Source organism: Chenopodium quinoa, unplaced genomic scaffold (genome assembly GCF_001683475.1).
Source record: "Chenopodium quinoa cultivar QQ74 unplaced genomic scaffold, ASM168347v1, whole genome shotgun sequence".
Classification (NCBI taxonomy): Eukaryota; Viridiplantae; Streptophyta; class Magnoliopsida; order Caryophyllales; family Amaranthaceae; genus Chenopodium; species Chenopodium quinoa.
The window spans coordinates 766,205-838,293 of NW_018744593.1; the positions used below are offsets into that span (position 1 = coordinate 766,205).

At 36.1% G+C, this 72,089-nt stretch overlaps 3 protein-coding genes and 1 pseudogene across 3 annotated transcripts; 2 read left to right on the plus strand and 2 right to left on the minus strand.

Annotated features, from left to right (window-relative positions):
- LOC110699773 overlaps positions 1-1,548 on the minus strand; it is a 5,273-nt pseudogene extending 3,725 nt beyond the window's left edge.
- Positions 1,549-18,403: 16,855 nt separating this feature from the next.
- LOC110699589 lies at positions 18,404-28,522 on the plus strand. The gene is made up of 12 exons (XM_021877092.1): positions 18,404-19,094; positions 20,314-20,540; positions 21,337-21,404; positions 21,803-21,856; positions 21,940-22,295; positions 22,484-22,552; positions 22,637-22,725; positions 24,892-26,949; positions 27,108-27,185; positions 27,322-27,427; positions 27,930-27,980; positions 28,068-28,522. Exons 1-12 carry the CDS (start codon positions 18,738-18,740, stop codon positions 28,122-28,124), a joined length of 3,570 nt encoding a protein of 1,189 aa, XP_021732784.1. The 5' UTR covers positions 18,404-18,737; the 3' UTR covers positions 28,125-28,522.
- Positions 28,523-42,825: 14,303 nt separating this feature from the next.
- LOC110699590 (inorganic pyrophosphatase 2-like) lies at positions 42,826-45,595 on the plus strand. The gene is made up of 5 exons (XM_021877093.1): positions 42,826-43,063; positions 43,171-43,292; positions 43,436-43,640; positions 44,310-44,648; positions 45,077-45,595. The coding sequence occupies exons 1-5, from the start codon at positions 42,926-42,928 to the stop codon at positions 45,263-45,265; spliced, it is 993 nt and encodes a 330-aa protein (XP_021732785.1). The 5' UTR covers positions 42,826-42,925; the 3' UTR covers positions 45,266-45,595.
- A 15,024-nt stretch (positions 45,596-60,619) lies between these two features.
- LOC110699774 (uncharacterized mitochondrial protein AtMg00860-like) lies at positions 60,620-61,207 on the minus strand. The gene has a single exon (XM_021877290.1). The coding sequence runs from the start codon at positions 61,205-61,207 to the stop codon at positions 60,620-60,622; it is 588 nt and encodes a 195-aa protein (XP_021732982.1).
- Between the last annotated feature and the right edge of the window lie 10,882 nt (positions 61,208-72,089).

A 72,089-nucleotide genomic window follows, 5' to 3' on the forward strand; every position in this document is an offset into this window, starting at 1 on the left:
GATACAGAAACCGTTAATGCCAAAGAACTAGGAGTCTTTTTCAACCATTCATTCTCAACATTTCTCAAGTCATAAATTTTGGATGAGAATTTCATATCCCAAGCTTGAAGCTTCAGAATTCTCATGTTCTTTAGTATCTCAGTTGTAACCTTCATTCTTTGGTCCCTGGATTGCATTAAACTTTTGTAATACTTGCTGAACAACTTTGAAACAGGATAGTATGCCAGCATCACAAGCACGGTTGCAACAAATGTCGCAATTGAGGCAAGCCCAAGAGTTGTATACAAGATTGATAAGGCCAATGCAAGTTTGCAATATGATCAACAATGGATCGTGTATGTAGGCACCAAAGTGGCCAACTCTTTCTGCATCAACTGACGTTATATTAGTCATCTCACCAGTTGTGCGGCCTTCTTCATTTGATGTGCAGGAGAGTCTCAAGGCCTTGGTATAGATGCTCTGAATAAGGGCAGCTGCTCTTGTCCTGAGTGTAACTATCGCAACCCTAAATTCTGAATGCTTAGCGGAAACACATTCCTCAAGCTTTGCAACCACGAATGCAGAAATTAGAACATATCCACAAGTTCTTGTTACCTTCACTCCATTAAGGTACTGAACAAAGGAGTCAGTAAGGTAAGGCCCAACATACATGGCCACTGTGTTTAGCAGAGAAAGAATGAATGTCCACAATATGTTAGGCCATGACATGAAGATAACGGATTTAGCAAGCTGCATACTTGTGACCTTGTTAGCACCTGAATCACCTTTAGCATGCTCCAAACACTTGCAAAAGGTCATATAGGATTCACTAGCATCATCATCCCGCGAAAGAGGAGGTATGTCATCAAGGTCGAGAGTTGTTTTATGATAACCCTTGGATATTAAAGAACCCACCCAATAGAAGGTGACATTACTAAGGAAGCCAGCCTTTGAATAAGGACTGATGGCCTGCGACCTCTGGCTAGAATCACTAACATCAACACTATTGTCAGGATCATCTGAAGCTAAAAGGGATTGCTGAAGGCCACCCTCATCGCCAACAGAATTCGAATTCCAGCAAAAGAAAAAGAAAAACAAAACTCCTGACACATTGTATAGGATATCCAACACTAACACAAGAAAGTTAAAATATTGGAGTTGTGTTACAAGGCAATAACTAGAAACAGCAAGGTAAAACCCCCACCAAATTGTCACAGGTAAAGGAAACTTTAAAATGGTTTTGTTACATTGCAAGTAAATAACCACAAGGAACCAAGCAAGTGCCCTTACTGTGAAGTCGAAAAGGATCAGCCTCACCCTAGCAACAAGGTCGTGATCAGGATCATTATCAGTATTAAAGTAATAATGCAAGCAGAACAACACAATGACTAGGTTGTACCCAAAAAGAGCTACAGAAGACCATAAGTAAACTTTCTTGTCCTTGTTCTTGTCTTCTGGGTGACGGTTGATAATGATATGAGCACTTTTTATCACTTTGCACACCCATGATACTAGTAGACCAATCAATAAGAATGAATGCGCAAAAATCGAACATTGTCGCCAAAACATGGGACTTTGGAATTGGAACAAGTTCATGTCAAACTCTATGTTTAGCTATTAGTCCTACAAAGGAGCTGAGATGAGAAAGAAATTGAAAATGAAGATGGACTTCTCCAATGAAAAGGGAAAACTATATTCTTATGTGATTGTTGTTATTTTGCTTGATTTTGCATTTAACTCTAATTAATTCAATCAACCATGATTTACCAAAAACGTTTATAATAAATTATTTACCGTGATTTACAAACCATTGATTTTATTGACTTCAAAATATTTATAGTAAAAAAATCATGAATAAATATATCTTTCAACCTAATATAATTGGTAAATGAAAAATCGTCAAATGTGAACTAAAAAAATAAAATATAAAAAAATATGTCATCAGATTCAAAATAGAAGAAAGCTTGAATAAAAAAATATAATAGATAGTCATAGAAGATATAAAATAATATTTTAAGTTGCTTGATTTGGGATAAAATAAAAAATATATTTTGGAACAAATTACTTTTTATATTTAAGTGTAGTTTTAAATTGATAATCTAAAACAAAGAGTGAAAAACCGTACATGACAAACCTAGTTATCTTTAAAGTTATACTCCCTACACTTTGGCACTAACTCATTTTCTTTATTTTTTGAGTCACAATTTGACCAAAAATTCTTATGAATACATAATTAGAAACATGTGTGGGATATTGTTTGAACCCTTATGATATATACTATCAAAATATTCAAATACGGTTGAATATATAAGTGATTAAATACAAATTTAGGATATTGTGTAGAATCAAATGTTGCAAATTTAGTGTGAGGGAGGGACCAATCTTTTATAGAATACGCACTCAATGCAATGATCAAGCAAGACAAATCTCTTTGTATATGAAAATTCTATAGGAGCCTAGCCAGCCTGTAATACTATATATGTGTAACAAACCACTTTATTATTTAGGCAAGTATAGATTACGTCTTGTATCTTATGAAGTAGCTTGTATAAAAGAGCTTTCGTGAAATGGTAATTAATCAAGGTATTTTTATTTTTAATTCCTTCTTAAAAAAAACTTTCGTGATATAGTAATCAATTAAGGCATTATCTTTTTCATTCCTTCTTAAAAAGAATTTTCGTGATATGATAACCAATCAAGGCATTATCTTTGTGATTCCTTCCTAAAAAGAATTTTCGTGATATGGTAATCAATCAAGGCATTATCTTTTTGATTCCTTCCTAAAAAGAACTTTCGTGATATGGTAATCAATCAAGGCATTATCTTTTTTATTCCTTTCTATAAAGAACTTTTGTGATATGGTAATCAATCAAGGCACTGTCTTTTTTATTCCTTCTTAAAAAGAACTTTCGTGGAAAGATAATCAATGGAAACCTGATGTGAAGGCTTTTTTTTTTAATTTTTTTTTTAAAGTCCCTAATTAATGTCTCCATCAAGTCTCTTAAGTTTAGGCCTTCTAAATTCTTAGTGATGGAATTTTCCATTAACTCGCTATTACTTTATCTTTTTTACTTCATCGTAACTGTTACTCGTCTTACATATAATTTAAGAGTTGTTTTTATTAACTTTCATTCAAAGCACTCCTAATTCTCATCCTTAGGTGTTTTTACAAATTTGTTCTAAATTCTTATCATTACGTTATAATTAACAATTTATTTAGAGTTTCTATAATTATAACAGGAAATATATAGGAAGGAAAAAAATATATATTGAAATAAATTATCTTGGCAAGAAAAATTTGCACTTTAGTATAAAGTTAATGTTACATAATTAGATAAATATTTAGGTAAATCATAACAATGATATTTTATAAATGTTTTTTTAAAATAACAATACAAACAAATTCTTGAAGCAAAATAGAAAGAAAATAAAATATGTTATGTGAAGCTATATGTATTTGTTTAACCAACTTTTTTTTTTCAAATTGTGAACACGGTGAAAATATGATCTTTCAGGCTTCCATCATCTATTGTAAATCAATCATATTGATCGTGCCAATTGATAAGTTGCGTAATTAAACCCACCCACTTGAATTGCAAAATTAACACTAATGACTGACTTCTTAACATCCTTCTTAACATTATTAACACTTATGACTAACTTCTTAATTATAATCACTGTTCATCGCATTCAAGAATTTCATGGTGTTCAAATTCTAAAATGCTTCTTTGCCTGCAAAAGTTTTACGTTTATTTGTGTGGAACATTAGATGAGTTTATATAGGATTCAAAAATGCTGAATTTAAAGTGGTGATAAAATTTATTAGATATGATAAATTTTATTAACGTAGAACTTAATCTTTTAGCCAAATAAATGATAAATGAGGAATATTTTTTTGCTGGAAAAAGAGAAAGGATATTGTAGACACCTGATTGTGTCTCCCCAAAAACCAAACCGAGTGATGAGTACCTTTCACGTCTTTGATTATCGAGTTAGGTGAAGAGTTGAAGAATCTCATGAATTTCCCTTTAGCCTTGACCATTTATGACCTTTCCTTAAATGTTTTAGTTCAAAATCATTTATTTCGTGCCTTTAAACCCAAAATCATTTATTTCGTGTCTTTGAAAACCGTTCATTTTGTGTCCAATTTATTAAAATGTCCAAACCAGATTATTTTGGTCCATAATCCTGGTCCAATTATTATTTATTTCGATGGGATTTGAAAAGAGCTTTCCAACGATATATTATAAGCCCAAATCTGACTTAAAACGAATAAGTTATGGCCAAAATACTAAACCAAGCCCAAACCGAACCTAGGTCCACCTTACCTACGACCCAATGATCATGTGGAGGGTCCATTAACCTTAATCCCAATCCTAAACCAATTAGGATTCATTAGGAACTTCTAGAAGTCTCTAAAAGGTTCTAATCTATCCTTTTTGAAAGATAAATATCAAAGAGTTTGATATTGAATAAAACTCCTCTTTTTGAAATTCCTTGTTCTATTCGAATTCAAAGATGTTCAGATATGATTTTCGTGCCTCATAATTTTTATCCAAATAATATATGGTTGGATAGCCCTTGAAATTATCTTTCCAATTATATATCAAAATCCCAATTCCGAGCTATAACGAAAAAGATATGAACGAAATACCAAACTCTATCCAAAACTGACACCCTTCCACTTTATTTCGATCATATCTTTTATTCTATAAAAGATATAAATCTTACTGTAATTGGGTTGGAAATTAGATTTCCAGAGCTTTCCAACGATATATTATTTATCTTATTCCGATTTCTGGATCAAAAGATATGATAAAAACAAAAACAACAAAAACTGTTGTCCATCAAAAGAGTTTTATTCCGATTCGAATTTGGATCTTTTGCTAATCTTTCAACCCCCTTTTTTCTTATAAATAGAGGTCATTTCACCCCATTTTCAGTCATCAACAAGTTTGATCACCAACAATCATCATCTAATCCCCTCTCTAAGCTAAAAGCTTTTTTCTTTCTTTCTTTCTTAGCCTAGCCTAAACACATCCCAACACCTTCTTCATATCATACACCATACTTCCTACACGAGCTTCAAATACTCCAAGCCAATCTCGAAGTTGCCTTCGACCTCGACGTGAAAGGTTGATAGTTCTGAGGGTTTGGTCCCAAATCTATATTTCAATTCTTATTTAATTTATTTGTTTGATTTAATCTATCTTGAAGTTACTAATGCGTGTATTGTTTTGATAGAAAGAGGTAAGAGGCATCAAAGTGAGTAGATCTACTATCCTTATTCCTCGCTTTTGATATAGAAATCATGCTTAGGATGCTATTTTAATTCCTAGTATCATGTTAGGATGTTTGTTTTGATTCCTAGTATCATGTTTAGGGTATTAATTAATATTTCTAATATCATGCTTTCTAGTATCATGTTTAGGCTAAAGCTTTAATCTTGATTATTATTTAGTGACATGCTAGGGTTTCTTATTAATCCGTTTAGTATCATGCCTAGGATCTTACTAATGGTGTTTTGATTATGATGATTATTGTTGTGTCAATTAATAATTATTACATTGCTTGATTATTTATTATTCATTGTTATTGCTTGATCACGCCCTTTTTCTGCGGGTTTAAAGGGAATATGTACTTGAAATCACACCTAATAAGATAATTAATAATTTGATTTAGGTTTAATATGATTTTAATTCAAGTTAATAATAGATTTATTTGTGCATTAATAATCAACCAACATAGATTAAACAGGTTTAGGGCTAACTTATTGTATGTATATATGTTGATCAGAAAACGCACATGAATATCATAAGAATTAAGTAGAGGCCGATTTAGGGCGAGTTCAATTTTTTTAGGTTGGATTCGTACCATCATCCCCGAATATCCGGTCATGATTCCGGACCACTATGGAGTTAGCGGTCTCCGTGATCGTGAATGGGGTGTAACCTTCACACCCGTGAACGGTTTACAAATTCCTAAAACTTGTTGACGACTCTTTTATCTCTAGCTTCCTTCCCTTTGAACGCTACCATGCCTAAAAGCATGATACAGTGAGACTCAAGGTTGGGTTTGAAAAATTTCCTACAGATATATATTTTTTTAACTTTCAATGATTTTTTCATATTTTTTTGTATCTAATCCAAAATTGATATTTTTTTAATTGAACGTGAATTCATAATTTTTTGGTACTATTTTTTTTATAAAATATTTTATTATAATCACTTCTCATATTTCATTTTTAAGTTTAATACTCCCTCCGTCCCATAATATAGTTCTTGTTTGTGTTTTTTCACGGTATTTAAGAAATAGGAAGAGAAAGTAGATGAAGTACATTAATAAAAGTGAAAAGTACAAGACAAAAGTTAGAGAGAGAATGTGGAAAAAAGTACATGCATGTGCAAAATTCAAGGGTAATTTAGGAAGTATAATGAATAAAGTTAAAAAAAGTGAGGGTATAGTAGTATTTACATACTATCCAAAAATAGAAACAGGAACAACATTTTGGATCTTTAAAATTGGAAAACAGGAATTATATTATGGGATGGAGTAGTATTTTTTTTTACGTATACAAAATAAAATAAGTTGTTTCTTTTCTCTTGATAAAATTTTCAATTTAAAAAGATAATAATTTATTTGTATAATAAATTTAAATCTTTAATTTTAATCCTATGTGGCGTTTTAAAATAATAATCCACGTGGCATAATCCTATACGTAACACTCTTAAAATACTAATCCTACATGGCGCTCTAATAATTTTTAAAAAATTAAAATCCTACGTGGCTCTCTAAGAACATGGAAAAAAATTCCCCTTTATATATATACTAGTTTTGTGCCCGGGCGATGCCCGAATTGTCCTAAATTTTTTAGCTTGAATGTTAAATACGATCATATAACCCCTTTTGATAATGTAAAATATTTAGACGTACGATATTATATCGCTTATTTATATAATAGTCTACCTTTTTGTAGTTTTATTTGTAAATAGATATCTATGTTGTTATTAACTTGATATTTTTTTTATCGCACTTAAATTATTTCTAATGAATTGAAAGTATTTTTACCAAACTAAAATTATTTTTTCTGATTAAAACTTATTTTTACTGATTTTCTCTTTTTTATTAAAATATATTATAAATGGATCTCGTTTTAAAGAACTTTTTGAAATGATTTTTATGATGGAAATAGTACTAAGTTATAAGATATTTATCAAAAGTTATAATTAATTTTGTATATATGAAATATTAGAAGTATATCAATAATAAAACACTATACAACATTTTTATCTTAAAAAAATCTATCCGAAATTCACTTACTTAGCATCCTATGTGTCACAATAATACCTATTTGTCGCCTATGTGACTCGACACTTGCGAAAAACTGAAAAGCCAAGTGTCGATGTCTTGTGACCTGGCTGCGAGACCGGATTTATATATTAGTAACTAGTTTTGTACCCCGGGCGATGCCCAGGTTATTTATTGAAATTTATGATAAACTTTTTGGCTTCAATGTTAAATACGGTCATATAATCTGATTCGTTTTGATAATGCAGGATATTTAGACATGCGATATCATACTTAAATTATTTTTACTAAACTGAAAGTATTTTTACTAAACTAAAATTATTTTTACTGATTAAAACTTTTTTTTTTACTAATTCTCTATTATTTTTTAAAATAAAAAATAATATATTATAAATGAATCTTATTTTACAGAACTTTTTAAAAGGAATTTTATGATGGAAATAGAACCGAGTTATTAGATATTTATTAAAAGTTATGATTAATTTAAATATTAGTAGTTTATCGATAATAAAATTCTATGCAATATTTTTATCTTTAAAAATCTATCCAAAAAGTATATTGATAATAAATATTTATTAAAAAGTATATCAATAATAAAACTCTATACAACAATTTTATCTTAAAAAATATATCCAAAAATCGCTTACTTAGCATAATACGTGTCACAATAATACCTATTTTGTCATCTATGTGGCGCGACACTTGGCGAAAAAACTGAGATGCCAAGTTTCGTTGTCTCGTGGTCTGGTTGCGAGACCGGCTTTATTTATTTGTGATATGATATATATTAGATTTATCCATTGGGTTGTCAAGGGTGGATACCCCCTAATAATTAGACATTAGTAAAAGTTGGGTGAAAGTGGAACTTTGTCTTTAGTTAATCAAGGTATTTCTATTGTCTTTTTTTTTTTTTTTTGACAAGAGCAAATGAAGACTAGTAAATTACATCAAGTTCATAAGGTTTACCCGACATTGTCTAGCAATGTCGTTAGCCCTTTGAACCTGATTTCTCTGAACCTTTAAGATCGTGCACCTCTGAAAAGAGGCCCCCACTTCCCTTAATCCTTTTAAAAACCAAGTAATGGCTACCTCCCCGCCTTTGTCATCCTGTAGATTGTTTAACTGGGATAAAGAGTCAGTAACTAAAAGAATTCCCTGCCTACCTTTAGCTTGCGCCCATCTTAGTGCTTCCAAGCAAGCCCAGGCTTCACATTGTAAGGTTGACGCTGCAACCCCGTATTTTCCACCCTCATCAAGACCATAGCCAAAAGTATTGCTCTTAACCGCCCACCCGTTCCCTGCTCTTGTAGTTCTCTTATCCCACGAACCATCAGCTTCTATAATGAAATCATCAAATCCGGTCCTCTCCTTTCCTAAGTGGACATAGTTAAAACCCGGAGGAAGGATTGGTTCCTCCCCACTTGTATTATCGGCCTCGTTTCTTAGGCTGGTGCGATTAGCAAAGGATTCATGATCTTGTAGCGCAAGATTAATGAATTCCCTTACTAAATTAATAGTCCCTGTCGCACCCCTAAAACATCTTGCGTTCCTCGCCTTCCACATACCCCAAAGGGTCGCAATAAACCCCACACATCGAGATCCATTCTTTCCATCCTCGCTATAAAAAAGCAGGATATAGTGTTGAATCCATCCTTTTAAAGAAATGGACACAGGAGAATCAGGACTTATATCTAAGGAACCTGTGTCCCAAATTTCCTTTGCATGAGTACAAAATCTGAACAGATGCTGACTATCTTCTACCTCCTCCCTGCATAGGTCACATTCTATTTCGGTGTTTATGCCCCTCCTAACCAGGTTGCCCTTAACTGCAATTCCATCATGAAAAAGCTTCCACAAAAACAGCTTCCATTTTGGCTGGATTTCCAACCTCCATACCAGCTTAATGAATTCTTGATCCCTTGCCAAGAAGGTCTCGTTGTCTAAACCCATGTCTTTCGATAGAAAGTAGTACCCCGTTTTTACTGTGTACCTTCCCGACGGATGATATTTCCAGTAAAGGAAATCATCACCATCGGACATCGGCAGCTCCATTTCCGGGATTTCTCTTGCCCAATTCCAATCAAAACACTCCCTTACCTTTCCTACATTCCAGGTCCTGGTTTCCCTGTCTATGAAATCACTCACTTTCCATAGAGAATCAGCCCTTAGAGTTTGTCCCGAGTTTACAAGGGGGGCCTCCCCTTTCGCCCAAGGCATGCTGATTGCCTTGATATTGACCCCATTCCCCACCTTCCAAGAGAAACCCCTATTGAAGGCCTGAGATGCTTTCTGTAGACTAGTCCTTCCCATCGACAAGGAACCCCTTCTTGTGTAGACATTGGTGATGTTGCAAATGCCACACGGTTGCAACCCTTTGTGAACTCTTGATAGAAGGAGTTGTGGATTGAGATGCATCCTTGTGGCTTGCTTGAAAAGAAGAGCGTCGTTTAGATTTGAAACGCCCCGAATTCCCAAACCTCCCATGCTCTTAGGAAGATGTGTAACCCTCCTGCTAACCCAGTGCACCCCTTTGTTGCCATTACTAGACCACCAAAACTTTGAAATCATCGAGTCAATCTTGTTTGCAATGCTTTGGGGCAGCTTAAGGCATTTCATGACATGGGCCAACATGTTAACCAGAACCGTATTTATAAGAATGAGCTTTGCCGCTTGTGATAATTAAAGCGGAGCCCAGGACATTATTTTATCCGATACCTTGTCCACCAAGAATTGGAAACTGGATCCCTTTTTCCCCTGAATATCAATCGGTGCACCCAAGTGGATCCCCATGTTTCCCGTTTCAGTCATGGATAGGATTTGTTTCACCTCCAGTTTCTCATTTTCACTTACCTCCGGCGCGAATTTGATCATTGACTTCTGAAAATTCAACTGTTGCCCTGAAGCTTTGTCGAACCTCTGAAGAATGTCCGAAATGCACATACAAGATTCCCTAGTAGCCTTGAAGAATAACATTGCATCATCTGCAAAGAAAAGATGGGAGATTGCCGGAGACCTCCTTGATACCTTTAGACCTTGAAATTGGTTGATATCCTCAGCCAGTGACAACATCCTTAATAGGATATCCATACAAAAAATGAAAAGGTACAGTGATAAAGGATCTCCTTGTCTCAGCCCGCATTTTGGAACAAAGTGCCCGGATGCTTTCCTATTGACAATTGTTTTATAACTCACCGTCGTCACACACTGTGAGATCATCCGTACCCAGTGTGAAGAGAAACCATAAGCATGTAATACTTTCAGCAAGAAGAGCCAATCCACCCTATCATAGGCCTTTGACATATCTATCTTTATTGCCGTGAAATTTGAACCCTTTCTAGCATTGATGAGATGCATAAGCTCGTGACTGAGGAGAATGTTATCCTCCATATACCTTCCAGGGACAAAAGCATGTTGGTTCTCCGAGATTAACCTTGGAAGAATCGGTTTTAACCTGTTGACCAAGAACTTTGTAATACACTTGTAGACCGTGTTGCATAAGTTGATCGGTCTAAAGTGGCTAGCTAATTCTGGTGCTTTCACCTTCGGGATCAAAACTAGAAGGGATTGATTCCACTCCTTAAGCATGTTACCTGTTCTCAGAAACTGTTTTACACTATCTGTAATTGTCTGCCCTACATCCTTCCAGTAGACCTTGAAGAAGTCTACCGTAAACCCATCCGGGCCAGGAGATTTGGAGCAGCGAAGGCCGAGCATAGCCTTTTTAATCTCGTCATCTGAGAAGGCCCTGTCAAGCCAAGTTTTGTCCTCCTCTAACAGAGAAGGGATATCCAGCTGGCGAAGTAAGAGGTCGATTTCTTCTCCATGATTGTCTCTATGGGCCGGATTATAGACTTCCTTTATCGCAGTTAATATCACCTCACTCACCTCCTCTGGGCCTTCCACCCAAGACCCGGTATCGTTTTTTAAACTCAAAATTGCATTATGAGTCTGTCGTTGTTTCACCTGCCTATACATTATAGGCGTGGGGCAATCCCCAAACCTTATCCAGTTGGCCTTCATTCTTTGTTTCCAAAAATTAAAACTCATTTGATTGTCCGGGATGAGGCTGTTAATATGTTGGATGTAGCCGTCCCCTTCCTGAAGAGAGTTGACCTTAATCCCTGACCCATGAAGTTCCTTAGTAACTTTCCTCCAATTTATCCCCCAAACCTTCTTATTATCCAGGCACCAATGTTGGAGCTTGGTCCTCATTATTTCCAGTTTTCTGGACAACTGGAACATAGGTGAGCCCTGAAAGTCCTCATTCCACAAATTCTCAACTATCTCTTTAATTTCCGCAAAACCAAGACACCAGTTTTCAATCTGGTAAGGCCTATTAGACGAAACCACCCTAGGTTGTTCGACATATATAATGGCTGCATGATCTGAACAGACAATTGGTTCAAGAATTACCTTCCCATCTGAGGAGTGATTGAACCACTCCTCCGTAATGTATGCTCGGTCCAACCTTTCCAGTATAAGGTCATTTCCTTCCCTCTTGTTACTCCAAGTAGCTCTAGGGCCCGAAAAAGGAACTTCCGACACATTACTACTAAATCTCCAGTCCAGAAATTCATCTAGCCCTCTGATTCGAGCCGACCCTCCTAGCTTGTCATTCCCACTCTCCACTTGATTGAAGTCTCCTATGACTAGGACATCCTTGAACTCTTCCAAGAACCATTGGAGTTGTTCCCATACTATTTTCCTATTTTCTACTTGAGATTCTCCGTAAAAGAAAAGAACATATTTCAAACTACCACTAGAAGAGGTAATTTTACAAAGGATAAAGTTTCTAGATGAAAACATACATTCTACTACATCATTTGACCAACCTAAAACTAACAGACCGCCCTTACTTCCATCTGAATCCCAACCAAAAGAGGAAGTAGGACCCAGGACCCTGAGCCTAGCCGCAGCCAAACCATAATCCATTTTTGTTTCCGAAATAAATAAAAACACAGGAGACTTTGACCTATAAAGCCACACAAGATAAGGAACTGCAAGGGAGTGTGGATCATTAAGACCCCTACAGTTCCATGCAATGATCTTCATATCTCTCTTGGTGGCTGATTTGGGGCAGCCACCTCACCTCCTGACGAAAGTCTTATCGAACCTATGATAGATAACTGGAGATCCACATCCATATCATCTACTACCTCCCTTAGTGCCGAAGTCACTTCTTCACTCTTTTGTCTTTTGCAAGATTCTGATGAAACTGGAGAACTGTGCTGATTCCTCTTATTCTTGCCCCTCATGCGAAGATCCCCATCAATATCAACTCCAAATTCCCTTGCCATGTAGGGGTCGGTAATGGCCTTCGAAGCAAACCTCTTTTCCCCTTTTTCATCTTTGATCCAAATAAAAAACCCACCCCTTTCAGACCACCTATGAAACCTCTTTAGTCTTTTCCGTTCAACCCATTCATAATCTGTTTCACTGTACCGCATAGAATCACCATCACACAAATGAGGTATGTGGCCTACCGCCTCTCTTATTCTCTTCTTATCATTTGCATTATCATCATAATTAAACAGATTAGTGAAATTGAAAGAACTAAGATGCGATACCGGTGTATTTGGAGGGCCTACACCTAAACTATTAGGTTTAAGTAGGACGAGAATTTTTTTTTTTTTTTTTTTTTACCATATTAGGGTGGCCTACGCGCACATGAGGCTAGCTCTTGCGGAGAAGTTGTATTGGCGTGTGTTTACACCTTTGGGTTGGGTGATACTTTTAATACGTATTATTTGGTTTACGTGCATTTGAAATCCACCAAAATCTTTTTTGACGATTAATTTTTAAAATCCTCTAAAAGTTTGACAGTATTATTCCAAAATTATTATTAAATAAGTACTATTTAATTGATTTGTATCCCTTCATATCATATTATTATCCCTTCATATCTTAAGGGGCAATTGTTAGTTTAGAACTCTTAATTGATTTGCATGTTTCAATAATATTTAGTATAATTTTTTTTTTTTTTTTGTGAGTTTAGGTCATACGGAGTAGTAATATGTGAAATGTTGCAGCTAAAACCTTAATAATGTTAGTTCTTTAATGCTCTACGACCATCTTATATCTATATCTAATACTAAAGCAATAACCACATAGTTATATTTTTCCTCTTAAATTCCTTCATTTCCTCTCCCATAATTAATACCAGGTTTTTTTTGTGTATTATTGATTGTAACACCCTTAAAATACCTATTTTGCCCTTTTAAAAATACGAAATAAGAAAATATAAGACATTACCGCCACCGTGAAAACGGATAAGGCAAATATCAAAGACACACACAGCGGAAGACTATCTTTAAAACCATTTTAAAAAGTCAACTTAAAAAGTCAAACTAAAAGAAAATAAAGTCAAACTAAGTCAAACAATACTGAAAACCTTTACGTTAGTCTCATGAGCATAATAAAATAAATAATAGTCAAAGCAAATAAAACACATCATATTCCTATGAGAAAAAGGCATGAATCGCTCTTCACTCAAGCCCATCATGAAAATGCTTCATCAGCTGAAAAACTTCTCACTACTTGTCCCCACTACTCGCCATTAAAAATGGGTCGTCGTAGGACCAAGGTAAAGACAAGGTTAAACAAACATACAACACACAATCAGCAATGCTGAGTACATAAGCGTAATAAAAACACACTAACATGCTTTCATCCTATCATCACACAACTTACCTTGTTGCTCCTGTTTACAAGCATACCACATACCAAACGACCAACCAACAAATAAATGAATTGCTTATTTAATTTGATTACGCATCAAACGGGTTTCCCACTTAAAATCCCTGCCCCCAAATAAATTGAGGTAAACTACACCGGGAGTTAACCGGGTAGGCAAATGTCACATGAAGTGACTGGACATCCTGCACATAAAATAAATAAAAAAGGAAAATACAACGTCCTATACTCTCAGTAGAAGTCATGGTTAAATATAAAACCCCATAACTCCCCCCATATTTTCATACTCGAGGTATATACGTTCCAAGAGTTTTGGTGCATAATCTCTTTCACTTTACGTTATTTTACATATTATTCAACTTGGTGATGACTCTCAAACCATAACAAAATCAAACATTATAATCATTCAAGCAATCAATCATACCAATTTAATTCTTGAATAATTAGTGACCACATAATTTTAATGTTGAATCCTTTTTAATCTATCTCGGTGTCAAAGATACCTTAAACGCATAATGCGCCGCAAATCCAATCCCTCGGTGTTAGAAACACCTTAAGTGCACATAAGCACCGCAATATAATTTATTACTATGTACTAAGACACTTAAATAACTCAATTCCCACGCTTAAAGAATCAATAAAAATTATATGAACCATAATTAAATTCCCTTTTCATATTCCAAACCAAATTAAACATTTAGTTTAAATTAAACATGCTCTCAATCATGCCAATGATAAAAGTGTGGTTCATAATCAACATGCCAACATAATTAATTCCAATCATCAGTTCATCATAAATAATTCATACATCACAAACCATTTACCAACATCAATCCAATAACAAATTCCAACCAACACTTATCATGATACTACCATGAAATTAATTAAACCAAGCCTAGCATGCTTCCACATATTCAAATAATTATCAACTACGCGAACGTACCTTGAATATGATCTCAAAATTGCCACGACTAAATAAAATCACTCACTTGGAAGTCTCCTACAAACCAAAATTATAAAGAGGCATTAATACCTATCCCACACAAATTTCCAGCAATATATACACTCTTTAATTCACTCGTAAACCCTCTAAAATAAGCTGAAATTTAATTTAAAATCCTTACTTTTATTCCCAATTAATGGGTAATTAAAAAATCTTTCAAGAAACATAATTATAGCTTATATATAAAAATTCCAGCTTTATTAAACCATCTAAAATTGCTGTAATTGTGTTTTAAAATACTTATTTCAATAATTCAAATCATCCATAAACAATTTCCATCAATATACATAAACTTAGAAAACTAGGGTTTATAATTTGGGGCTTTTTAATTCAAAACCAAATCTGAAAATTTATATACAAAATACTTATCATCACACATCATAAAATCATCACAAAACCCAAAAACAGTAATTAGATTAAGGGTAGATTTAATTAAAAATAAAATAGAATTTTATTTTGTTCGAACACCGGCGTACAACACCACCACGGCAGGCTGCTGCCGCGCCCGCCTGGTGGCTGTTGCTGCCGGCAAGTGCTGATGGTGGTGGCCGCCGGCCGGTGGGCAGCAGTGGTGGTGGTCGGCGTGTGTGGTGGTGTGTGTGGGTGGTGATTGAAACAAAAATAAAATAAAGGGGAATGAGAAAAATTAAGAGAAAATAAGAGAAAATAAGAGGAGAGAGAGTCCACCTTAGGCAAAGTTTAATTTTCCCATGTGATGGGTATTTATACTCTTTTTTCTAAAACCCTCCTAGACTTAACCCTTTTTACCCTTAATGATCCCTTTCCTAGTCAAACTAGTATTTTGACTTTCTTTAAAAACTCATTGACTTTAAAATTTTCTTTTATAAAATAATATGCCCCAATATTTCAAAATCATGAAATAAAATATTTTCCAGATGGTTAAATAATTAAAAATAAACTTTTAACTAATATAATTCTTTTTAAATTAATGAAACACCATAAATAATTCATTTCGAATTATTTAAATACTTTAAGAAATACTTATTTAAATTAAAATACGTATAATAATATGGGGTATTACATTGATTTCCCTTGATTTTAGGATTTTTAAGTTCTTTATATCTCTTGATAACATCTGCTCAAATATCACTATTTAATATAAATTGCATTCACAATTCCATAACGTTGTTTATATGCCATCAAACAATGTACATTTCAAAAGCTAATAAACCTTAGCAATAGTTGCAATCAAAGGATGACAAGCTTGTAAATAAGAAAACGAAGGAGTAAAAATAAACAGTCTCTTTGTACATATAAATTTTTTCTTTTAAAAAAATAATAATAAAATCTCTCAATTAGGGCGATTAGGGTAGGCTTCCACGTCAATTTTCCGGCTGCTTTTCTGGCGACTTCAAGCGTGTTCAGGTCAGGCATCGAGTTCTCGGTGGTCAGGCTTCAGGTCAGGCCGTATTCAGGCGGGTTTCAGGCGAAATTCAGACGTAATTTTGGTGCGGTTTGCTCGATATTTACGTGCAGTTTCTGGGTGATGTTTGGGTTCGGTTGACTCAATTTTTTGTTTCAGTTTCTAGACGGCTATTAGGCGGTATTTGGTGGTAGTTCAGGCGGCTTTTTCGTGGTTTCTGGTGACTTAATTTCAGGTAGTTTTTCTGGGCAGCTTGGCTCGTTTTTGGTCTGGTTTTTGGGCTGTTTTCAGGCGTGTGTTTCTGGGCAGTTTTCTTACGTCTATTCAGCTACTTTTGGGTGCATTTTTCGGTACGTCTTTGCTGTTTAATTCTGCAGTTTTTGGTGTTTCTTGTGTGCTGTTTACAGGCGCAATTAGGGCTGTTATAGGCGGTGGCAGGTTGCAGCACCTTCTGTTTCTAGTGGTGCAATTTCTGTTTCGTTTTTTGTGGTCTCAGGCTGCTGTTTTCAGGCAGCTTCTGGTCAGTTTCTAGCGTCTTTTCTTGCTTACTTTTTTGGTAGTTTTTGGTTGCGGTTTTGGTTGTTTTGTTGGTGTTTCGTGGGGCGGTCCCTATTTCGGGGTTGGGTCAGACGAAGAACGCCAAGACTTATCGATGTGTGTTGTGCTACCGGTTGGGTGTTCCATTGTTCTCTATCATGACGCCATGCTCTGATTGTTCAAGGGTTTTTACTGGGAATATTTTCGGTGATCATGCGGTGTCTTGTGCTGGTATTGTGGGCATTAAACATCGGCATAATGTTGTTCGGGATACCCTTGTTGATGTTTGCTATTGGTCAGGGATTTCAGCTAGAAAGGAGGTGGACATTGGGTTGTCTGGAGGGAACGATTGGGCCCTCAGACCTGCAGATGTGTTACTTTATTTCTGGGATCGTGGTCGTGATGTTTGTGTTGACTTGACAGGGTCTTCTCCTTTGACAAAGTCCGGGCTATCTGACTTTGTTCTTGGACGAGTTGTGGTTGATGCGGCCCATTGGAAGCGAGTCAAGTACGAATCCAGTTGTCGAGCAATTGGATATGACTTCCTTCCTTTCTCTTTCTCTTCACTTGGGGAATTAGAAAGGGAGGCTGTTGCATTGTTGAATCGGATCCAGAAGTCCTCGAAAACTCAGGACGTTGGGGCACGTGCTGCTGCTCATATCTTCAATAGGATAGGTTTTGCTATAGCTAGAGGAGTGGGGGCCCAAATTGTATCTCGACTTCCCACTAATTTTTTGTAGGTTGTATGATTTTGTCTATTTTTGAGATATAATAATAATAGTAGTAGTAATAATTGTAGTAATAATAATAGTAGTAATAATAACAATAATAGTAGCAATAATAGCAGCAGTAATAGCAGTAATAGTAATAGTAATAGTAATAGTAATAGTAATAGTAATAATAATAATTTTTTGTAGGTTGTATGACTTTGCCTATTTTCGATGAGCAGATGTGCTGCTTTATTCCTGGGATAGAGGCCTTGATGTATGTGTTGACTTGACGGGGTCTTCTCCTTTGACACAATTTGGGTTGTCTGACTTCGTTCCTGGTCGTGTTGTGTCGGCTGCGGCTCAGCGGAAGCGAGACAAGTATGGGGCGCATTGCAGGGCTATTGGCTATGATTTTCTTCCTTTCTCCTTTTCTTCATTGGGAGAATTAGAGAAGGATGTTGTTGCGTTGTTGAAGCGGGTTCAGGCGTTCGTTAGGACTCATGATATTGGTGCTCTGCAACTGCTCACATCTTCAACATGATCAGGTTCGCTATAACTAGAGGGGTGGGGGCGCAGATTGTATCTCGACTCCCCACTAATTTCTTGTAAATTAATTGACTTTGTAGGTTTTTGTTATAATAATAATAATAATAATAATAATAATAATAATAATTCAAGTGAAGGGCAACGAAGTCAAGCTAGTACTCAAGGTTGGGTGGTGTTGGACACCGAAACCATGGTTTTCAGAGATCTGAAATAGGGAGGAATTTTGTTTGGGAAGGGGAAGGATAATAAAATAAATAAAAATAACCCAACTGCAAGTTAACACGCCACCCTAATTACCTGTTTATCAGGTAAACATACAATTAAGACTATTTTGAGAATGTTACCCTAATAGTTGAGATTATTACCGGATAAATAATACTCGTAGTTGGGATTAAAATGGAAAGGTGAGAGGGGAGGGAATAGTTGGAATTATTCTTATTAAATTTTCAAAAAAAAAAAAAAAAAAAAAAATTGAATAAAATAATTAAACATAACCGAAACAACAAGAATACAGGGAAGAAGAAGAAGAAGAAGACGACGAGAAAAAAGACAGAGAAAGCGAGACTTAAACTTAGGGATGTACGGCGGGTCCCATAAATTCGCCCGAGGCGGCGGCGCTCGCGGTGGTGCTTCCGTTTCCAAGCGCAACTCCTTTCCTCCACCACCACCTCAACGCCCTTCCTTCGCCGCCCGACCTTCTCACTCCTCCCGCAAACCGCCGCCTCCGTCATCGTCGTCGGCGTCTCCTGCGCCGGAAACGACGGCGCCGCCTCAATCTGAGGAATCCTTCACCCTTATCCCCTGCAATCCTCTCTCCTTCGCCGCAACCATTCGTCTTGCTCCTGACCTCGTTGATGAGATCAAGCGCGTTGAGTCTCAAGGTGGTGCTGCTCGGATTAAATTTGATTCTAACCCTAATAATCCTCCTGGCAATGTGAGTAAATTTTGTTTGTTGTTGTTGATTCATTGAAGTTATTGTGGTTTTTATTGTTTGGTTTGATTTGGATTAATTTGAATTTTGGTTGTTTTTGTGTTTGTTAATTTGATCAATGTGTTTTGTGTTGGAATGTTAATGATTTTACTTCTTGTGTTCGGAAATGGTTCGTAGTGTAATTTGAACTAGTAATGGTGGTAGAAGTGTGGAAAACTAAGCAGAAACTTTGATTTTCTGATTTTACTGGAAATAGTGAATTAGGAATGAAATGTGAAAATCGTTTAGTTAATTCTGTTCTGTTAGTTTTCTCAGTAAACTATTAATCAAATGATAATTTTAGTTACATTTGCATTTTTCTCTTTTTAAAATTGCTATTGGAAAAATAAGTTGCTTACTTAATTTACAACATTATACAATCAATTTAGTCGCATCCATGAGCATGAGCCTTGTTGGTTTGGGTAGAAAATTCACTTATGGAAGAATTTGAGGGTGGCTGACGATCACTTGGATGGAGGGAGTTGAATGATAGAAGATTTGAGTTTTTGGGTTTGCAGGAGCATATAACACTTGTTAAAGGTGAATGAAGGAAGCTGATCTTTGTGACTTTGTCAATGATTGTTGGAGATAAATTCTTTGATTTATGCCGTCCACCCCTTCCTGTTGGAATCAAACGTAGTTTTACTCATATTCCCAAATTTCCCAATGTCTTTTTATAATGGTTGATTAGAAGGAAATGGAGTGGAAGGAAGAAAAGAGAAGGGATCAGGACAAGATGAAAAGAATAAGTGTTTTATTATTGTTTGTTCATTTTATCATTTATATTTCTATGCATAGGGTTTAGTATTTGGTGCTCATTGCTATGCCCTTCCCATGAAATTATGCTAGTAGACAAGCTTAGGTAAAGCTCTTGAGGAAGCTACTGGCAGCATGTATATTCAAATTGGTTACTTAATTGACTTTAGCAAAGTCTTTGGTCAGAAGTCTAAGAGATTTGGTGTGCTTCTATTCGAAGCAGATTTCTGAAAACAAAAATCCAATACAACAAAGTTCTTTAGGGGTAATGGGTATTTACGGTGCTTCCCTTAACTTGAAATTTTGGCTGTTCAATCCCATATTATATCTCATGTGGACCCTAATGATCTTAGTATTATCACTGGCATGATTTTCCATGGTGGCTCTTTCTACTTGTTATATAATTATACTTTTATTTTTCTTTCAGGTTATTGATGTGGGTGGCAAAGAATATCGATTTACGTGGTCGCATGAAATGGGTGGCCTTTGTGACATCTATGAAGAACGCCAGAGTGGCGAAGACGGTAATGGTTTACTTGTTGAATCTGGTTGTGCATGGCGCAAGTTGAATGTGCAGCGTGTCTTAGACGAGTCCACTAAGAAGCAGGTTAAGAAGAGATCAGAAGAATATGAGCAGAAACTCAAATCACGCAAGTATGTTGTACAGTACACACACCCATATATGGATATCTACTTTTATTTATGTATATATATGCATATTTATTTATATCTATACTCTTCATACATTAATCTTCGTGGCTGAGAAAATATTTTTGTATTAAATGTCTGTCCACCTAATGTGCTGTGGATAATCTTCTTGTGCTACAGGATTTAATGTATTACATCATTATGCTTTTACAACATGATATTGTTTATAAGGTATTATCAAGGTGTTTTAAGGGTCTTCCTTAGTCTTATCGCTTTTAGAATCTTGCTGTAAAACTTGAAACTTAGTTCATGTGTCTGACAATTGTATAATTGCTGTTCAGGTGCTTGTCCCTTCTGCTTTTACTTGCTGTGGTGTATGATTAATGTTTAAATGTTGGTGGTCTTACTTATTTCACTGAATACACAGATTTGTTTTCTCCATGTAGGCATTTCTTGTCACTTATACAATTTAGTTGCTGATTTATTTTCTTAGGTGGCTCTATGTTATTTGATTTGTTGAAAATCATCTTCCTAGATCCATTATTTAGCCATTTCTTGTGCTATGGAAGGGCAGCAGCAGTCCAGTTATGTGTTTAGGGAATATTGAGATAGAGGGGGTATTGTTAATCATGATGCATATTTTGAGGAAGGTATTTGGGTTGGGTGTACCTTTATATGTCATGATACATGACAAGAAATTGACCTCTGTTGTTTATTTATTGGCTTTAAAGAACAAAGAGATTATGCTTGTTGTGTTACTTCTCCCACTATTTTCTTACAGCTCACATGTTGATCTTGATAGGGCTATTGTCTTGGACCAATGCAATCCCCCTATGAAGAGTCAAATGCAAGCATTTGCTGCTGCAGAGGGTGAGTATCAGCTCCTTTAAATTATTAATTCCTCTATAATTTAACATGTGATGGATGTATTATATATTGTCTATTGTGCACGAGTATATTTCATCACCACTACTTAAGTTAGAGATTAGAGCCATGAATCTATTACTCCCTGTTGTGTTTTTTCTATTTCCTTTTGGGGTTGTGGGAAAGAGGGAGGAGGATTATGGAAAATAATCACTATCTGTGAGGCAAGACAATTGTTTGGGATTCAAAATTTTGAAAGTGTTTATATTAGGAAAAACTTAAGAGGAATAATACCAAGTCCCCAAATATTGTCATTTGTCCCATTATAATCTTAACTTTGAGTCAATCTAGAATTATCTCAACTATGGGTGATTGCTAATATTTCTGATCTCATTCTTTTGTAGTTAATCCATGGAAGTTTAAACCCAAAAACAGGAGACTATCTGAGCCATCACAAGGTAAAGTTACCTCTATGTTGATTATATATATATTCTTACGCAGTCTTCTCTTTTTTGATGTTTGCTGTTTTCTTATGTTTTAGTTGGCGGACCTCCTAAACCTGTGAAGTCAACTACTGGATCCTCCTTAACTGCTACTGCAAAGGGAAGGCGTTCAACTTCACCTCTGCCATCACCTCAGAACCAGCCTGTTTCTGTGGCATCTTCTTTAAATAGAGGAAATGCTACTGAAAGTCAAATTGTTGCAGAGAATTCAATACCTAACCAAGCTAGGGATCAGGAAAATGCTGTCAGCTCTGTGAATGATGTCCCTGCCTCGGTTTCTGGCAGGGTGCCTGAATCAGCAGTGCACAAAGAGAATCAAGGAGCTGGAATATCGGATCTACAGAACTACCTAGTAACATTGCTGAAAGAGAATCCAAAGGGGATGAGCATAAAGGTAGATAAGAGTAGAATTCCCCTCCCCCCCCCCCCAAGGTTTTACAGTCTTACTGCCTTTTTTTTTTTTTTTGTGTGTGTGTGTGTGGGGGGGGGGGGTGGTGGTTCAAGTAATCTGAATTTTTTCTTGTACATTGGCTACAACTAGAATTCTTAGAGGTTTCCTTATGTATCTTTGATGATGTCCAGGCATTGGAGAAAGCTGTTGGAGATACAACTTCCCTCTCTGTTCGCAAAATTGAGCCCATTCTTAAGAAAGTGAGTGTAAAACATATCTATTTTTTTGTCAGTAATAGTTCTTATATGTAGTATAATGTTTTCTGATGAGATCTGCTGCCTTAGATTGCAACTTATGAACCTCCTGGAAGATACATTTTGAAGTCGGCTGTGGAGCAGGAAAGCTTGAAGAAGTCATATTTTGATAATGGAAGGTAACCCCTGTTCTTATGTTCCTGAAATTTTACTGATTAGTAATGTTATCACTCAGCTGTAGAGTTAGTTTGAGCATGTTGAAGCCAATAAAATTTGATATTGTGGAAAATTTTCCTTTTCCAGTCAACGAAAAGTAATTTGTTCGTTCAGTGTTCTGCTGGTGTTTCTTGAGTAAAGATGTAGTCACTATCTTTTGAGTATCTAATATTGGATCAATACGACTAGATGAAGCTCGTGCGATGCACGGTTTGTTTGCATTTTTTCAAATAAAATATTCTACTAAATATATATTTATCTCCTAAACTTTGTGATATTCGCTTACTTACTACTTGCATTTTTTATTTTATTTCACAAAGTGTCATATGTGGCTGGTCACGGGTTAATTGGTTAGGGGTTATTCAGTTGGTCAAGGGTTACTCGATCGATGAGGGGTTACTCGGACTCCGACTGTCAGGGGTTACCCGGTCAATGTTTTGGTATATCTCAGCCGGCCCCCGATATGGCCAGCCACACGGAAAATGTGCTGATTTTATTATTATAATTAATATAAAATTTTAGATCTAAAATAAATTGCAATTCTTTTTTTTTTTCATTGGCTAAAAATAATATTTTTCTGTCTAATGCTCTAAAATATCTTGAAAAACTCTCCTTTATATAATTTTTGTAAAATTTTATCATAATGGTTCCATTATCACCCAAATAAATTATTTAATTTTATTCGTGATATTTTTTTAAAAATAATAATCTTATATTATAGTCTTACATAGTGTTTTAAAAAAAACTTATCGTATTACGTGGCATAATCGTATTGTAGCATTATAATCCTACGTGGCGCTTTTTTTATCAAAATCCTACGTAGCACTTTAAAAAACTTATCTTACGTGGCATAATCCTATCGTACCGTTTTAAAAATACTAATTCTATGTGGCGCTTTAATAATTTTTTAAAAATTAAAATTCTACGTGGCGCTCTAAAATCTCGGGAAAAAACTCCCCTTTATACATATATATATATATTGTTTGTTGTGTAGATACATTTCAAATTTCTCTTTCAAATAATTTTCATTGTGAACTTTCTAGAAGATGAAATTGGTTTTATAGACTAATTGCCGTAATTGGAAATGGCCATGACCATTTATCTTGCTATGCATACTATATGGTAAACTAGATAACGCCCGTGCGATGCACAATTTGTTTGTATTTTTTTTAAAATCAATTATTTATATATTGTATATTTTTATGATAAATAAGATAATTTTAGTCATTTGTTTTTTACTTAATTTTTTTTTTATATTATAAAATAAATTTTAAATTTCTTTTCTCTTTCGTTAGACAATTAGATAAAATTTCTAATAAAAAATATAATATTTTTATTTTTTTAAATTAATTTAAACTATCAAATTTTTCTATGCCTACGTGGTTTTTGAATTTAAAGTCTTATATCTAATTTGTTTATTTTGTTTATGTGGTGATTTAATTTTTAATTCAAAAATAAATTGCAAATCACTTTTTCTATTGGGTAAAATACACTATTTTCCTATGTGGCTTTCTAAAATCTCTTGAAAAATTTCCCCTTTATATATACTACCTCCGTTTCTTGCTATTTGCAACAAAGGATTATTTTATGTCTCACAAGTAATACCCTTTGTTGCAATTGATAGGAAACGGAGGTAGTATAAGCTAATAAACGCAATATAGGAAACAACTCTATTAATGTTACTGGTGCAAATTTAAAAATTGTTGATAAAAAAAAAAATATTAGTAAAAAAAAATTATAAAAATAAAAATTGTTATTAAAAAAAAGAAAAAACAATTGATGAAGTCATAGAGTATTTTTTTAATTGAGTAATTAATAAAAATGGTTGATAAGTACAAGTATGAATGTATTATCCTAAAAAAAGGATAAATTTTTTGTAAAAAAAATTTAGGATGGTAGTTTTTTATTTTTGTAAAAAAAAGGTGAGAAAGGGTAATTTGGGAAAGTGAAATCTATCCCCTAACACCGCTCTTCACTTTATAAATTAGATATACTTCCTTCGTTCCTGTAATATTGCAATAATTACGATTTTAGGGGAACAAAGGAAGTATATATTAGATTACTGCAGAGTTCAGCTGCATAACCTTTATTTAGGTGATCATCATTCACTTTCTGATGTTGCTTTTCAGTTCTGATGACAATAATCAGAAGTTTGTTCCAGAAGATAACCTTGTTGAAGTATCAGCTCCAGACTTAAGATTTGCAGAGAAGTCCCCAGCTATGGATGTGGAGGAACAGGTGCAAACTGTTGATGAAGAGTCAAATATGGTTGAAAAAATTGATGCATCACAACACTTTTCCGATCTATTTGGTTATGATGAACCCCCTGTCAACAATGAAGGTCAAACAGTGAGATCTAATGACAGTAAAAGTGACAGTGATAGTGATAGTGGAAGTAGTGACAGTGGCAGTGATAGTGCAAGCCGAAGTAGAAGTCCTGCAGGTAGTGGGAGTGCTAGTAGCAGTGATAGTGAAGGTGATGATTCTTCTTCAGCATCTGATGTGGATGTTGATATAATAAGTGATGATGACAAAGAACCCAAGAATTTACAAGGTACTGAACAAGATGGAGGAAATATAGATCAAGATGGCTATGTATCTGAGGATGTTGACATTGGGACTGATTTTCTTGATGATAATGAATCTCAGCTGGCAACAGTTCCTCAAAATCTTGGTATAATTACTGAGAAAATGATAGCTTCTGATCATGATCAAACTCAACCATGTAATAGGGCAGACGTGGTTACTGAGCAAGAAGATGTTATAGATGATATTCAACCTGAGAATCATGACTTTGTGAAGTCTGGGGGTAAATCTAAAAGAGGATCCAATGAGATCCAGTTTGAGCATGATGCTGATCATGTCAAAAGATTTAAAGCAAATCCGACTCAGCCTACAGTTTCTAGGCATATTGAATCACATAACTTGGGGAGTTCGCCAAATCATTCTGCTGATTTAATGAGTGAAGACATTCACGAGAGTCATAACGTGCAAAAGCCAAATCAGTTCAGCATTGATGAGGGTGCTAACACAAATCTAGGCGTGCAGAGTGGATATAACTATGTTATTCCAGGAAAATCTGCTGTGGAGTCCTTACAGTCTGGTCGAGGGCCTGCTGCACGTTTGGGGGTAGATTCAAAACTACAGAAGACAAATGATTATACACAACTAACACAAGATTGTTTTTCAAAATACGACAAGGGTTTCCGAGAGGCACAGGATGAGGAAGATAGTTCAAATGAGAAAGCAAATGGGAAGTTTAAAGAAAATCCTCTTGCTCAGAAGAGCTCAGTACGCCCGGAGCCTCACCACAGAAAGCATAGTGAATGGGATAATAAGGCACAATCATTGGGAACTTCTTCGAGGTTACGCACGGGATTCTCTTTGAAGGATAATGGCAAGGCTGAGTTTGACAGGTCTCCTGGTGGCAAAAGATTGCTCCAAAGAGAACTATCAGACCTGGAGTTGGGTGAACTTCGTGATCCCTTGCCAGAGGAATCAGAAGAGAGTAAAAGGCAGTTTGAAAGGATAAGCTCCTTCAAGAAGTCAGAGACGAAATCAGGCACCTCAGGTTCTCAGAATCCAGATTTGAGAAGCAAATCCACAGGCAAGCCAGTCATAGAGTCCGGTAACACCTCCTTCCCAAATGCAAGAGGAGCTCCAAATAATTCTGACAGTTTGTCAAAGATAAGGTCTCCAGAACCTTATGTTGAAGATGGTTCCCGTCCTCATGGGGATTTGCAATCTCAGCTACAACAATCAAGGAGTGGTCATGCTGAAGTTGGGTCTTTTTCCAACAAAGCCGTGGATCGTAGCAGATTGGGGCATAATGCGGATGTTGCTAATCAAGAAACTGAAGTTGAAGGCTATGGAGTAACACACAAAAAATCTCACGTTCATTCACAACGAGAAGACTCCCGACAAGAAATGGGTTCACGCAAGGGGAGAGGAAATAAGTCAAGAAAATCTAACATAATAAAATCTGCTAGTGATTTGACCAAAAAGAAAAAAGATGCTAGTGATCTGACCAAAAAGAAAAAAGATGCTAGTGGCAGAAGAAGAGATGTTCCGAATACCCAAGGTGGTATTAATAAGCGCAAAAGGAGTGAGTCCTTTTCAGATGATTCATTCTACAAGTATGAAAAGGAAGAGCCAGAGCTCAAGGAACCGGTTAAAAATTTCTCACAGTAAGTAGTTTTAAAGCTTCATACTTATTATCATGAATGGTGTGGTCATTTCTGAAAGCTTTATAGTGCCTGTACGTCCATCTGTAGCTATAGTTATAGCTAAACTGTTTGTGCCCAGAACTTCTCTTTATTGATGCCCCTTCAATCTGTGTCCATAGGTATAATGAATATGTGCAAGAGTATTGTGAGAAGTATGAACCTTACTCTTCCCTGATCAAAATCTTGGAGAGATACAGGTATGATATTTTGCTGCGATTATTACCTCCTCTCAAGTCTCAACCCCTTAGTCTCCCTGTAAAGTGAGTTATTTGTCATCAAATTATTTGCATGTTTATAAAGGTCTCTGTTTTCATTTGGCTCTTTATTTTGAAGGATGGAATTTCAGAAGATGGGGATGGAACTTGAACGTGCAAAAGGTACTGGAAGATATGATGAAATTTTGGCACAAATAAGAGAAAGCTTTCGCCGGTGTGAAATGGTATGCTTATGTGTGTGTTGGCCTGGCCTAGTCGATTGAATTCTTCCTCTGCTTGAAAAGCTTTGGATATATTATAAGAAAAATGCTGGTAGATTTTTAACTGATTAAAATACTGTAACGATTGCAAAACCAAAATAAACTGCCTCAATTTTTGGTTTTCAAGCCTTCATGTTTGTGTTTCAACTTCATTAGGTCAGTGTATTTGTATAAAGGAGCAGTTAACTATCAAGCCTTCATGTTTTTGTTCCAATAAGGTTTGTATTTGTCATGTGAAAGTTATCTACCTATAATCAGTTACAGTATGTGGATGTAATAGTAATGCCGTTGGAGCACATGCTCAACCCTTTTATGATCTTGTCCTACACTCCTACCGTTATCAGGACTGTCTTGATGTTTGGGTTTTTTTTTTTTTTTTTTTTTTTTTTTTTTTGTATTTGTAAATATTGCTACATACAACTGAACAAGCTTCTGATTAAATCTTCAATTGGTCGTTACTCTGCAGCGGTATAAACGACTGAAGAAAATATTTCTTGTGCTTCATGAAGAAATGAAGGTACTTATTTCACATTTTTCCCCTTCCCGTCTTATTCATGATGAGCTTTGTGCATTAACTTCTGTATGTACTATTTTGTCATTGCAGCATCTTAGGCAGATGATTGAAGACTTTTATTTAGACTATAATAAGGGTAGAATTTGACTACTAAGATCAATCATCAAGTTTTCCATGTTCAAACCCGGAAAGCTTCATAAATTAAGGTCGTGAATTTATAAGGTCTGTTGCCTTAATTGTGCACCCTGTAATTTTTATGTAGATTATTCTCATGAACATAATAGCACTGCTGTTGGAGCACTAGGAATCTTAGAACTGGGGTATATGGTTGAAGATGACCTGAGCATGGACATTAATTGGCATGCTCAATTGTGGGTTTTGCGCCATTGTGTTGGAGCCTAGGAGAGGAAGCTTATAACGTTTAAAGCTGTATAGGTAGAATATATGTAATAGGATGAACAAAAATTACTGATTTTTTTCAGAGAAGCTCTCATTTTCCCTCATTTTTTGTTCTTAATGGAAATAAGCATAGCCATTTTAGTTTAGATGATTATACTTATAGTTTGGAGTTCAATTACTGCAGCATTTTCGCATCTCTCTAGTTGCCTTCTTTTGTATTTTTTATTTTTAAGTGCTATAAGTTAATTGACACGTTTGTCAATGCACAACTTCGACCATTATTATTTTTCATTGTCAATCATTATGAACTACAAAGTGTTGATATTATATAAATATACATTGTAACTAATCTTACAATATACTACAAAGTACATGAAAACATTCTAAGTGTTATTTATATAATAGTAAAAAATTCAAGTCAAAGTCACTTCATGAATTTCTTTCCTTTAAAAAATCATTAACTACATAGTATTCGGACAATAATACCCCTAAAAGTGTCCAATTACATTTTTGTCATTTGCCCTTGTTGATTGGAATGACATGGTTTTAGAGGTTGCCTCATTAGATCAACCAACTTTGTCAATCAAGTGACAATTTTTGTAATTTAACTCAACAGTATAAAACTCCCGCTCATATTTTCGCTAGATCATCTAAAATTTTTGATGAGTCAGATTATCGAAGTAAAGATGCTACATAACGTCCATCCATGGATGTTAACATCACTTAGAGGAAGAAGAAACCATTCTTCTTATCTTCAACTTCTCGATCACCACCGCGAAAAGATTTAAAATATATCATCTCTTTTTCAATTAATTTTCTGACCACCGCTAAAAGGCTTCTGGTTCAATCACCATTAATTCCGCCAAAAAAACCTCAAAATTGTAGGCGAGGAGGAGAGAGGAAGAACAAACCACATCACACCATTTTCACAACCTTATTCTGGCGGCTTCGCCGCCAAATATAAATAGAACATAATGCAAAAAAAATATATATATAACTAAGGGAAATGGTTAACTTTTAAGGGTAGTTGTTTGTCGTGAGAAATTGTATAAAATTAAAGCTTCACATATCTTCAACAATGGAGGGAGAAGGAAGCAGGTCTAAAGTTCATTATGCAGGTTCTAGTCCTTTTAGTGAAGCTATTCTTGGTAGGATGATTAGTTGGGTTATTGAATAAAGTTCTCAGTTTCGCGGATCCAAGTAACGTCGTTTGTCATTGTGGCATGTACTCCAATTCAGTTAGACCAATTTACATAAAAATCCTCAACTAAGTCATGTCATTGTTGGTTATACCCTCTTGATTGACAAAAAATTGTTAATCAAATAGATTAACTTGTATTTTCTTCATGGCTTTACTCCATGGCTTTCCTCTATTTAGTCATCTCTTCTCTCTCTCTCTCTCCTCTTGCACTGACACACACACACACTCTCTCTATCTCTACTTACACTTTCTCTCAATTTTTCGAAAATCCATCTTTATCAGTTGATCATCCTTAGGGTTTCCATTTAATGACAGCGAAGAGTCATCACCACCTAAGACTCGACGATGACCTCCTTGATGTCGACGTAGTCTTCGGCGGTGTCAAAATCGGAGGGTTCAAATCGCTACGAAGAATTGTAGTCTTGTGTGTCCTTCATTTGATTGGACATTGCAGGGAATTTTTCACATGTTTTAGGAACTTGTAAACCGTTCATGATTATGAATTGAAGGTTACACCCCATTCACAATCACAAAGATAGCGAACTCCATAGTGATCCGAAAACATGACTTGATGTATAGGGATGATGGTACGAATCTAACCTAAAGAGGTTAAACCCCTCCTAAATAGGCCTCTACTTAATTCTTATTGAGATTCATGCGCGCTTTTCGATCAACATACATACATCAAACTAATCCTAAACCTGTTTAATTTACATTGGTTGATTATTAATGCACAATCAAATCTAATATTGGTGATTACTAGAATTAAAATCATGTTAAACCTAAATCCAATTATTAATTATCTTATTAGGCGTGATTTCAAGTACAAATTCCCTTTAAACCTGCAAAAAGGGGCGTGATCAAGTAATAACAATAAATCATCGATAATCAAGCAACATATGACTATTATAACAATCATCATCATAAGAACATCATCAAAACATCGTTAGTAGTAAGATCCCAGGTATGATACTAAACAGATTAATAACAATGCAATCATAGCATGTTACTAATAGCAAAATCAACACGTTATCCTAAACATGATGCTAACAATCAAAACCGAAGCGCTATCCTAAGCATGATTTCTATTCCAAATCAAAAGAATAATTAAGTAATTAAATTACTTACTTTGATGTCTCGACCTTCTTGCTATTAAAACAATACACAAGTTAGTAAACTTCAAGAAAGTGAAAACAATAAACTAAATAATAAACTAAATTAATTAAAGATAAAAAAATATAGATTTGGGACCAAACCCTCAGAACTATCAACCTTTCACGTCGAGGTCAAAGAAAACGTTGAGTGGGGTTTGGAGTATTCGAATCACACAAAGGAAGTATTGTAGATGATTTGGGATGTATCTAGGATGTGTTTAGGCTAAGGCTAAGAACATTGGAATTAAGAATTCCAGGTTGGGTGTATAAGAATTGATGATGATTGTTGATGGTAATTATTAATGGTTGTGACTAATTGTTGATGGCTGTAGCTGATTTGAAATAGGGGAAAACAACCTCTATTTATAAGGAAAAAAGAGAGTCGAGACGATCAGAAAAAGATCAGAATTTGGACTAAAATAAAACTACTTTTGACGCGACGCGACAAGATTGTCGCACCACATTGAACACTGTCGCGCCGCGTCAAGATTGTCGCAGTGCGATGGTCTTGACATTGTGTGTTGGGTTCAAAAAGATAAAAACTTCATACGGAGTTTGATCCTGATGGGTTTTCCATGCGAAATTCATCCGAACGTCTTTGAATTTGAATAGGATAAGGACTATCATAAGAGGTTTTATCCAATCCCGAATTTGTTTGATCTTTATCTTTTCATAAATGATAGATTAGAACCTTATAGAGGATTCTAGAAATTCCTAACTAATTTAGGATTAGGAATATGATCATATGGGGCCTAAATAAAATATTTGGACTCCATATAATCATTGGGTCGTACTAAGGTGGACCTAGGCTCGGTTTAGTATTTTGGCCATAACTTATTCGTTTAAGTTGGATTTAGGCTTATAATATATCGTTGGAAAACTCTTTTCAAACCTATCCAACTAAACAATAATGGGATTGAGAACATGAATCAAAATAATCAGGTTTGGACGTTTTTATAATTTGGCACGAAATAAATGATTTTAAGGACACGAAATGAATGATTTGGAATAAAAACACTTTAGGCAAGGTTAGAAATATGGTAAAGGCTTAAGGAAACTTTTCGAGACTCTTCAACTCTTTGTCGGACTCATCAATCAAAACGTGAAAGGTACTCATCACAGGTTTTGGTGTTTGGGAAGACACAATCAGGTGTCTACAGACATCCTTTCGGTAAGTTTTATATCTAGTTTTTAATATTAGGTTATTAATTTATTTGGAATTAGGGTTTCTTAAATTAGATGTTAGCTAGGGGTAACCTCAACTGCGTACTTCGACATGAACCCGAATTGAACCAACCCGAACTTAACCCGACCCAAACCCAATAAGATGCATGAGTCCATCAACCTAACATGACCCGATCCGAATCTGACATGACCTACATTGACTCGACCAAACCCAAATGGATAGACCATTCTTGGCGCTTTAAAATTCTAGGTTAAGTCATATAAACTTTGTTAGGGTTTATCCTAAGGGAACACGTATTAGATCTTCAAAATACGAGCCATTGGTTGGATATATGCATGGGGCTTAAATGGTTGCATTTAATTAAAATGCATGTAGTTTGATTATCGTGTCTTTTTTTTCTTTTTTGAAAGGGGGTTAATTAATGTCTTTGGAAGCTATTATGTTTGCGTTGCCTTTAAAAAAGAAAAATTGTAAAAAATAATCCCAACTTTGCTGTATTTTCTTTTAATAATCCTAAATTTGGATTATTCTAGATTAATCCAAACTTTGGGGGTTGTTTACTTTCTTAAATCCCAAACCGGCCAACAAAAGTCAATGACCTTTTATATCAGGTCACTTAACACGTGTCAAGTCCTGAATGGTCCAAAAAAAATTTTAAAAAAAAAAACCACAAGAAAACCAAAAATCACAAAAATTAGCCAGCCTCCCCTTCCCCCACCAGCCCACAATAACCTTCACCACCACTGTGCAGCCCGCCAAGCCTCCCTCGCCGGACCACCGCGTCCCCGTTTTTCCTGGCGTCTCATCGTTTTTCCTTGAACCACCACCCCCAAATTTCCACTGCAACCAGCCGCCCAGCCCGCTTCCCCTTCAGAAGAATCCCCGGTCGCCGGAGAAATGCTTAACACCGCAGACACTTCTTCCATCGCTAAATCCATCGAAGAGGAGGCTTACAACACCGTCACCGCTTCCTCCATTGATGAAGGCATCGAGATCCTTCAGGTTTACTCTCCGGCGATCGGGATTCGTCTGCTCCAGCGCGTTAAGGAAGGAGATGAGGTTTTCAGGAGAAATTTGAGGGTGGTGGTTCTAGGGGGAAAAGGGAAGGGCCAACGGGACGGGGGTAGGGGTGGCTAGCAGGCGGGAGGAGGGTTGTGGGTTTTTCGGTAAGGGAGGGGATTAGGGTGGCTGAAGTTTCCGGTGGGTAGTGGGGATGGAAGAGGTGGGACTGGGTTTTGAATTTTTTTTAAAAAAAATATTAATTTTTTGGCTAATTAGCTCTTGACACATGGCATTTATTTTAAAAAAAAAGAAATTAACATTTTTAACACGTAACCAGTAATTGGGATTGAAGAAAGTAAGCAGGCCCCAAAGTTCGGATTATTTCAGAATAATCCAAATTTGGGATTATTAAAAGAAAATATAGTAAAGTTGGGATTATTTTTTTATATCCAAAAAAAAAAAAACTTTTATATAAATTTTGGCCCTATTCTTTAGAGATGCTCTACTATGCTAAGTCCTGCTCTACTCTACTTAAAAATAATAATTAATATTGAATTATAATAATAATAATTAATATTTAATAATAATAATAATAAACAATTAATATTAAAAAATTATTATAATAATAATAGTTAATATTTAATAATAATAATAATTATTAATAAAAAAATTATTAATTTTTTAATAATAATAATAATAATAATAAAAATAATAATAATAATAATAAATAATATTTAATAATAATAATAATTAATATTTAATAATAGTAATAGTAATAATAATAATAATAATAATAATATTATAATAATAATAATTATAATAATAATAATAATAACTGTTTCGGGGTTTTTTATGTGTCCTGCGGGAGAGTTACAGCACCAAGACTGGACTCCGGACGCATGTACCTGCAAAACAACGGAGACTCCGGGGGGTGGGAGCTCCGCCTTCGACGATCAAGTTAGAACGTGTTCGGATTTAAAAAGTACGGAATCTAAAGAGGGATCAGGCTCCTCTTAGGAGAGAAGTGATCATCCGGCTATCTCTGACAGCCTCAAAATCCGAGCCTTAGCTGTGAAGAAGTGCAATTAAAGCTGGAGTTAATGTTCAGCAATTAATGTGCACGTGTGTTTTTATATTTTTTGAATCCCGTTCCCCAGGGGGGAACATCTCCCTTTTATAGGGTCTCACAATGTGTGCTAGTCCTAGGTTTTTGGAAAACCTAGGCTTGACTGGGCTTTCTTGGTGTATGGGCCTTGGAGGGCTGTTTGTCCAAGTTCGCACTCTGTCTGCCACATGTCGTGCTCTGATTGGTCCACTTGGGCCTCTTCACTGAGTTACACGTGGCAGACTCTGGTTGGTCCACGTGGATGACACGTGGCAGGGTTTCATTGGTCCACGTGGCGGGGTTAAATCCCCTAGCCAATAATAATAGTAAAAAAATAGTAATAATAATAATAATGATAATAATAATTATTATTATTATTGTTAATAGAATAATAATAATAATAATTGATTTTTTATAATAAAAATTATTATTTTAAAGATAATAACTAATATTTAAAGATAATAATTATTAATTTTAATAATAATAAATAATTAGTATTTAATAATAATAAATTATTGATAATTAATAATAATAATAATAATAATAAATATTTGATAATAATCATTATTATTATAATAATAATAATTAATATTTAATAATAATATTTAATGATTATTATAATAATAGTGATAATAATAATATTAGTAGTAGTAGTAGTAGTAGTAGTAATAATAATAATAATAATAATAATAATAATAATAATAATAATAATAATGAAATTTGTTGTGCTCTGCTCTGCTCTGTTATGCTCTGCTGCAATCTGCTCTGCTTTGTTGACTCCTGCTTTACTCTATTGACTCCTACTCTACTCTGCACAGAAGCTCAAAAGAACAGGGGCTTAACTTGCTATTGAGTATTAAGATATCATAGTGCTATATTAATTATTTTCTCAATTAGAACCTTGTTTTGTGAGTAAGTCAGATCTATGTCCTTATATTTTGTCCAATGCGACTTTAAAGGTTGTAATATCTTATTTTATTTTATTTTTTAATGAAAAAAAAGAAAAAAAAGTTGTTATATCTTTGTTAATCAATTTTTTGTGCTATGGTCTGGCATCAATACCATTTTCTAAAGTAATTACCAGAATTATCCCTCATGTACATGTGTCGCGTCCACAATAAAAAAATTTCCGCCAAAACTATTTTTTCATTAAAAAATACTTTCTCTGTTTTTTTTACTTGACCTGTTTCTTTTATCACGCTTGCCAATGCAAAACTTTAACGATCAATAACTTTAATTCTCTATAAATAAAAATTATAAATATTATATATTAAGATAGTACTTATTGAGACGAATTCAAAAAGATCGCACAAAAATATATATTTCCTTACATATTATTCGCAAAAAACGGTTCAAGGAGGGGTGGTGAATAGTGTAAAAGTCAAAGCGGGTCAAATTAAAAAGAACGGAGGAAGTAATAAGATGATTTATTTTTTAAAGAGAAGAATTTATAGCCTAAACAGCCCCAAAAAAAATAGAACAATAACAACAACTATAAATAAATAAATATTTTTTATTTGTTTTAAAAATAAATAAGAAAAGTGAGATGACTGCTTAAAAAAAAATTAAAAATAACGAACAATGTAGAGTCATAGTAGATTAGTTTTTTTTTACCCTTCAAATTTCTGAATCAATCCAACTGAAATTTATTGTTGCAAATAGAAAATCACCAAACTAAAAAAGTTTTAATTACACATTAAGATTATAAAATCTTCTATATTCCCTTGAATCTTCATTTGTTAATCTATAAAATGAATTTTTCATTTCCTACTTAAAAAAGGGATTCTAACTCAATTTAAATTCATAATTTGTCAGCAAACTATAAAAATAGAAATACTTTACATCAACGTGTCTCATCTATAATAATTTGATAACGTAAATAGATATTTAATTATATACAAAACCTATAAACAAATACTATGTTAGAGTAATTTATAAAAATATTTTTATTCAATTAATATCCGAGCGTTGCTTGGGCAAAAGAGTAGTGTATATAATATGTACTACATTATGAATTACAAATTCTATTTGGATTTTGCACATGAATAATTATATCTTCAAGTACATGATAAATAATATTAAATACTTCAATTTGGATTTTGGACATGAACAAATATATCTACAAACACATGACAAATAATATGAAAACAACTCGGTCACCTTGATTTCAACCAATGCAACAAACATTTTTAAATACAGTAGCATCATCCATTAGCCAACACAATATATGATAAAATGTCAAAGATTGCATTTAAAAAGAAACGAAGAAAGTATAACTTTCACTAAATCACATAACATGATTATGTAAAATTATAACCCGATTTACAGGCGGCATACTCTTCTTGCTTGATTGAGCCTTTTTCCCAAATATTATTATAAGATTAAAAAAATTAGCCAAATAGTTACGAAAATGATGACTCGTTTCTATGTCAAAAAAAGGGGTGGAGGTTGGAAGACTCGTCAAATAATTGGAATCTAGTAAGAAAGGTATAATTTATGTATGACACAAGAATACACCTTTTACTAAGTTTCTAACAAATGATTGATTAATTTATGGCAAAATCTCAACTTCTTAATAAACTTTTAAATCATCTAGACAAGATCCTCTATACAAGCAACCAATCATTCTTTAGGTTTTGTAACGTACCATGCTCTTCTTCTTTAATTTGTTAAAATAATTACTATGTTTATAGATTGTTACGTTAGAGCATTGCACTTAACCAAACACCTAGAAGTGTGTGGGGGTATCCATGACGAAGCAACATGCCAACAAGTAAAACAATATTGTAACAGCTTATATTATGGATTTCAGCCACATCATTTTCCAATAAGATTTGTCGTACATAAATTAAATTTATTTTTAATCTTAATCTAGAAAAAAATAGACGAGTTATTCAAATCATCATTTATGTTGAATTCGGAATTGTTGAGAAAACTCAACAATTAGAATTAAAATTGTACTCCCTCCGTCCCCGAAACTTCGACCCTTATGGCCTAATTTTAGTTCCAAAGTGTTTATCCCATTTACATTTTAATACCCTTTAATTTGCAATAATATTTGTGGAAAATTAGCTTCCCCATGCAAATTTTACTTTTTCTATATATTTTTATTACTTTCTCTCTCTACTTTTTTGCAATTCCAATGTAAATTTCTCTTTTCAATGTACTTTTCTTAGTTTTCTCATACACTCTTACACTTCCAATTTAACTTCTTAATTCCCACGAAATCAACCCAAAAGGGTCGAAGTTTCGGGGACGGAGGGAGTAGTAAACATTGTACTTGGCTTTAAATAACATTGTAGCTCTAGCAATTAATGCAATTTAGTATTGGTGTTTCCTAATTTATTGAGTAGATTGTACACTAGTGATGGATGGATGATCCACTAAGCATAAAATAAGAAAAACTTTTCCATTTCACAAATAAACAAACCCAAAAAACCAACCTTAATTAAAATGACATTAATTACAAACTAATAAATTAAACAAATATAACGAAAAACCTTGCAACATCACAAAATAGATGTAATTTTTAGTGATTAATGTACTCGCATTTCTAATGAGCTTTACAAGTAATTTCTTTAACAATGAATTGAAACAAATTTACCTCCAAAAAAAAGCGATCATTAGCTAAGGGTAAATTTTAATCAATTAAACTGTACTTCCTCCGTTTTCTAAATATTGTAATATGGGGATGGGACACGGATTTTAAGAAGAGGATAGAGATAGAGTGGAATAAAGATAGAAATTCATGTAAAAAGAAGAGGGAAAGAGAAAAAATATGTGCAAATAAAAAAATATTGCAATATTTGTGAAGCTCCCTAAAATCATAATTGTTGCAAAATTTGTTGAAGAGAGAAAATATTTACTTACAAGCCAGACATCCTTTGAATTGACCTCCACTAATATGTTGCGGAATTTCATCTTGGATGGCTTGTGTTTGATGAATAAGCATGATCAAGGTGGCCTTGTGTATGGAGTTGTCCATAGAAATTGTAATACATTAATTTTTTATTTTTATTTTTTTTTATTTTTTTTTTAAATTGCATGATTTGATGTTTTACATTTACTAATGCAAAACTTTGAACATTAATATCTTTAATTTAGTTGTATTAAATATTACGGAGTATAAAGTTTTGATATTTGAAAAGTATAATTTAAAACGAATGTGATAAAATCTCACATGACTATTTTTATACTTAAATGTAAAACACAACAGATGGTCGAATAAAATGTGTGAATCTCTACCTTTTAAAAAGTATGAGAAACTCTTATGAATATTGTTTGGACAATTATACCCTCAAAAATGTTTATTTACTTATTTACCCTCATTAATGTTAATTGCCTTATTTTTTGAACTCTTAATTAAAAATAGTGTTCGGACATTTATACCCCTAAAAATATTTTTATACATATTTTCCCTTATTAATGTTACTAACAAAAGTTGTGAATTAAGGCAAACCGAAAGAGCAACCCGAACATAGGTAATTATGACGCGCGCGTTAGCCGCCCTATTAATGAAAATTTTCAAATGGCGCAATTTAAAAAAACGGAGAAATGAGTTTTTAAGTTAAATTTGATATAAATAAGGATTTTTGATTCCATGAGGTAAAGTTTCCAAAATTGCTTAGTAATGATCCACTAGTGAAATCTTCTATTCACAAAATCTTTGTAAGACCCTGTTCACTTCACCTTAAAATAATAAAATTCAGTAAAAAATAAGTTTAGTTCAGTAATAATTAGTTCAGTTCAGTAAAAATAATTCTAGTTCGGTAAAAACCAATAACTTTAAAGAAGAAAAATAATAGAAAATCAGTAAAAATAATTTCAGTTCAGCAAAAATAATTTTAGTTCAATAAATTAATTTCAGTTCAGTAAAAATAATTTAAGTTCAGCAAAATTAGTTTTAGTTTAGTAAAAATAATTTCAGTTCAACAAAAATAAGGTGAAATAAATGGGGCCTAAATCTTAAATGTATTCTGGTGTAACTAATTAAGTGCTTATAATAACTTTTTTTTTTAAAACCAGCCCTTCGATGATTTCAAATTAGGCCATGTTCACTTCACCTTAAAAAAAATACTCCGTAACATTTAATAAAGTAATTTCAGTTCGGTAAAGTTCAGTAACTATAAAAATGAAATATACTCCCTCCGTTTTTAAATACTTGCTCCAGTTTCCATTTTCGGCCGTTTTTAAATAATTTCTCAATTTCCTTATTGGAAAGCTTTTATAATATTTAATTCATTTCTCTCAAGTATTGGACCCAACATAAATCTTTTCTTAATTTCATATTCACTCTCCTCCAATCCTCTCAACTACTTTTGCTTTTTACAATTTTTTATTCTTGTACCTACCCCACTACCTCCATATTTTATTACTTTATCAATTTTTTCTTAGAACTCCGTCATAGAGAAATGAAACAAGTATTTAAAAACGGAGGAAGTAATAAAGAATCAGTAAAAATAGTTTTAATTCAATAAAAATAAGGTGAAATAAACATGATCTTAGTAAGAATAGAATCTTAGTAGCACTCTATATATAACCACCAGAATACCATACTCCATGTCCCATAACACGTATGTATTCCGACCTTATCATCTCACAAGTGAATCTCTCCTTAAGTGCAATTGTTGGATGGTAAAGTAGGTACAAATATGTACACTGTACACCCGCTAATTCTTTTTGTTCTTGGCTCATTAGATTATTACTCCCTTCCTTTTCATATAATAGTTCCATATGAAATCAATCACATAAAATAAGAAAAGAAGAATATTTAGAATCTAACATTAAAGTACAAAAACATTTCATAATTAGTTTTGCCTTATTTAAATTTTTTGATTTTTTTTGGAAAAGCATCAATCATAATTGCATAATTCAAGGGAGGGATTTCCTTAATTATAGCCATGTCATCAATCAATTAATTTAACCAATCAAAATTTAATATGTATAAAATAGGAAATAAAATCTAAGTTAAAAGTGGATTACATTCAATATGGGTAGATTTCTTTTAAACGCTCAAAATAGTATATGAGACTAACAAATAGAAACAGAGGGGGTATCATATTTGCAATTTTTACTAGTTATTATTATTATACTTTTTTTTTTAAGTATAAGCTTGTGTGAAATTAGACCTACGACATTGACAATTTGCTATAATAATTTAAAATACATTATACTCATACTAATTTATGATAATATATACGCTATTAAACATGTGGATATGAAGGAATAACAAACAATAACTATGGCCACAAATTAATGGAAACCTTATTGGCATATGCTGCATGAAGCAAAATCCATTGTATGATTCCAAAAATAAATAAAAATGGCCAAAGAATAAAACAATGTTCCCCTTGAAATTGAAATTGTGAATATTGTTTTGTCAAAAACAAAAGGAGCATAAATCCTTTGGTGGTAGTGAGAAGTGAGAACACACAGAAAACCTAAAACTTAAAGTTAAGATACCAACAAATGAAACGGCAAGAAGCTTCCTTCAATTCCATGGAGAAACCTAAAGAATATTCTACCTTTGAAAATTAATTTGTACGTAATTTGGTAAGGTGCGATTCAAAGTAGGACATCCAAATCCTCAAGTATATTCCCTTATACCCCCTCCTAGTTTTCTTTTATGTAACCAATCACCATCACAAAAACCCACCCATTACCTCGGATTAATACTCTCGTTTTAATGTTTAATGTAAATATTAGTTGTGATACCATATTGTTATATTCCTTTACAAAAAAAAAAAAAAAAAAAAACAAAAACAAAACCATATTGTTATTTTAAAATGATTAACACGTATTATAGTTTTACATAATTTAATATAATACGAAGTGGTGATATAGTTTAGTCGTCTATAGGTTTAGGAAAAAAAAAATTTAAGTAATTTTTTTTTCATCTATCTATTATCCGACCTGTTAGAGCAACTTTAGTGGTCGTAGATAAGGACTTGCTTGCAACTTTAAATAGTCTCTATCTATTAGGTTGACCATTGGAGCTAGAATATACGATTACCTTGGCCAAACAAATTCACTTGGTCTTATTTGCTTGATTAAAACTTGCCAAAAAGAAAATGCTAAGAGTAAATTAGTAATTCAAATGAAACAATAAATTAATAATTTAAATAGTAAGCTAAATAACTAACCATTGGACTCAAATCAGCTAAAAAGATATTTAGCCTAAAAACTTATGTGACATGACAAGCTAATTTGATAATTAATTTGCCATTGAAGTTGCTCATAAACCAGTTTGTGGTTTTTTTTTTTTATTAATCTTTTTACCTTTAATTGAATAATACAGAGAAAATAAAATGGAATTTCATTAAGATATACCAAGGGACTAAGGGAGTAGAAATCATATACTCGTATAGAGTAACCAAATTTGTTAACGGAGTACTCAACATACTTAAAATTAAGAGAAGGTATTGGGTGCGTACTGCCGCACGCAAATTTGGTGCGGCAGGCTTGACTGATATATTTTACTTGTTGGTTGATATGTTTCATTTGTTGGCTAATATTTTTCATTTGTTGGTTAATATATTCCTTTTATTGGTTGATAATTTTTTTCTTTTTATTATTATTTTTTTTATTTTTTGATATGTTCCTTTTGTTGGCTGCTATCAGACATCAGTTGGCTAATGTATTTCTTTAGTTGGTTGATATCTTTATTTTGTTGGCTGATAAGTATATTTTAATTGTTGGCTTATATGTTTCATTTTGTTGGTTGATGTGTTTATTTTATTGGCTTACCTATTGCTTTTGTTTGCTGATTTCATCCTTTTGTTGGCTGATATGTTTCATTTGTTGGCTGTTATGTTCCTTGTGTTGACTGATACGTTTTTATTAATGTCTGATATGTCTCTAATATTGACTGATATAAGACATCAATTCGCTGATATATTCATTTTAATGGCTAATATACGTCAATTGTGACCACCCAAATACGAAATAAACTCTTTTAAGTTTTTCAAGCCTCAACTGATCGAACCTACTCTTCTCCTTTGTTCCTCGCTTCCCCCTCATTTCCTCCTCACTAAATCAGTCATTAAATCTGACCCTTAAATGCATCTTCAATTGAATTTCATAAACCCCTTCAATACTGAAATTGATTGTCCGCCCACCCCTCGCCACGCCGTTTTTGCCGTTGTTGTTCAATCCTATGCTAGGTCGCCGCCCACAAATCCTCAGCCACCATTCTCACGCACCACAAATTGAACCCCTTGTCTTTCTTCGCTACCATCTCCTCTACCTTAAGCCGAAGCCGCACCACCACCACCACTACCTTAAGCTGCCGCTGCCACCATGACGCCATTAGCACCTCCAATTGTAAGTTTTTTTTTTGCTTTGTTTGATTTAGGGTTATTTCCGACATTGCTGCCGCACGAACTATTGGGTTCGGACTGCCACACCCAATAATTTGTGTAAAATTAATCAATGTTAAGAATCCACTTAATCTAAATTTTTGTATTTTTTTTTTAATAAAGATTACAAACCCACTTAAGATTAAATAAAAACCCTTAGATTCAATAGGTCCAACTCATCCAACGGTTAAAAAGCCCTCAATAAAATTGATCCACGGCATCAAAAAGCTGTACCAGAAAATACTAGATTAACAAAAAAAACGTGTAATTAATTAATTTTGTAAACCTAGAAAGCTGGAGTCTTTAATGGCTCGCCTTACAAAGACGCACAAAAACGTAATATTCCTGGGTATCAAACTATTCTTGTTTTTGCTTTCAAAAAAAAAAAAAAAAAAAAAAAAAAAACCTATTCTTGTTCTTCAAACTATAAATACCCACTAAACTTCTACTTTAGTACACAACTAAATTTAGATCCATTTCACCATTTATTCTTTTAAGAAACCCCAATTTTCTTTTTTCAATAGTAAAATAAAAATTCTCAAGAATGGAAGGAATAATTGTTGTCTTTGATTTTGATAAAACAATTATTGATTGTGATAGTGATAATTGGGTTGTTGATGAATTGGGTTTTACAAATCTTTTCAATCAACTCCTTAATTCCATGCCTTGGAATACTATGATGGTTAGTTCCTCTGTTTTTATTTTTAATCCTCTGTTTTCCTCTGTTTTTTAAATTTTTTTTTATTTTTTATGTTGAATTAATTCTGAATTTAATATTTTTTTTCACAGGATACATTGATGAAGGAAATGCATGTAAATGGAGTAACAACTAATGATATTGTTGAAGTATTGAAAAGAACTCCAATTCATCCTCGAATTGTACCAGCAATTAAAGCTGCTCATGCTGCAGGGTATGTTAATTTTTTTTTTTTTTTTTTAAAAAAAATCAAATATTATTTAACTAATTTATTTAAATTTTCCGGGTATTATTGAAATTCAAAATAAAGAATAAATATCGGGATTTAATATAATTTTTAATTTTTTAATTTTACAGGTGTGAATTGAGGATAGTGAGTGATGCAAATACATTCTTCATTGAAACAATATTGGATCATCTTGGGTTGAGTGATTATTTCTCGGAGATTAACACAAATCCGGGTTATGTTGATGAAGAAGGAAGATTAAGGATTTTACCACACCATGATTTTACCAAGTCTCCTCATGGATGTTGCAACCCCTGCCCTCCTAACATGTGCAAGGTAATTTACGGTATTTATTTACTCCCTTCATTTTATATTATTTGGTGGAAGTTGAAAATTTTTATTTTATTTATTTTCGTTAAATTTAAAATTTTATTTTATGTGTGGGGTATTTGTAATTTGGTTTTTACGGGTTGGGATTGGTCAATTTTAGAGGTTTTTTATTTTATTTTTTAAAGATATATCAAGGGGTATTTTTGGGTTTAAAAATAATTTCCAAGTGTGGGCCAAAATAATTTAATTAAAAAAAAACAGTACGAGTACTTGTAATTTGGTAAGTCTGATTATAATGTAAATCGTACACTTTGGTGGAAAATCTAACCACATACAATCCAATTTATAAAATATTATATGTTCGTATTAGTCATTTAGATGCTGATTTTTCTAAATATTATTAGTGTTTGGTGTATATTTTATTTTTTTTATAAACATATTATTTCTTCCAAAGGGTATTCTTGGACTTTAATGGAATAAACTCTCCAAATGGTAGACTTAATCATTCTCAATATTGTGTTTCCATATGGAGGGTAAAGAGTAACATGAGTCATGTGAAAGCAATAATACCATGATTTTCTATAAATCTCTAGATTCATTATACTTGCATCATTTATATTAATTCTTGTTTATAGTTATGTAGTTATTTATTTGTACTATTGTAAAAATTTGCAGGGCCTAGTGATTAAAAGGCTACTATGTGAGCATGGAAACAAGAAATTCATCTATTTAGGAGATGGAATTGGAGATTATTGCCCTTCTTTAAGACTTAGAGAAAGTGACTATCTTATGCCAAGGAAAGACTTCCCTGTTTGGGATTTAATCTCAAACAATCCAAAGCTTATCAAATCCAAAATCCATGAATGGACCGACGGGGCCGAATTCGAACGAGTTCTATTGTCACTCATTCAAGCTATTATCACCAATGCTGACGCCAATCAGTTCTTCAACCTTGATTGCAAATTCGAGTCATTGCCAATTTCGTCGCATGATGCCATGCCTCAAGCTCTTCGAGTACCTATTTAGAAACTTTTTCTTTTTTACTTCATGTAACACTACTACTAATAGAAAGGGGAGGGTGGGAGTAAAAACCCTTTTTGTCAATGAAAATTAAAACTAATCAATAATCCCTGTTTTTATTTATTTTTTTTTTTTTAAACCTTTTTTTCTTTTGGGGATTGAACCTTAGGTTTATGTATCTTAAAAAAAATGTATCTAACCTTTGTTGCTCATATTATGAAGCAACTTAATGAATGAAATATACCCTTTTAATTTTGTGTATGCTTTCTAAATTTTTCACAAAGAAATCGACTTTGTACTTATTAGGTTACTGGTTCAAATCCCCGTCTTTCTATTTCCTGAATCACTTTGAATGAACGGATCTCAAGTCTTACGTATCTCATAATCGGTATTTTAATTAGTGTTTGTCTCATCACATGCAGGTTGGACCGCAGAATAATTGTATAATGCATCCATATAATCCAAGATCCGTATCTTTCGGCATCTCAAAGAACAGGATATCAAGGGGTTCACAAGTGAAGAAACTATTGGGACAAAATCAAATAAGCATGCTACCTGTACCAGCAAAACCAGTTTTAGGAGGTTGTTCTTCACTTTTACTTGGAGTTTGATGTAATCACGTTTTTTATGTGTGGAAAGGCTTGAAGTTAAGACGTGTAAACCTCATAACTTCATATACACTTTTCTGCTTTTTCTTTTGGTTGTCTTTTTGCCTTTGTGTTTCAACTGATTTTTGAATTTGAAATTGATTACTCCATTTTTAGTATATCGAGGAACTTTTTAGAGACGGAGGGAGTAGTTTGTAGTACAATTGGTTTTGAAAATAGAGCCGATAGTACGGTTGGAGATTATATATACTACCTCCGTTTTTTTTATTATTTGCAACAATTACTAAAATTGGGTGTTTCGTATAATTTGCAACAAACAATTTTATTTCCTTTTGTAGTAAGTTTTAAAATGGTAAAATTACCATATTACCCTTATAAAAAACTGATTATGTACTAACCTACTATCTAACTATGATTAATAAACCCTATAATCATACATCCTAACTTAATCATTCCCACCAAAAATCAGAATCACCTATCTATTTTTTCTTCAAGAAATCAGAAACCCTTCACCTCCTCACCTACCATATTCAATGTATCCCCCAACCACCTCCATTAATGACGACTCTCTTCATCTGGTTTGTTTTCCATATTCCAACGCATTTATGGTTTCAGATTTTGAAAGCTACTTTCGAACTCTCTGTGTTCTCCCAAAACAGTCCCTTTTTGCTTCTCTATCTCTCTTTAAGTTGAAACCCTAATCTTTGTAGATCTTGGTGTTCTTCTACTTTCGTCTTAAAAAAACCCAGAAAAATGTGTTCCCCAAACAAAAAAAACCCAGATCTGGGCGTTGTTGCAACTTACAAGTGTCAGCGACGCACTGGGAAGATGTGATTGATTGGGACCCGTTCTGCTACTTACCTGGATATGAAGCGTAGGACAGGTGGGGGTGCGAAGCTTGCTCCATATGACTCTGATGAGGAGCGTTGTGATGCTAAGATATTAGATCTGGGAAAGGTTGGTGAGGGTTCGACCAAAACACCTCCAAAAGTCATTGTTCTGGACAGCGATGACGGTGAAGCCCCTGTTGCAGCCCTTTCGCTTGCGAAATCCGTTGAAGAGGGGGTGGCTGAGGTCAGATCTAGGGCCAAGGAAGCTCTCTTTGGCAAAAAACGTGAGAGATCTGAGTCCCTTCCTGCTGAGAGCGTTGAAAACAATGCGCCGTAACTGCTGTCTCCAACTAATCAAGCAGCGTAACTCATTTCTTACCCTAGAATTAATTGATTCATAGTTTTTATGTTCTCCTAGTCTTTGATTTATCTGCTGGGTTTGATTAATTTCCTGATTTGAGGTTCTATGGTTGAAATGGTTTGCCTTGATTATAGTGATTGGCTAGTAATTGTTGACTGTTATTGGCTAAACATGTGGAGTGGTTGTACTGATTTGTGTTCTGTAGCCTGATTTGGATTATGGTTGGCCTTATTTGGGTCTGTTTGGTGTGTTGACAGTTATTGGTAGTAAGTGTTGCATAGTGTTGGGTTAAAAGGTCCTTTGATGACCTATTTTGTGATTAGTAGCCTAATTATGTTGTGTTTGCTATGTTAAGAATTGTTCAGATTCATAGTAGGCTGTTGATGGGTGAATTAGTGGGTTGTCTGAACTGATTTGTGATTAGTAGCCTCAGTTGCATGATGGTTGCCCTAATTATGCTGTGCTTGCTATGTTTAGACTTGTTCACAATTATTGTAGGTTGTTGAATGGTTGATAAGTGGGTTGTCTGCACTGATTTCTGATAATTTACCACACTTGTAAGCTTCTTAACCTAATCAGGTGTTGTGTTAAATTATGTGTGATAATTTGCCTCATGTGGTTTGAACTGTTTCCTGGCTATTTGCCTCATTTGATTTGTGAATACTTGGAGGCTGAACAAACTAGGCATTCCAAAGGCATTGGGGTTAGTGATATGGTGAATGATGATGAACTTGTGGCCTGCATGTGTGTCCCTGTGTGAGTCCTCTTATGAACTATCTGTCCCTATGTCAGCTAAGAGTCCCTGCCTGTGTTGTGTGTGCTTGGAAAATCCATGTGATGAAGGGACTCATATGATACAAAAAATTCATAAGTTGGAATTGCTCCAACAACTTCATATGAGAGTTGTTGTTAAGGGAACCACTTATGCAATTTATGTGATAAAAAAAACCCCCGTCTAATGGATTGATGTATCAGTCTGTGTTGCACATTTGATGCATATTATGTGTCCCTAGTTGTAAATAAACCAACCACAATTGATATCATAAATTCTACCAAAAACTTTTACATTGTCCAAATAAAGGTAGCTAAGACTGCCTTACAATATTAGTAGGCATGACTTAAAACAAAATACACTTAACCAATGATTGTCATAAAATAATCAACAACAAAAAAATAGAAAACATCACATACTATGTTTCTTGCTGCTTCATTGCTATTCATTGGTTATGTGTGACAGTCTCACTAAAACCTTCTTCATGTGTCTGACTTGTGTTCAGTCTGCATCAACTTGCATGCCTTCATCTTCTTCATTTCCTTCACGTGTTGATATGAAAATGGTATTGAGGTAGTCAACAGCTTGTTGATCCACCTTGCTGTCCACCTGTAATTGCTCTGGCAGCAACCCAATCCTTTCAAGCCTTTTCTTCCCTTTGTGTGGTGGGGTGAAGTTATTCCCTCCTAGGTGATTGAGTATTTCTTCCATGCATCATTGTAGTGTTATCCAACAATGTTTGTTCAACACTGGGTTGAACAACTCATAAGCGTCTGTTACCCTGTTTATGAGTTCCACTAAGTTCTTAGGGAATGATTGGTATTGTAGTGATTGTATTACATTGAACAAGCCTAGATCTAGCACATTTAAGTATGGGGACTAAGGAGGCTGGTATATGAACTGAATATTGAATCTATTTGACTGACAGGCTGACACAAATTCTTCATCCCTTGGAATTTGATGAGGTCTGGCATTATCCCACTGAATCCATATGTCCTTGGGTAGATGGGAAGGCCATTTAGCTTTGATGCCTGGAATGACATTATTCAGTTGCATTGCCCTTATGTCTTCTTTGTTGACATTCTGTGTAGCCTTGATTTCTACAACACCAGCCTCCCTGTTTTTGCTTTTTTTCTTTGATGTACTTTCATACACAAATGGAAATATTCCATACTTTCCATCATGTAATACTGCTCCTTGGTGGTCAAAAATTGGCTTCCCTATCGCTTCCATGAACATGCCCTTCACTTTGAACCTTTTGGACTTTTGGCACATATATGGGTTAGCTTCATTTGGTAGGAGGTAGAACCTCCTAGTTTCTGGGTTCAAGTAGAACCATTTTTCATCAATGTGGACAACTTACTGCATGTCCACAAACTTAGGGTCCCCATTGTCTGTAGCAGGCAGTAGATGACTTAACACCCATTTCATTCTTGCTATCTTGTGGTTGTCTGTCAGATGTGGGTGATTTGTGCTTGTATGTGTTCTGAGTCCCCCTTGTTTCTTTAATTTATGGATGGTGACATGTGAGATTTTTAGAGCTGCTCCATAGCTTCTCTCAGTTGTCCTCTTGTAAAGAGGGACTGATTGTAGAAACTCATCTGTGTACTCTCTTGGTTTGGGTCCAGTTTTGTCCAGCTTCTTGCTTCTGACATCTATCACATTCCCCATTGCCATTTGGGATTTTATGTCTGTGAATAGCCTCTGAATTGTTGACCTGTGGACATTAAATTTGTTTTCTTGCTGTGTTAAATATCCTCTTGGCAATTCCCCCCCCCCCTCTAGCTTCAACAGATAAGCATCAACAAGTTGCCTTTTCTGGGAAACAGTGAGTTGTTTTCTACCTTTAGGTTGCTCCATTCCACCTTCATGCACATTAGTGTTCATGTCATTGTCCTGAGTCCCTTCCATGGTGTTTGCTTGACTATGTCCCATGTTGTTTTCATCGTTTAGCATCTGATCAATGCTGAAAAAATCATCACCTTCAATTCCTGCCATGTTGCCTATACTGATGATGTTGAGTTCCCCAGATTTCAGGTCTGGTAATGAAGTGAGAGGGATTTTTTTTTTACTGTTGTGCTGTTGCTGAACCAGAGAATCAGAAAATGATGCTGCAACTGACGTAGGATTATTTAGTTTTTGGATGTTAGTTAGGACTAACTTTTGGGAAGAAATTTTAATGTCTTTAACTATTGGATATTTTGTAATGAATGTATGAACTGAATTGAAGTGTAGGTGCTGTAAATACCCCTCCTTGAATGAAAAATTCAAAGGGGGAAAAATTTGGGTTATGTCTGAAATTTTGGAAATGGAGGAAAAAAATTTCGTGGGGCTTTCATGGGAAATGTCCCAGACTGTCGATGTATTTGGGGGTAAAAAAATTTGGGGGGAAAAAATTGGCCCCAAAATTAAATTTGGGTCTACTCATGTATGACACTTTCTCTCTCCAAAAAAAAAGGACAACTTTCCCTCCCTTTTTAATTCCTTAGAGCATTCCCAGCGGTGAGGGAAAAACTCCTTACGAGGAGAAATAAGGGTTGAAAAAGAAAAAAAAATGCTTCACACTAGTGAGGAGTTTTAATTCTCCTCATGAGGAGAACAAGAACCTCTCAAGTCTTGAGGAGTTTTAATTCTCCTCATGAGGAGAACAAGAACCTCTCAAGTCTTGAGGAGTTCTAGAAATGAATAGTGCAGCAGCGGGACCCACTAAAAAATGCTAAAAGTAATTTTATAACGGCTATAAATCATATTTAATTTTTTTTTAAAAAAAGTTTACCCATGATCATAATTTTTTTTTTCTCTATAAATAGACATCCATTTTCATATATTTTGACATATTTTCAAAAACAAAAAAAATATCCTATATTCATTAATCACTCAATTAAATTTAAAACGTAATTAACTAAACTAAAAATAAAAACTTATGAATTTAATTACATTTTAATTGTATTGGAAAGTTAAATATGTAGTATAAACATTATTAAAAAAAAATAAAGAGAAAATAAAAAAGGTGATGTGTATTATGATGGGGTATAGTAAATAGTGGAGGATAAAGTGATGAGGAGGTTTTTTTTTTTTTTTTTTTTTTTTTTTTTTTTTTTTTTTTTTAGCATTGATGTAGTAAAAAAAACCTCTCATGAGAGGAATTGGATGGAAAGAGTGAGAAAGTGAGTAGAGAGAGATTGAGAGGTTTTTTTTCTCCTCACTGCTGATAATGGTCTTAATGACATGCCCCACTACCCATTTATCCACTACTAAACAACTACTAAAACTTTTGTCTTGGCATGCGTAAAAAGTACACTTGTTGCAAATAACAATAAACCGAGGTAGTATGTCTGTCCTCTTAATCACATTGGTAATGTACTACGGAGTAGTGGAGTACTAATTAAGAGAGTAATTATAATAGAAATGAGTTTAAAAGGGAGAGGAAGGGGTGAGCATGAATATTTTTGTAAGAGAAATTCAATCAGAGGGAATATGAAAGAATAATGTTGAATGCATGTTATGAATTAGCTTTAAGACTAGTAACTTTAAAATAAACTAGCTTAAATTCTGTGCAACGCACGATTTTACCAAATATTATAAAGATTTATAATAATATGTAGTTAAAATTTTATTTTATTTTTTATAATTTTTTTTCTCTTTATAAAATACTCCCTCCGTTTGTTTTAAATGCATTACTTTGACTTTTGCACTATTCACATGTCATGTTTGACTTAAGTTTTTTGCTATTATAAAGTAAATAAGTTTATTATATGATATATCGTTAGATTTGTCACAATGTCTACTTTCATAATTTACTTTGTTACAATTTTTACTAATATACAATTAAAGATATTAATGGTCAAAATTACGTCTTGATAAATGTGCCAGTCAAAGTGATGCATTTAATAAAACAACAGAGGGAATATACAATAAGGTATTCATATTCTATACATTATTTCAATAGAAATTTTAAGTTGTACCCATACGTCTTATGTATATATTTTAATTTTAAATTTTAAATTATGATTTTGTTTATAATAATAATAATGTATGGTTAATTATCATTAAGTAATAGTTTTACTTAATTTGGGAGTGAAAGATTGCATTACATTCAAATTATTATTTCTTGATATAATATCTTATACAATAAAAGGTATGGAAAATATGTGAATATTTTTTTTAGAAAGTGAATCACAATTATATGATTTAGTGAATACTTTTTTAAGAAATCGAATCTCAATTATATAAAGAATTGAATATTTTTTGGAAGGAAGTGAATAAAAAAAAAAGAAAAAAAAGAAAGAAAAAAAAAGATAAAAGTTTTGGAGGGAAATAAACAACACCAAGAAGTGACACGTGTCATTCTTGGTGTCTGTTTTAATATTATGTTATTGATTGATGCCTATGAAAATAATAAAAAAAAAAGTTAAAAGAGAGTGTGACATGTAACACTATTAGTTTAAGTTATTATATAATAGGTATAGATTTGTCATTATGTTGACCCTTCAAATGGATCAATTCTTAGTAGATAATTGGATTGAACTCCATATCATTGATCATAAAACCATTGCTTTTCTTGGGATTGGCCTGTACTTGCACTAGATTTCAAGGTTGATGCGCTCACGATAAAATTGGGCATCACTGCTACTAGAGATGTTAAGTTATTAGGTAAGTGATTTAGGACCAGATAGCTAGGTTACAGAAGGGTTGGGTCATCTTGACTGATACAACCTCACTAAGCTCAATCCAACTAAATGGATAAGGACCAGATCGATTAATTCAGAGAAAATCTAGAAGAGAAGAGAATTATCGAGTACATGTAAGGTGTAATCAAATGAGATTTGGGTTAAGTTGAAAATTTAGATAGGATTTGGCTCGGGTACTAGTTAAGCCATAAATATACGAGATTGGGTACGGATAAATTTGGATCAGATGAATTTTGAGTTTAAGATCAATTTTGGATCAGATGACATTCAAGTACATATAAATTTGCTTCGAAGCTGTCTCGGGTTTGAGTCAAGTTTGGATAGAATGATCCTTGGATTCGAGTCTTGCTGATTGGGTTATTAGGTACGGGTACTTAGATTTTAGATTTTGCGAGTCTCGAGTTTAGGTCAAAATCTTATTGTGTTATTAGTTTAGGACTTAAGACCCTATATATATCGATTAGGTCATGTGTAGCTTTTAACCTTTCAATGATTGACTATGTTGATTTGACAACAATTTGAGTTTAACCAAATTCAAGTTATGTGAGGTTAGGTTGAGTTGGGTTCATGTTATCTATGATCAAGTTGATTTCAGATAATGGGTTAACTAAAGTTGGACAAACAATAATAAGTTGAATTCGATTTCCGGTTGACTCATCAGTTAGGGTTCATAATTTTGCAAGTAGAACTAGATCTCGAGTAGATTCACAGAGTTTGCATTGCAATCAAGTTTTGGTGGTATTCAGATCCCATGTGGGTGTTAATTCGATTTCATTTATTGTCATTAGGTCCATATTGAGTTAGATTACATTTGGTTTTTTGCGTGTTTAGAGAGCCACAGGGCGAGGATAAGAATCGATCCCAAGATCTCCTAAAATTGGGAGGGAAGCTCTAAACACTTGAGCTATACCTCACTATCAGATTTCATTTGGTTGGTTACGGCCGAATCAAGTTCATACCTTAAACTTGTGGTTAAATCAAATGTTCAATTTCATTGGTTGGTTGCGGCCGAGTCATGTACATAATTGTTGATTTCAAATCAGTTTACTCCCTTTATTTTTTTATTTTTTAATTTAAAGTGTACACTTTCGTTTTTGGCAAACAATCGCATTTTACTACTCATATTATATCTCTCTGCCTCATAGTCTTTACTCTTTACTCAAAACCACTATATTTTTTTTTTTTTAATTATTACTTTCATTCACTTTCATATCCCTTATTTTTCAATAAAATATTAATGAACTCTACCAACTGTTGTTACAATCTTGTAACAACCTAGTTAGAGGTGTCAATTTGAATGATTGGATCGGGTCGGGTCTGGTCGAATCAAATTTTTAAAGTTGAGTCATGTTAAATTATTATGTATACGCGAGTCTAAATCTGAATCGGATATTTTTCAGGTCGATTTCGGATCGTGTCGGGTCGGATGTGCTTTTGACACCTCTAAACCTAGTTACTCCACATATATTTTATTATATTAGAGTTAAATAAATTGGCTAAAATTATGTACAACTCAAAGTGTAACAATCAAAATTATTTTTTTTTTGGTAAAACAATCAAAATTATTAAATCCAATTAAATCTTATGTCCATACGATTCGATCTACGATTCTGCCTGATTTTACATATTTCTTTTAACTAGAGAAAACCTTACAAGTTTAAACATGCTACAAAGTTATTTATAATAAGATATTGTCAATCATTGGTTGCTTAGTGGGTAAACAACTATTTTTCTGTTAATAATTAGGTTTTTAACTTATGATCTAAACTAGTATTTGGTCCTGGGCAATGCCCTGGGTCATTACATGGGGTTGACATCAAAATACGTTTTAATTTATGACTCAATTTTTTGTACTCGTAATTAAATTTGTTATTCATATTGTCATTTACTACATACTAATAAATTGCATTAAAAAAATAACATAAAGTATGACAAAGCTCGATGGTAAGACACTTAGTTTTACGATTAGAGGTTACATGTTTGAATCTCGTGAGCAATTTTTTTTATTTTTTATTATAAATTGAGGACATTTGACATGTATGCGACGGAATACATATGAAGGAGAGTGCCACGTGGCACATATACTTTGTTTGGAACGCCTTTAAATATATAGTATAGATATATTTGAAATTTGGATATAATGTTTTGATTATGCACGTCCATAAAATTCTACGATTCTGAGATCCGATTTTGAGACCCCCTTTAGATTCAAAGTAGAATTTCGATTTTGAGAACTTTGGTACTCCCTAACATTTTTAATTTTTATTTTTTTAAAAAGCCCTTAATAGCTCTGGCCACAATCCTTTTGGCAGTAAGCTTCTAAGTGTTGCTAGTGGATCCAGTTTGTTAAACTAAACCCGCAAATATCAGGCCCATTGAACATAGGATGTGATTTCGACCCATTTCACCGGCTTCTTTCTCTCTTTGAGTTTTATTTTATGTCTACACCTCTTTTTTGCTACTACTTTCTTACCCTATCCAAACTTGGGATTTTCAACAATTAAACTTAAGCTAGAAATTTTTGATTTTTTTGTTTTAACTTTCGTATTGCATCATTATTTTTTATTGTATTTCGTTAGGACTAATTCATCATAGTCAAAGTTTTCCCACTTTCGGATTGGAATGCTATAAAGTGTCATTAATTTACTATTTTAAAACGATAATAATTTATTATATTTATCTATAAACATATCATAAGAACAATACAAATCACAAATGAAGGTAGGAAAAATTGAACCTGTGATATATTGTACATAGACCCTCAATTTGAAACTTATTAGACTGAATCGACTTTGGAGTGACCACCTAATAAAGAGTGTACAAACATTAGATATTCATCTACCTCAAATTTAGTCTTTAGTTTTCTTAAGTAATGATAAAATTGTAATGTACAATCATTTTCATGATGTATCATGTCAATTTTTAGGTTTAAAACCAAATCCACTAGTACCAAATGTAAGTTATATAGAACTCAGAACTTAGAACTTAGAAGCAATAATAAAACGCCACTAAGTGCATCTCTACATCCATAACCAACTTTACCCACATACGTTTAGAATCAGAAAACCTTCTTTGGGATAATAATTCAATATCACATAAATAGAAATCCTTAATTATTTACTTAATTAAGGTCCATATATAATTTGGACAGGTGGCCTAATTAGTTAAGGCAATCACATCCAAATAATTTGTCAAAGTGCATGGGCCAAACGAACCACAAGTCTACACGTGGCAATGAAAGCATGAAATATCCAAAACAAATAACTAAGATGACGAAGATGCCACACACATGCATGATGATGGAATATCACTAAGCTTGCACCATTCTACTTCGTATTATAGATTTATAGATTTAACTTATAGTAAACTAGTTAGTACTTAGGCCTTGTTCACTTTACTTTAAAAAATAATATTCAGTAAAAATAAGTCCAGTTCAGTAAAAATCAGTAATTTCAAAGAAGAAATGTAATAGATAATAAGTAAAAATAATTTCAATTCGGTAAAATTAATTTCAATTCAGCAAAAATAATTTAATTTCAGCAAAAATAATTTCGTTGACTAAAAATAAGGTGAAGTAAACAGAGCCTTAATAGCCATTACCATGCACTAAAGTACTACGTAAGGGACTCTAAATCTCGTATTGTAATACTTCTAATTGTTGCATTGTTAACATATTTCACTTTCATTGCATTTTAAAAAAAAATCTACATAGTGGTCTTCTATCTCTGCAAATTCTGTCTAGAAGACTTTTTTTGCCATACATATTCTCAAGTGACCCTCAGCTTTTGCTTAACTATATAGAGTGTCCTTATAGGTGTTTTAGAGCTAACCTATAGCTAGTGCATGTTTTAAGGTTAATCCTTAGTTTCTTTAAATGAATTTACTAACTAATAACCTCTCTCTCTCTTCAACCTAACAAAACCACCTTCTTTCCACCACCACAACCACCACCACTATTGTAACACCCTAGAAATTGCTTTCCTTTAAAATACCTGTTTTGTTCTTTTTAAAATACAAAATATACTAAATCTAAGACATTACAACCACCGTGAAAACGGTTAAGCCAATTATCAAAAACACACAGCGGAAGACTCACTTTAAAAACCATTCAAAACCAATCAACTGAAAAAGTCAAACCAAACGAAAGTAAAGTCAAACCAAAGTCAAACAAAGTCAACCTACAACTTGGAACCATTGTAGGCCCTTATCAAACCCAAAAAAAACATTAAAACCTTTGTGTTAGTCCCACAAACAAATATATAATAATCAAAGCAAATAAAACACATCATATTCTTATGGAAACTAAATAGGATTCGCTCTTCACTCATGCTTATCATGAATATGCTTCATCACCTGAAAAGCTTCTCTTTACTTTGTCCCCACTACTCGCCATTAGAAATGGGTCGTCGTAGGGCCAAGATAAAGACAAGGCCAAACAAAGATACAACACACAATAGCAATGCTGAGTACATAAGCGTAAACAGTACACACTAACATGCTTTCATCCTATCAATACACAACTTACCTTGTTGCACTTGTTACAAGCATACAACATACCATACAACCAACCAATAATTAAATGAATTGCTTATTTAATTTGATTACGCATCGAACGGGTTTCCCACCAAATCCCTGTCCCAAATAAATTGAGGTAAACTACACTGGGAGCTAATCAGGTAGGCAAATGCCACATGAAAGTGACTGGACGTTCTGTGCATAAAATAAAAAGGAAAATACAGCGTCCGTTACTCCTAATAGAAGCTATGGTTAAATATAAAACCCCATAACTCCCCCCATATGTTCATACTCAAGGTGTATACGTTCCAAGAGTTTTGGTGTGTAATCTCTTTTATTTACGTTGATTACATATTTTTAGACTTGGTGATGACTCTCAAACCATAACACAATCAATCATAATAATCATTCAAGCAATCAAACATACCAATTTAATTCTTGAATAATTAGTGACCACATTTAATTTAATGTTGAACCCTTTTTAGACTATCTCGGCGTTAAATAACACCTTAAGTGCAAAAAGCACCGCAAATCCTATCCCATGATGTTTAGAACACCTTAAGTTCACTAGACACCGCAATATATTTTATTCCTGTGTATTACGACACTTAATAGCCCAATTCCCATGCTTAAAGCATCAATAAAAATTATATGAACCATCATAAAATTCCCTTTATATATTCCAAACCAAATTAAACATTTAGTTTAATTAAACATGCTCTCAATCATGTCAATAATAAAAGTGTAGTTCATAATCAACATGCCAACATAATTAATTCCAATTATCAATTCACCACAAATAATCCATACTTCATAATTAATCACCAACATCAATCCAATCAACAATTCCAACCAATACCTATCATGATACTACCTTGGAATTAATCAAACAAAGCCTGGCATGTTTCTACACACTTAAATAATTACCAAGTAAGCAAACGTACCTCGAATATGATCTCAAAATTGCCACGACTACACAAAATCACTCACTTGGAAGTCTCCTACAACCCAAAATTACAAAGAGACAATAATACCTATTCACAATAAATTTCTAGCAATATATACACTCTTTAAATCACTTTTAAACCTTCTAAAACATGCGGAAAATTAATTTAAACCACCTACTTTTATTCCCAATTAAAGGGTAATTAAAAATCCTTTCAAGAAACATAATTCTAGCCTTTATATAAAAATTCAAGCATTATAAAAATTCATAAACTTGTTGTAATTTTGTTTAAAAATATTAATTTCAATAGTATTAATCAACTACAATCAATTTCCATCAATAAACATTAATTTAGAAACCTAGGGTTTTCAATTTGGGGCTTTTTAATTCAAAAACCAAATCTGAAAATTTTATACATATTAATCATTATCAAAATATCATAAAAATCATCACACACACCCAAATTAATAATTAATCGAGGTTGGATTAATTTAAAACGAGAGAGAGAGAGAGAGAGAGAGAGAGAGAGAAAGAGAGAGAGAGAGATTTTTAAAACACATAATTTCACGCACGGGAGGGGGCTGTTGCCGCCCTCCATGCCGGCGGCTGCTACTGCCGATTGCTGCTGGCGGCGGTGGCCGATCGGTGGGAAGTGGTGGTGGCGGCCAACCACCTTGGTGTGTGCGTGCGCGTGTTGTGAGGGAGAGGGGAAAATTAAGGAGAGAGAGAAAATAAGAGGAGATAGAAAGAGAGTTTACGTTTGGGTATTCTCCACCTTGGGCAAAGTCTAATTTGCTCATATGATGGGTATTTATACCCTGTCTCAAGACCCTCCTAACTTAAATTCCCTTTCTACCCTTAATGATTCATTCTCTTATTCAAACTAGTCATTAACTTTCTTTAAAATTCCATTGAGTTTAAAACTTCCTTTTTATAAAATAATTATGCCTCAAAGTTTACAAATATAAAAATAAAATATTTCCAAAACAATTTAAAATAAAAATGGACTTTTAATAAAAATAAACCTTTTTAAATTATAAAAATACCATAAATAATTCATTTTGAATTATTTAAATACTTCATAAAATAATGTTTTAAATTAATATACGTATAAAAATACGGGGTATTACAGTCTACCCCCCTTAAAAAAAGTATCGTCCTGAAACTTGGGTAACGAAAAATCAACCTTTTCCTCACTTTGTGTAATATTACTGTACTCTTTTGACATACTTTTACCTTTAATGTCCCCTTGAAATCAAAAGTACTCGAAATAACCGTTAAAAGTGTGCAAAAAGCACTAAAATAACTGAAATTAGAGGGAAAAGCACGAAAATCTACCACATTCTACCCCCCTAAAGAAAACAAGTTACGTCCCCGTAACTCAACATACCTCAAACAACTCAGGGTGTTTCTTTTTCATCTCATCCTCAGCTTCCCAAGTTGCTTCCTCATATTCTTGGTTAGACCATAGCACCTTAATAATCTTTACTTCCTTGTTGCGTGTACTACACACTTTACTGTCAAGGATCTTGACAGGTCTTTCCTCATAAGTTAAGCTTTGATCTAACTCAATTGTTTCAAGTTGTAGCACATGTGACTTATCAGATATGTACCTTCTTAACCGAGACACATGAAATACATCATGCACCTTACTTAGCTCCATAGGTAGGGCCAACCCATAAGCTACTTTGCCTATCCTCTGTAATATATCATATGAACCAATATACTTTGGGCTAAGTTTTCCTTTCTTCCCAAATCTCATAACACCCTTCATTGGTGATACTTTCAACAACACTTTGTCACCAACTTCAAACTCTTCTTCCCTACGCTTCAGATCTGCATAACTCTTATGACGATCTTGTGCTGCTTGAATCTTAGCCTGAATCACTTTTACCTGCTTAACTGTATCTTCAATCATTTGAGGCCCTAAGATCATTATTTCACTTATGTTGTTCCAACATACAGGACTGCGCCACTTCCTTCCATATAATGCCTCAAATGGAGCTATACCAATGCTCGCATGATAACTATTGTTGTAAGAAAATTCAATTAAGTTCAAGCTATCTTCCCATCCCCCTTGGAAGTCTATGACACAAGATCTCAACATATCTTCCAAGGTTTGAATAGTTCTCTCAGTTTGTCCATCTGTGGCAGGGTGAAATGTTGTACTCATCTTTAGTGTTGTACCAAAGTTTTCCTGCACACTCTTCCATAACTTTGAAAGAAACCTAGAATATCCATCAAACACAATATCTTTTGGAACTCCATGTAACCTCACAACATTCTTGATGTAAGCTTTTGCAAGTTGCTCCATCTTCCAAGTCTCCTTCATTGGTATGAACACTGCAGATTTGGTAAGTCTATCCACCATGACCCAAATGGTATTATTTCCACTCTTTGACTTTAGAAGGCAAGTCACAAAATCCATCAAAATGCAATCCCATTTCCATCCAAGGATTTCCAATGATTGCACGGTTCCTTGCGACCTCTTGTGCTCTATTTTCACCTTTTGACAAGTTAGACACTTAGCTACAAATTCCGCAACTTTATTCTTCATTTTAGGCCACCAATACATCTTTTTAAAGTCTTTTTATAGTTTATCCCCTCCAGGGTGTACTGAGTATGGTGTATTATGTCCTTTATCCATTGTCCTTCATCCATCAATTTTCTCTTTACTTCCTCACATTTTTGTGGTACACACCATCAACCTTTGTACCTTAGACTCCCATCTTTATAAATTTTGAAATCTGTTGCCTTTCCTTGCTTTATTTTCTCACGAATCCTATCCAACTTTACATCTCCTGCCTGATTTTCCCTTATTTCATCAAATATTGTTGGTTAAATGCTTAGATTTGCAAGTATACCTGCTGGTATTCCCCATTCTACCACTTCTAGGTTCATTTTTCTCATTTCCCTACACAATTCATCAGCCACTATCAAAGTGTTCAATCCATGACTAGTTTTACGACTTAGAGCTTCTGCAATTGCATTTGCTTTCCCTTCGTGGTATTATATGTCCAAGTCGTAGTCCGTTGCAAATTCTAACCATATCCTTTGGCACGAGTTTAGATCTCTTGGAGTGAAAATGTACTTCAAATTTTTATGGTCAGTATAAATTCTACATTTCACCCCATACAAGTAATGCCTCCAAATCTTTAGTACAAAAATGATTGCAGCTAATTCTAAATCATGAGTTAGGTAGTTTACTTCATGAGGTTTTAATTGTCTTGATGCATATGCAATCACCTTTCCATTTTGCATAGCACACATCCCAAACCATTCTTGGATGCATCACTATATACATCGTAGATCCCACTATCATCGGGCAATGTTAGCACTGGTGCTGTAATCAACCTTTTCTTCAAAAGTTGAAACGCTTCCTCACACTTCTCGTCCCACTCAAACTTCTTGTCCTTCTTCATTAGAGAGGTCATAGGTTTAGCAATTTTAGAAAAGTCCTTCACAAAACGCCTATAATACCCTGCTAAACCTAATAAACTCCTAATGTCAGACACCGTCTTTGGCGTAGGCCATCTTTTCACTGCTTCAATCTTCGCTTGATCTACTTCTACCCCATCCTTGGACACAGAGTGACCCAAAAATGCTACTTTTTCCAACCAAAACTCACACTTAGAAAACTTCGTATAAAGCTTGTTCTCCCTTAAAGTCTGTAAAACTGCTCTCAAATGTTCCACATGTTCCTCCTTATTCTTCGAATACACCAGTATATCATCTATGAACATTACGACAAAATTGTCCATAAGTGGATGAAACACCCTATTCATCAAGTCCATAAAGATTTCTGGAGCATTCGTCAATCCAAATGGCATTACTGTGAACTCATAATGTCCATACCTTGTTCTAAATACAGTCTTGGGAATATCTTCGTTTGCGATCCTTAACTGATGGTATCCAGACCTTAGATCAATCTTGGAAAACACAGATGCACCCTTCAATTGGCCAAATAGGTCATCAATCCTTGGTAATGGGTACTTGTTCTTTATGGTGACTGTTTTGGGGTTTTCTGATGTCCTGCGGGAGAGTTACAATTCCGAGACTGGAACTGGACGCCTGTACCTGCAAAATAACGGAGACTCCTTGTGGTGGGAGCTCCGTCTCCAACGATCAAGTTAGTACTTGTGTGAGGAGTAATTAATGCGGAAATTAAAGGTGGGAGATCTGGTTCCTCTAGGGGAGGAGTGATCAATGTGTTTAGACTTCTCTAGGTGAGAGTCATCAATTGCTTAATCTTTTGCGTAATCCCTCTTAATGAGGATTAAGGGAGGTATTTATAACCTTGGAAAACGTGCCTATCCTAGGTTTAGGTTAACCTAGGGCTGATTGGGCTTCCCTCGGAAGTTGGGCCTGGGTGGCCGGTTTCTCCATTAGGCATGGAGTATGCCACGTGTCATGACATAATAGGTCCAAGGTGGACGAATAAGCGTGTGCCACGTGGCAAGCCCTGACAGTTCCAACTGGGGGACACTTGGCAGGACCTGATTTGCCCACGTGGCGCATTCCGATTGGTGGGAGCAAAATCCCCTAATCATTTGCCCTTCACAGGTGGCACGTGACTGGTCACATGTTACCTGTGATAGGTGTCGCACTGTAACAGGCGACGACCTGCTACAGGTGTCACTCGGCGAAAGGCCGAGAGATTCTCCCGCCCAAATTATGAATTCAGAAAGTGACCCTTCACCTTCTCACTTCGCCTATATAAGGGAGTGTTGACTTCAGTCATTTTCACACGAGAACTTTTTGAGAGAACATTCGCACCCCTGAACTTGCTCTGACATTTTGGACCCTTTCTGCCTACCGCCGGCTCTGACAAGCCGACTGCACAGGATTTTCAGAACTCCATCAACGTCACTCGTTCAGGTAACCGTCGGTTCTCTTACTCTTAATTTTCTCTTTATTTTATTCTTTTTTTAAATGGCACCACGGAAGCACACGACACGACCTAGGTTAGTAATCAGCCGGTCACCGGGGACGGCTAAATCTAGGACTAGGAGTGCCGCCTGTCCTTTTCTGGACCCATATTTGCCCTTTATACAAAGTCCGACTGTATCTGTGTCTATGCAGAGCATGATGGCCAGAACAAAAAAGACTGCCAGGATCTCAAACTCAGACGGCTCCTCCCACAGGGTGCCGATTAGTGAAACATCTGACCAGGCGCCAGATGTGGAAGTGAAACAAAGCGGCTTGAAAGCCGGCAGTTCTGAGGGAGGAGTCAAAGTGACCCCTTCCCATTTTACAGTTGACAATTCTTCATTCTCTCCTGCTCCTTTTAAAGGAGAGGAGGCGGGCCCCTCCGGGAGAGGAGAGGAGTCGTCCTCTTCGGACTCGTCAGAGGATGATTCCGAGTCTAGCTCTTCTGGCCATGCTTCTCTGGACACAGAAGAGAAAAACAGTCGCCTGCAAGAGGCGAGGCTTTCTCACGCAGTTGAGAAGGGGGACGATTGGGCGGAGCCATCCGCCTCTCACCGAGAGCAAAATACCCCCTACTACTGCACGGTACCTTGGGGCCGGATCACAGCCATGCAAGAGAAAGTGGAGAGCTTTATCGCAAACCACACAATGGGCCCCGGCTTTTTAGTGTTCGTGCCGGATCCAGAAGACACAGTCGTCTGGCCGGTTGGTACCAGTTATGATAGCGCCTGCTTTGGTTGCTACGAGGCGGCCATCAAGGCTGGGCTGCGCTTCCCACTACATCCGGCTGTTCAGCGGATCTTGGATGGGTATGAGTTGGGGTTATGGCAGTTAGCCCCGAACTCCTGGGTCAACGTACTCGGCTATGTGGCCGGGTGCGAACTACACGGGGTGGAGCCGAGCTTCGAGGCTTTCGCCCACATGAACTACCTCAGCCGGACCCCTAAGGCAGGCGGTACCGGCTGATATCAATTGACGAGCCACAGGGGCTACCTCATGACGAGAGGTAAAGCAAACAAATGGAAGGACTGGCGGAGCACCTTCCTCATCATTGAGAGTTCAGACACAGAGCTGAACAAGCGCTTCAACAGGTGGAACAGGAATCCGCCCCTTCTTGCAGGCGGCCGCAGTATGCCGCCTGTTCCCCCCAAGGCTAAGAAAGAGATCCTAGATAAAGGACTCTTCAAAGTAGAGTCGAAGGTGAACTCCACTTCAGGGGTACGAGAGCAAGTACCCCTGCACTGCGTCCCGAGCTTCAAATGGCTCTACGACGAGTACTTTTTGGCCGCCTGTAGCCTCAGCAGTCGGTGCTCAAGAGGTAGCCGGCCTGTCGAATACTCTGCTGTTCCGTGCATTTCTTGTTATGACTTATTAACTTGCTATTTGTTTTTGCAGCGGACGCCATGAGCAAAATTACCGCCTCCAAAACTGCGGCGGCCATGTTGCGGGCCTCCATTATGCAACAGTCTTCAACCGACTCCCCCAACAAGGGGGCACTTGGTGGGCTTCGAACCTTTCACCCTCTTTTTGGAGTTGTGATTATGCATATACTGACTCTTTTCTTCTTTTTTAGACGGGCGCTCCAAGAGCTTCTTCTTCCCAACAGCCGGACCCCAAGGCCCGGAGGACGACTGTTGCGAGCTCTCCTGGTTCTGCCAGGAAACATGCGGCGGCTGAGAAACAGCCGGTCACTTCTTCTAAAACTTCAGCTGGGCCACCTAGAAGTATGAAATTATCCTTGTAAATTTTAGACTTGCTCCCTTCTTTACTAGGTCTAATCCGTTTGTTTATGCTTGATGCAGCCGGCCCTCAGGAGCCTGACTTGGTCGAGGTGGCCAAGTCTATGATCAAGGCCGTTCCTCCAGCTTAAAGGGAGGCGGTCAGGGGTGTCGGCACCCTTGACCTACAAGGGATTGCAGGGGTCCTTGTTGAGGTATACTTAGCATATTTTTGAGTATTTGAATTCCAGGACGCCTGTTTTCTTTTTGTTTGGAAACTGACGCCTGTTCCCCCTTTTTACTTAGGCCCTGCTCCGAGTGAACGACCTTCGCAAGCCGCTTGACCGGAAGAACAAAGAGGTAAAGGCTACAAAAGCTATGGCTGCCTCTGACTGTGATAAGGAAATGTTTCAAATTGCCCAAAATGAAGTTCTGACCATTGATATTCTTTATTATCAGGCGCAGGCTACCGCCGCTATCCGGGCTCAGTTAGAGGCGGCCCAGAAGAGGAATAGCGAGCTGGAGGCGACCATCAACAACCTCAAGGCCGAGCTGAGACCTCTTCGCCAAAAGATGTCCTCATACGAAACCTTGGAGAAATCCTTGGCGAGCGTAAAGGTACGCCTGGTGACCCAGGAGAAGAGTCTTACTCAGGAGCTCTCGGTAAAGGCCGAGCAAGAAAAGAAAGAGCTGGTCCGGGAGATGATGGAAGACTCTGCTCAAATCCAGCGCATGACTTGGGGCCGCCTCTTCCCCAATGCCGACTTCGCCTCATGGGAAAAAACGTACCGCCAGTGTTCTGATAGATATAATCAAGAGATCCTGGCGGCTGCTGAGGAAGAGGCGTTGGAGGAGGAGGAGCCGGTAGTGGCGCTTGTGCCGCTTGGGGGTAATGCATCAAAGAAGGATGCAGCTGAAGCCGAGTCCAGCAAGAAGAGTGCTGACCAGGCGGCAGCTGCTAATATTGAAAATATGCCCCCTTCTTAAGCTTTATGTCTTCTTTCCACGGCCTGCGTGCCGTTTGTTTTTATTTACCCGGCCAGGGGGCCGGGGCTCTGAATATTTTTCCGGTCTTTGATGACCGGCTTCTTTTTAATGAATTTTTTGTTTTGCTTCAAATTTGTTTAAGTATTGAATATTCTGATATCCAATTGTACACTATACCGACTGTTTTACATGGCCGATAGTTGAAGATAGGTACGGATAGTTAGTCACGCCGCCTATGCCCCTGGACGACTGGTTGTATGTTTCCAGGCTAGACGATTAGTCGACCATTTATCCAATCCGTATTCGAACCATTTTAAAGACTGGATCCCCTTTAGGCAGGCGGTCCTGTTATTTATAAAATTAACCAAGTAGGAAAGTGGTTTGACCAAGTAAACATGGTTGTTACCTAGTCGCCAAGTAACTGAGTAGTAGAGGTATCAAGCGGTTGGTACCGGTTGTTCCCCTTCATTCGCCAATGTTTGTTGGCTTTTAACTCATAGGTTGTTAACCTAGCAGGAGTAGTGGTTGAGAGCCCCTGTTTGCTAAAAACAGGCGGACGACTCATACCTTTTAGGCTCCATACTAAGTTTGAGAGAGTGACTATGAGTTAACTTTGGAGTTACTCAGTCGCCGTCACTCCTGCTTGAGTAGTAAAGGTACCAGGCGGCGGAGGCCGGCTGAACCTTTTGATTCGCCAATGTTTGTTGGCTATTAACTCAAGAGGTACCCCCTGCATTTATCCCAAGTAATACAGGCGGTCATCTGACTCAGATGTCAACGGCTACCACTGGTTTGGTTAGTGATAGAGTTATTCTTGTCTCAAAAACTGCTACGTGGTTGCCCTTGGGGGCAGTCGTATAGGTGTCGTGTAATTAGTTTATAGAGCAATGTTCCACCCAAAAGGGAGCTGCTCTCTGCGACGAATTTCATCCGGAGGGATGCCGCCGGACGCCTGCTATGATGTTGGGATAAGTCGTATTAGTTTTGAAGATTGGATCAGTTGGCTTGGCGCCTGGTCTGATCATTCGGCCTGTGGCCTTGGTTAGTTCTTGGTGAACGTAGGTGCTAAGTAAATTGAGGGTAGCCGCCTGTTTAGGCACAGGGTCGGCCAGGCCCTGATCATTTTTAGTTAAGTATAAGGGGGGTGGCTGTGTGTTTGGAACCAGTCAGCCCTCTTCTATGGAGAGTAGCCGACTATATGTCCAGACGGCATGCCCCTATGGTGAGTAAAATACTCAATGGAGAGTAGCCGACTGTAAAGGTACAGACGGCATGCCCCTCTGAAGATAGAGTAAAATAATGGAGAGTAGCCGACTGTAAAGGTACAGGCGGCATGCCCCTCTGAAGATAGAGTAAAATACTCAATGGAGAGTAGCCGACTGTAAAGGTACAGACGGCATGCCCCTCTGAAGATAGAGTAGCCGACTGTAAATGTATAGGCGGCATGCCCCTCTTAAGTAAAAAACTATGGAGAGTAGCCGACTGTTTGTTAGTAGGCGTGCCTCTCTTAGTACAAAATTGAATATTTAAGTATGCAAACTTTTATTAAGTAGCCCTTGACTATTTACATCATTCAAAAGAAATATTTCTTAAGATTATCTACATTCCAAGTTCGAGGCAACGGTTGTCCGTCTGGTGTTCCCAGACGGTAGGTACCGTCCCTGACCTCTTCACAGATTCGGTCGGGTCCTTCCCAGTTGGGAGTTAGTTTGCCAGACTCATTAGCCCTACCAACTGCTTCCATTTTTCTAAGTACAAAGTCCCCCACTTTGAGTGGACGCCTGTGTACTTTTTTGTTGTATGATCTAGTCATTCTCAGGCGGTAAATTTCATGGCGCAAGACAGCATTGCCCCTCCTTTCAGGGAGTGAGTCTAATGCCAGGCGCATGGCTTCCCAGTTTGCCTCTTCGTCATATAGCATTACTCGAAGAGTCGGCTCGTAGTGTTCTATTGGAAGAACAGCTTCCGCACCATATGTTAGGAGGAATGAAGTTTCTCCAGTCGCCCCTTTTTCAGTCGTCCTAATGGCCCAGAGAACATGTGGTAGTTCATCCGCCCATAGGCCGCCTGCTCGTTCAATCTTTTTCTTGAGACCGTCTGAGATGATTTTATTAAAGGCTTCTACCTGGCCGTTTGCTTGTGGACGGCCGACAGATGCAAAGTAGTGTGCAATTCGTTGGTCACCCAACCAGCTTTTGAGAACAGCCGTCTCAAATTGGGGACCATTATCAAAAACCATAGACATGGGAACCCCGAACCGAGTGATGACATTTTTCCAAATGAATGAAATTACATCCTTCGTCTTGATTCCCTTTACAGCCTCCGCCTCTACCCATTTAGTGAAGTAGTCGACGACAACAAGTATGTACCTCCTTCCGCCTGTAGCAGGCGTATATGGACCCAGAATATCCATGCCCCACTTAGCAAACGGTAGTGGGCTATGAATGGTAGTGAGGTCAGTAGCCGGACGGTGAATTAGTTTGCCAAACCTTTGGCACTTGTCACATTTTTTCACCATCTCCATTGCATCTGCTTCTAAAGTAGGCCAAAAGTAGCCCTGCCGCCTTGCCCGTTGAGCAAGCGTCCTACCGCCTATATGGGAAGCACAGTAACCAGAGTGAAGATCATCTAGAATCTCTCGTCCCTTTTCTGGAGTAACACACTTTAAGAAGGGTTGAAGGTACCCCCTTTTGTGAAGTTCTCCCTTTATTATTTCAAAACTGGTTGCTCGTTTTTTCAATGCTGCCGCCTGTTGATGATCATCCGGTAGGGTACCGTTTGTCAGATATGCCCTGATTGGATCCATCCAGGTTGAGCTTCTGTCTAAGATTCCAGTAGGTTCTTCCTCAATGCTTCTCCTCTCCATTACTTCCCAAAAAACAGTTCGAGGAGTATCACAGGAGGCGGATGATGCTAATTTTGAAAGTGCATCCGCCTGGTTGTTTTCTGATCTCGGCACTTGGGTCAGATGGAAATCCTCAAGGGAGCCGACTGCTTGTCGGACCGCCTGTAAATACTTGATCATGGCCGGATGGGTTTCTTCGTATTCGCCATTGTACTGACTCACTATCAATTGTGAATCGGAACAGGCGTCTATTTTTCTTGCCCCTGCCGCCTTGCACATGCGGATTCCGGCTAGTAAAGCTTCATATTCTGCCTCATTGTTTGAGGCCTGAAAACTGAAGCGGAGAGCATACTCGCACTTGTCACCCTCTGGCAACTGACATATGACGCCTGCTCCACAACCATTTGAAGTAGAGCTTCCATCCACATATACCTTCCAGACTTGGTCTGGAACTTGAGAGTCAGGAGGACGAGTCATCTCAACAATAAAGTCAGCAAAGGCTTGCCCCTTCACTGCTTTTCTAGGCTCGAAGGTAACTTCGAGGCTCTGTATTTCTATGGCTCATTTGATCATTTGGCCTGACGACTCCATGATGGTCAGTGGCCGCTTGATAGGTTGGTCTGTATACACGACGACTGCATGTGCCAAAAAGTAGGGCTTCAATTTTTTAACAGCCATGAAGAGTGCAAGACCAAATTTCTCCACTAAGGGATACCTCAACTCGGCATTTTTCAGTACATGACTGACAAAGTAGACCGGGAGCTGACAGCCGTCTCTTTCAGCAAGGAGAACAGCGCTTAACGCATGATCAGAGACGGCCAGGTACATGTAGAGTACTTCTTTGGGCAAAGGGCTGACCAGCCTCGGCAAGGAATGCAAGTGAACTTTCAATTTCTGGAAGGCCGCCTCAGCATTCGGCCCCCATTCAAACCTTGCCTTTTTCTTAATTGCCTGGAAAAAGTATAGGCATTTGTCGCCTGATCGGCTTAGAAATCTTCCCAAGGCCGCCAGACAACCTGTTAACTTCTGAACCTCTCGGATGGTACGAGGCGACTGCATGTCAATGACCGCCTGCACCTTCTCAGGGTTTGCCTCTATTCCTCTCTGATTGATAAGAAATCCGAGAAATTTCCCAGACTCAACTCCAAAGACACATTTCTTGGGATTGAGCATGACATGGTGCCGCCTGAGTGTGGCGAAAGTTTCTCAGAGGTCCGACAGATGATCTTTCTGAAGTTTAGACTTGTCAATCATATCATCAATATATGCCTTGACATTTCTTCCAATTTGATCAAAGAACACAGTGTTTATCATTCGCTGGAAAGTGGCCGGGGCATTCTTAAGACCAAACGGCATGACCGTGTAATAGTATAACCCCTGATCAGTGACGAAGGCCGTCTTCTCCTGATCTTTCTTCCATAAAGGAATTTGATGGAAACTAGAGTAGGCGTCCATAAAGCTCATCAAAGCATGGCTGGCTGTTGAGTCGACTAGGTTATCAATTTTAGGAAGAGGGTAACTGTCTTTGGGGCACGCCTTGTTTAAGTCTGTGTAGTCTACACACATTCGCCAGGTGTCATTCGGCTTTTTAACAAGCACCACATTTGCAACCCAATCTGGGAAGTAACATTGCCGAATGAATCCTGCATCAAGTAATTTTTTAACTTCGGCGGCTGCCGCCTGATTTCTTTCTTCGCCATGGTTCCGCTTCTTCTGCCTTACCGGCTTCTTTTTCGGATCCACAACCAGCTTATGTACCGCCAGGTCAGGACTAATGCCTGGCATTTCGTGGACTTCGAATGCAAAGATGTCCTTGTATTCTTTCAATAGTTTGTGCAAATCGTCACCCAGGACTCTCAGAGCAGTCGTCCCAACTTTGACTGTTCGGTCAGGACGCGAGTCGTCTAAGATCAGGTCCGTATGCTCACCAGCCGGCTGAGGGCAGAATTCATCCGACCGCTCCTCTGCCAATGATTGCTATTTTCTGTCTTTTCTTGCGGCCCCCGTCTGGGCTGCCTTTCTCTTCTTGCCGCCTGCTTCTTGAACAGGCGCACTCTCCTTGACATTGTCAAGGTCTGTTTTTCCACCACTTGACCCAGTGGCCATAACAGTGGGCTTGACATCCGAGAGATAGCACTCTCGGGCCATCTTCTGATCTCCCCTTAGGGACCCGACTGTTCCATTATCCCTCTCAAACTTGGAATTATTCAGGGTTGGTCGTCCCAGAATCATGTTGTAGGCCGAGAGTTCTTCCACTACCAGGAACCGGACTACCATGTGTCGTCCTTCCCCTTTTTTGCCCAGGCGGACGGGTAAATCCACTCGTCCCACTGGGTGGACGACTCCTCCTCCAAACCCTACTAAAGGGTGGGATGCCGGATGTATGCAATCGGTCTGATATTTTAGTTTCGACAGACATTTGCTACTGATGAGATCTGAGGAGCTTCCGGTATCTATGAGGATTCGGCCAACTCTCTGGTTGGCCACTTTACATTCAATAACGATAGGGTCGTCATGCGGCCCTCTTACCCCTCCTAGATCTTCTTCAGTGATGACAATCTCAGGAAATGAATATTTGGAGGGCCGTTCTTGGTGAACGGAATTTACATCTAACCGTCTGATATTGTCTTTGTTGCCCCTAATAGTGGGGCCGCCTCCTGAGAAGCCGCCTGCAATGGTGTAGACGACTGCATCATCTCTGTCGGAGCTGTCGGCCTGTTGATTCTTTTTGGCCGACTGCTTTTTCGAGGAAGTGTTCCCCGTAGATTTCTTGACATAAGTGTCAAGATCACCTTGCTCAGCCAAGCGGTCCAGATACCGCATGAGACTGATGCAGTCATTGGTGTGATGACCAACATCTTCATGATAATCACAGAATTTTTCTTGGTTCCGATAGTTTGCAGAACCCTTCATGGGGACCGGCTTCTCAATTGAGATCCGTCCCTTGATTTCCTTTAGGATAAATTGGCTATCCTTGTTAAACACATACTTTGGGGAGTATGGTTTGAATTCTTTTTCTTTTTCTGGGCCGGCTGTTTAGAGGAATCAGCCGCCCAGACCTCTTTTCTCTTCTCGTCTTTGTTTGACGACTGTTTCTGTCGTCCTTCTCTTTTGTCGGACCTTCTCCTGTCCGACTGTTTTACCGTACTACAAAGATCAGTCGCCTGTATATAGGCTTCCGCTTCAATCAAGGCCTCTTGAAGAGTCGCCACCCTCTTTCGGACCAAATCAAATTTGAAGGTCGACCCGTCTTTGAGACCTCTGAAAAAGTCAGTATAGTATTCTCATCAGGTTAAACCGCCTGATGTAAGAACGAAGCCCCTCCTTCTCGCCCTGCTGAATTGTTCCTAAATCAAGGATCGTCTTCTTCGCAGGGATGTTCATGGCAAAGTTGGAGGTGAATAAGTAAGCAAGCGTCTTGAAGTTATTTACACAACCAGTCGGAAGGTTGCCGAACCATTGTTGTGCGATTCCTTTGAGAGTCGCTGGGAAACACTTGCACCAAGTGGGATCATCCAACCCTTGAAGGTACATCAGGTTGGTGAATGCCATCAGATGGTCTTCTGGGTTAGTAGTGCCGTCATAGGCGCCTACTAATACATTTTTCACTTTGGTCGGCTGAGCGGCTTCAGTAATTTCCTTGGAGAAGGCCGACAGCTGTTCGCCAAGTCTAAGCAACCGTAGCTGCCAGTCCATAAGTTGGACGTTTTTTACTGCATGTCCACCAAACGGAGGTGGCCGTAAAAAATACTGTTGTTGTGGTACAAACGGTAAGTTTGGTACCGCCTGGTCGCTATGAAAGTCGGACTGACGGGAGGTGCCGCCTGACTGACTCTCATGATACGACTGAGTATGCCTCATCGAGGTATTTCGCAGACTGTCTTGGAAGTTTGAAGTAGAGGCCGACTCTGACAATCGGTCACTCTTCTTCTGCTCTAGCAGTAGCCAAGCGTCTGTGTATGATTTCCTCGACCCGTCCGCCTGAATATGACGAACATGTTTCCTATTTCCTGGAGTAGGAAAACGGTATTTTGTGAAATCAAGGGCAGTCGGCTCCCGCTTCCTAGATTTAGGATGAGGAGTCGCCTCTCGCCCTTGAACTGGCTTCCTCTTCTGTGAAGTGGAGGGTTTCTTAGCCGACTGCTCCTTGTCCAGAGTAGGCGGCTTCTTGTTGATCAACTCCTGAATTTCTCCCTTGAATTCCCTCATGAAGGTCATGAGTTCACTCCTTGT

Excerpts from the sequence above, each read along its gene's own strand:
- LOC110699589 (XM_021877092.1), top strand. The coding sequence starts at position 18,738 with ATGTACGGCGGGTCCCATAAATTCGCCCGAGGCGGCGGCGCTCGCGGT. Across the intron at positions 21,857-21,939 it reads ACTATCTGAGCCATCACAAG|TTGGCGGACCTCCTAAACCT; the intron begins GTAAAGTTACCT and ends CTTATGTTTTAG. Across the intron at positions 27,186-27,321 it reads AAAATCTTGGAGAGATACAG|GATGGAATTTCAGAAGATGG; the intron begins GTATGATATTTT and ends TTTATTTTGAAG.
- LOC110699590 (XM_021877093.1), top strand. The coding sequence starts at position 42,926 with ATGGAAGGAATAATTGTTGTCTTTGATTTTGATAAAACAATTATTGAT. Across the intron at positions 43,064-43,170 it reads TGCCTTGGAATACTATGATG|GATACATTGATGAAGGAAAT; the intron begins GTTAGTTCCTCT and ends TTTTTTTCACAG. Across the intron at positions 44,649-45,076 it reads CCATGCCTCAAGCTCTTCGA|GTTGGACCGCAGAATAATTG; the intron begins GTACCTATTTAG and ends CATCACATGCAG.
- LOC110699774 (XM_021877290.1), bottom strand. The coding sequence starts at position 61,207 with ATGCCATTTGGATTGACGAATGCTCCAGAAATCTTTATGGACTTGATG.